This window comes from Camellia sinensis, chromosome 4 (assembly GCF_055761805.1).
Source record: "Camellia sinensis isolate YWXY chromosome 4, ASM5576180v1, whole genome shotgun sequence".
Classification (NCBI taxonomy): domain Eukaryota; kingdom Viridiplantae; phylum Streptophyta; class Magnoliopsida; order Ericales; family Theaceae; genus Camellia; species Camellia sinensis.
In genome coordinates this window covers 206026243-206097612 of record NC_138964.1, presented here as the reverse complement: position 1 = coordinate 206097612, position 71370 = coordinate 206026243, and the positions used below count along the sequence as shown (strand labels likewise).

General features: G+C 38.6%; 5 protein-coding genes and 1 long non-coding RNA gene across 6 annotated transcripts; 5 read left to right on the top strand and 1 right to left on the bottom strand.

The window, feature by feature from the left end:
- Positions 1 to 15262: 15262 nt before the first annotated feature.
- On the top strand, positions 15263 to 29446 carry LOC114267451 (uncharacterized). Its single transcript, XM_082924046.1, has 3 exons — positions 15263 to 15568; positions 25781 to 25826; positions 28833 to 29446. The coding sequence occupies exons 1-3, from the start codon at positions 15263 to 15265 to the stop codon at positions 29288 to 29290; spliced, it is 810 nt and encodes a 269-aa protein (XP_082780172.1). The 3' UTR covers positions 29291 to 29446.
- A 1007-nt stretch (positions 29447 to 30453) lies between these two features.
- CLPP3 (CLP protease proteolytic subunit 3) lies at positions 30454 to 36276 on the bottom strand. The gene is made up of 5 exons (XM_028208440.2): positions 35823 to 36276; positions 35168 to 35282; positions 32761 to 32936; positions 31077 to 31172; positions 30454 to 30987 (listed from the first exon to the last, which is right to left on the bottom strand). The coding sequence occupies exons 1-5, from the start codon at positions 36174 to 36176 to the stop codon at positions 30694 to 30696; spliced, it is 1035 nt and encodes a 344-aa protein (XP_028064241.2). The 5' UTR covers positions 36177 to 36276; the 3' UTR covers positions 30454 to 30693.
- A 9663-nt stretch (positions 36277 to 45939) lies between these two features.
- Positions 45940 to 49772, top strand: LOC114301545 (Protein with RING/U-box and TRAF-like domain). Its single transcript, XM_028246492.2, has 2 exons — positions 45940 to 46397; positions 48889 to 49772. The coding sequence occupies exons 1-2, from the start codon at positions 46020 to 46022 to the stop codon at positions 49558 to 49560; spliced, it is 1050 nt and encodes a 349-aa protein (XP_028102293.1). The 5' UTR covers positions 45940 to 46019; the 3' UTR covers positions 49561 to 49772.
- Positions 49773 to 53294: 3522 nt separating this feature from the next.
- On the top strand, positions 53295 to 65440 carry PDE194 (formyltransferase). Its single transcript, XM_028208439.2, has 11 exons — positions 53295 to 53580; positions 53663 to 53725; positions 54345 to 54479; positions 60355 to 60457; positions 61292 to 61362; positions 61472 to 61576; positions 61813 to 61846; positions 63962 to 64062; positions 64188 to 64247; positions 64304 to 64507; positions 65006 to 65440. The coding sequence occupies exons 1-11, from the start codon at positions 53455 to 53457 to the stop codon at positions 65096 to 65098; spliced, it is 1095 nt and encodes a 364-aa protein (XP_028064240.2). The 5' UTR covers positions 53295 to 53454; the 3' UTR covers positions 65099 to 65440.
- On the top strand, positions 58085 to 59453 carry LOC145789845 (uncharacterized). Its single transcript, XR_014328264.1, has 2 exons — positions 58085 to 58723; positions 58873 to 59453. It is a non-coding gene; the product is annotated as an uncharacterized LOC145789845 (long non-coding RNA).
- Positions 65441 to 66886: 1446 nt separating the features above from the next.
- Positions 66887 to 69441, top strand: LOC114267475 (heavy metal-associated isoprenylated plant protein 21). Its single transcript, XM_028208513.2, has 3 exons — positions 66887 to 67024; positions 67371 to 67446; positions 68971 to 69441. The coding sequence occupies exons 1-3, from the start codon at positions 66947 to 66949 to the stop codon at positions 69264 to 69266; spliced, it is 450 nt and encodes a 149-aa protein (XP_028064314.1). The 5' UTR covers positions 66887 to 66946; the 3' UTR covers positions 69267 to 69441.
- Positions 69442 to 71370: the final 1929 nt, after the last annotated feature.

Below are 71370 nucleotides of genomic sequence, written 5' to 3'. Positions count from 1 at the left end.
TGGCTACCTTTACTCTACAAGAGGAAGCTAGAAGGTGGTGGATGCTTATCCGTAATGAAAATACAGTTATGACATGGGCTCAATTCAAGGGAGCCTTCTTCGAAAAGTACTTCCCTCAGTGTGTTAGGGATAGAAAGGTAACTGAATTTGAACAGCTGAAACAGGGCACAATGTCCGTTGCTGAATATGAAACAAAGTTCACCGAACTTGCGAGATATGCACCGCATATGGTGGACACTGATTACAAGAAGGCCAGAAAGTTCGAAGGCGGCCTTAATGTTGCAATCCTTGATCGGATCAATGTTTTGAAGCTACCAAACTATGTAAATGTTCTTGACCGAGCCTTGATGGCTGAATCAAACATTGAAGCACTAAAGACTGAAACGCCAGCGCCTGAATGGCAGGGTAAAAGGCAGGGTTTCAAGTTCAAGAAAGGCAAGCATGGTCCATTGAACAAGAAACAGAACACGGGGTCAACGACTACGTCTAGTCAAGGAAACTGTACAATACCGCCCTGTTCTGAATGTGGTAAAAATCACAAGGGAGTCTGTTACAAGATATCAGGAGCCTGTTACAGGTGTGGCAAGGTGGGCCATATGGTTAAAGACTGTCCCTCTGCTCCACAAGCTAGTAGTAAAGCTACACCAAGCGTAGCGGCATCAACTGTTACACCAAAACCGAATCCCAAAGCTACCGGGAAAGAGCCTATGAGGCAGGGCTGAGTGTTCGCCCTAGTACCGAGAGATGTCCAGAATACCGAGACCGTTGTGTCAGGTATCCTCTCTATTTGTACTCAGAATGCTTATGTACTGATTGATTCGGGGTCTACGCATTCTTATGTATCGCATGCTTTTTCGCGTAAATTGAATAGACCCTTAGAACCTATGAACTATCTGTTAGCTGTATCATCACCCGTTGGGGGATCCATGACCTGTGCATACATGTACCCTGCTTGTGAAATTATTGTTGGAGATGCACATCTGTTTATCGATTTACTGCCATTGAACATTGACCATTTTGATGTAATATTGGGGATGGACTGGTTAACGAAATATCATGCCACCATAGACTGTGTAACAAAACAAGTAGTTTTCCGTCCACCTGGCCTACCTGAATTTGTGTTTAATGGGATTGGGGTAGTACCCCCTCCGTATTTGATTTCATCTGTGAAGGCTGTTAAACTGATTAGAAAGGGGTGTTAAGGGTATATGTGTTCTGTACTGACTGTGTCTACTGCTGATAATGCTAATATGAACTGTATTCCTATAGTCAGAGAATTTCCAGATGTTTTTCCAGATAATCTTCCAGGGGATTTGACTGACAGGGAGATTGAATTTACCGTTGATGTGGTTCTTGGAACACAGCCAGTATCTAAAGCTCCTTACCGAATGGCTCCAACTGAACTGAAAGAACTGAAGGTGCAATTGCAAGAACTATTAGACAAAAAGTTCATCAGGCCCAGTACTTCACCGTGGGGCGCACCTGTTCTGTTTGTAAAGAAGAAGGACGGCTCACTGAGACTGTGCATTGACTACCGTGAACTGAACAAGGTAACTGTGAAAAATAAATACCCATTGCCACGTATTGATGACTTATTTGATCAGTTACAGAGAGCGCAAGTGTTTTCTAAGATTGATCTCAGATCCGGATATCATCAGTTGAAAGTTAAATCAGATGACATTGATAAAACTGCTTTTAGAACGAGGTATGGACATTACGAATTTTTAGTTATGCCTTTCGGAGTCACGAACGCACCAGCTGCATTTATGGACCTTATGAATAGAATTTTTAAACCATACCTTGACAATTTTATTGTTGTATTTATTGATGACATATTGATTTACTCCAAGAGTGTAGAAGAACATGAACATCATCTGAGACTTGCCCTACAAACCTTAAGAGAACAGAAACTGTATGCTAAACTGTCTAAATGTGAATTTTGGCTTGACCACGTTATGTTTTTGGGGCATGTTGTTAGCAAAGACGGAATTTCTGTTGATCCACAGAAAATTGAAGCTGTAGTGAACTGGCCTAGACCAACAAATGTGACAGCAGTCCGAAGCTTTTTGGGACTAGCCGAGTATTATAGAAGATTTGTCAAAGATTTCTCCAAAATCGCCTTACCATTAACTCAACTGACTCAGAAAGGAATATCATTTGACTGGACTAATCAAAGGGAATCAGCTTTCCAAGAGTTGAAGACTCGACTCGTGACTGCACCGGTTCTTACCTTACCTTCAGGTACGGATGGTTTTACCATATTTAGTGATGCTTCTCATAAGGGTTTGGGGTGTGTTTTAATGCAGAGTGGGAGAGTAATTGCCTATGCTTCCCGACAACTGAGACCACATGAAAAGAACTACCCGACCCACGATCTGGAACTTGCTGCAGTAGTATTTGCACTGAAAATCTGGCGCCACTATCTGTATGGGGCAACGTGTGAAGTATACACCGACCACAAGAGCCTAAAATATTTCTTCACACAGAAAGAACTGAATATGAGACAGCGGAGATGGCTAGAACTGATCAAAGACTATGACCTACAGATATTGTACCATTCGGGAAAAGCCAATACCGTTGCCAATGCATTGAGCCGAAAATCAATTGGAAATCTAGCCTGTTTGCTTACCGGGCAGAAAGAGTTGCTTTGTGACCTTGAAAAGTCTGAAATTGAAATTGTTTTACGAGAACAAGGTGGAACTTTAGCTGCTATTTCTGCTCAACCAGCATTGATTGAAGAGATTAAAGAGAAACAGCAACTGGATGACTTCTTGAAGAAGATCATCGAAGAAAGAGAATCTAAACCGAGATCGGGATTCAAATTTGAGAATAATGTACTGAAATTTCAAGAAAGACTGTGTGTACCGAACGATACTGAACTAAAAAGAAGAGTTCTGCAAGAGGGCCACAACTCAAAATTTTCTATCCATCCAGGGAATACGAAAATGTATCAAGATCTGAAACTGAATTTCTGGTGGCCGGGAATGAAGAAAGAAATTGCCGATTTTGTATCCAAATGTCTTCATTGCCAACAAGTTAAAGCCGAACGTCAACGACCCGCAGGCTTGTTACAGCCCTTACCAATACCGGAATGGAAGTGGGAGCATATCACCATAGATTTTATTGTGGGATTGCCTCGCTCCAATAAAGGTATGGACTCGATTTGGGTTATTGTTGATAGACTGACTAAATCTGCTCACTTCTTACCTGTTAAGACAATTTATAATGCAGACAAATTGGCTATACTCTATATTGATGAAATTGTTAGACTGCATGCAGTGCCTGTGTCCATTGTTTCTGACAGGGATTCGAAGTTTACATCAAGATTCTGGCAAAGCCTACAGACTGCACTGGGTACTGAACTGAGACTGAGTAGTGCCTATCATCCTCAGTCAGATGGCCAGTCAGAAAGAACCATCCAGACTCTGGAGGATTTACTAAGAATGTGTGTCCTTGATTTTCAGGGAAACTGGGAAAGCCATTTGCCATTAGCTGAATTCGCCTACAACAACAGCTACCATTCGAGTATTGGTATGGCGCCTTTCGAGGCATTGTATGGCAGAAAATGTAGATCTCCGATTGGCTGGGCAGAAGTTGGAGACGGGCCTTTGCTTGGACCCGAGATTGTATATGAAACAACCGAGAAAGTGAAACTGATACAACAGAGATTGAAAACTGCACAGAGCAGACAGAAGAGTTATGCTGATGTCAGAAGACGAGACAGAGAGTATGAAGTGGGTGATCACGTATTTGTGAAAGTGACACCGATGAAAGGCCAGACTCGTTTTGGAGTCAAAGGCAAGTTAGCACCGAGGTACGTCGGACCATATGAGATTATTGAGAAAATCAATCCGGTGGCGTATCAAGTTGCGCTTCCTCCTGAAATGGAGCATATGCATAACGTCTTCCACATTTCTATGTTGAGAGACTGCCTCCGGGATCCTTTCCATGTAATAGAGCCTACTCGTATAGTGCTGAGTGATAACTACACTTATGAGGAACGGCCTATACAGATTGTAAACAGACGGATCAAGAAACTGAGAAACAAAGAAATCCCGCTGGTAAAAGTTGACTGGCAGAACCACGGTGGTGTGTATGCCACTTGAGAAAGGGAAGAGGACATGGCTAAAAGATATCCTGAACTGTTTCCATTGAATCCTGTTTTCTTCCAGAACGAAGGTAACTCGAGTTTAGAGGACTAAACTCTTTATAAGGATGGGAGACTGTAATAACCCTCATCACTGCTTACCGATAAACATTGATTACCGTCAAACTGAATTGATTATGACCGATAATTGAACTGATTAAAGTACTGAACTGACTGACCGAAAACGGGAACTGAATTGACTGAGTATGTGTGTTAATCTGTATTCTATCTGTTTGATTGATTATTTGATCTGTTCACGTTTTATGTTTAAACTGCTAATTGAAGGCCTTATGGGCGGCCGAACCGGGAATTGATTGATGTTTTATGATCATCATAATTAATGTGATTTTACGGTGTAATTATCTGAAAACTGATTAGGTATGATTAAATTAGATTAAATATTGACCAATTGCAGAGTTTGACTCATTTACACTTTTGCCACATGAGTGGCCCACTACCTAGTCACTATTAGAGCCTTGCACACTTGGATCAAAACGTTTTCCTCAGCCTTCTTCCTTGCCTTGCCGACCTTAGTGAGAGAGAGAGAGAGACTTGAGAGGTAGATTTCATCTCACTTTGCTTGGTTTTGCTTGGAAATTTAAGAGAATTGGAGCATAGATTGCATATTTGAGCTCCCAGTCTCCTAATTCAAGACTTAGGTAAGGATTTCATCTTCTCAGTCTTGTGTTTGAGCTAATTCTTGCATGGTCCATGTTAAATTATAGAGCTAAGTCATGTTTTAGTTCATACATGTTGATATAGAGCATAATTCATGCATGCATGTTTGAATTATTGGATTTTGAGTTGAGTTCATGGCAAATGGTACATGCATGTCCATAGTTTTGTAATGATCCATGTTTTCAACTTGTTTTTGGATCAATTGGCTCCTTAGAGCATCAAATTGAGCTTCAAAGTTGTTTAAAGGTCATGCATGTTGCATGTTTATCTTGTTCTTGAAAATGGTTTGAAATTGGGTTTGAATTAAACACCCTTGGGCTTTGATTTCTCAAATTGAGCTTTGAACCATGTTATTCCATGGGTTTACAAATGTTTCCAGAAAATGGGCCCAAGAGGATTGGTTTTGATGCTTTTGAACTTGGTTTTGAGCTTGGTGGTGCAATCTGGGTTTTCCAGATTTTGCACTTCTGCTCGAGCGGGGGAGTGGCGCTCGAGCGTGGAATCCGAGCATCCAGTATTTTCTCTGCACCGTTTTACAGTCCGCTCGAGCGGAGGATTGGGCGCTCGAGCGGAGGCATGTGTCTCATGATCGAGCGGGCGTCGAACGTCCGTCGAGCGGAGATTTCACCCATCCAGTACTTTTACAGTACGCTCGAGCGGGAGATTTGACGCTCGAGCGTGTACCTTTGTTGCATGTCCGCTCGAGCGGGGAAACCTGAGCTCGAGCGGGCCTCTGTTTTTCTGAAAATTCTGAAACTGCTTTTGAGTACATCTTTGCATCCTCATCCCATTCTAGGCATTCTTAGGCCTAGTTTAAGGCATCTTATTGAGGATATAGATGTAGAACACACCAAGGCATTTAGGAATTAAGTTATTATCTTTCCCAGCTGTGTAGCTTAGTGTGTTCAATCTGTTAACTGTGTAGGGTTGGCGACTGGGAAAGCACGCTCTAGCATACTGTAGCCCAAACTCTATGAGTAACGATTGTGTAAAGATATGTTCACAAATGATTATCTTCTGAACAACTGAACTATACTGTTTTCTGAACTGATACTGTTAACTGAATGAATGTATGTCTTATATTCTGAACTGTATTGTGGCATCCTTAGCACCTACTGTTTACTGTTACTGTGACAGAAATCTCTGTCGGTTCCCTTGTTGGAACCACTACTGTTTACTGACTGATGGCCATCATTACTGTTCGGTCTTTTAAGACCTACTGCTTACTGTACTGTTATACTAATGGGTGTACCACATATGACTGTACTGACTGAACAACTGAAACACTGTTTAATTGAACTGTTTTCATACTGTAAGGACATTCATTCTTAACCTCTTTACGCATTATGTTATTCACTGGGCTTTAGCTCACTACTTATATATATATATATATGTAGGTGTTCAGGCACCAGACCGCGGCTAGGAGCGTCAGAGTTACTCCAGTTTTGTCAAGCCAGCCTATGTGCCTCACTGCGAGGTTCCGAGCCTATCGTGTTAAGGCTTAGGGGTGTTTTACAATTCCCCCTTCTGTACTGTCTTACTGTTTTGTAATAACCGAGTGGATTGTATAGACTGCATGTTACTGTACTGTTGTGTAAGGGATGAAGTCCCTAGTCTGAATGATTGTAAATATCGTGCATACTGTTCTGCACTATCTACGTACAAATGTATGAAAAGTCTTTTTGCATATAGACTGTCACAGCTCATTGGACATTGTTTATTTACTGTTTTGGCTTCCGCCAGGCCCTATTCTCTGTTTTACTATTCTACTGTTCCGCAGGCCTTCGGTAATCTCGGATTACTGGCCGGTTACGGTGCTAAACCCATAGGGCCGGGTTTGGGTCGTGACAGAGTGGTATCAGAGCGATACTTACCACGAGTTATACCGCACACACGTGTCCAAATGAGCTATAGGGTGTCCTAGAAAAGTAATGAGGGCATCTCATGAGCATGATAAGTGTGTGATATGACTGACTGAATACATGCTAATGTGTTAAACTGTTAAACAAATGACTGCTTATGTTTAAAACTGTTATAACTGCTTATAGTGAAATGGATAACGCAAACACTGCAAATGAAACTGAATCCTCATCCTCTGAGGCCAGAATGGCCAGACTGGAACAAATGATGGAACTGATAACTGCAAGACTGGACCAACAACTGAATCAACAGCCCCCACATACTCCTCCTCCTCCTCCTCCGGTCGTACCGGAACAGAATGCTATTGTTAATGATGGAGACATAATTGCTCTGACCCAGAAGTTCAGTAAAATGAAACCGCCATCCTTTCAGGGAGGCCTTGAACCGTTAAAAGCTGAAGCATGGGTTCTCAAAACAGAGAAATTATTTGAAGTTTTTCCGTGCTCTGAATCACACAAAGTACTGTTGGCTACCTTTACTCTACAAGAGGAAGCTAGAAGGTGGTGGATGCTTATCCGTAATGAAAATACAGTTATGACATGGGCTCAATTCAAGGGAGCCTTCTTCGAAAAGTACTTCCCTCAGTGTGTTAGGGATAGAAAGGTAACTGAATTTGAACAGCTGAAACAGGGCACAATGTCCGTTGCTGAATATGAAACAAAGTTCACCGAACTTGCGAGATATGCACCGCATATGGTGGACACTGATTACAAGAAGGCCAGAAAGTTCGAAGGCGGCCTTAATGTTGCAATCCTTGATCGGATCAATGTTTTGAAGCTACCAAACTATGTAAATGTTCTTGACCGAGCCTTGATGGCTGAATCAAACATTGAAGCACTAAAGACTGAAACGCCAGCGCCTGAATGGCAGGGTAAAAGGCAGGGTTTCAAGTTCAAGAAAGGCAAGCATGGTCCATTGAACAAGAAACAGAACACGGGGACAACGACTACGTCTAGTCAAGGAAACTGTACAATACCGCCCTGTTCTGAATGTGGTAAAAATCACAAGGGAGTCTGTTACAAGATATCAGGAGCCTGTTACAGGTGTGGCAAGGTGGGCCATATGGTTAAAGACTGTCCCTCTGCTCCACAAGCTAGTAGTAAAGCTACACCAAGCGTAGCGGCATCAACTGTTACACCAAAACCGAATCCCAAAGCTACCGGGAAAGAGCCTATGAGGCAGGGCTGAGTGTTCGCCCTAGTACCGAGAGATGTCCAGAATACCGAGACCGTTGTGTCAGGTATCCTCTCTATTTGTACTCAGAATGCTTATGTACTGATTGATTCGGGGTCTACGCATTCTTACGTATCGCATGCTTTTTCGCGTAAATTGAATAGACCCTTAGAACCTATGAACTATCTGTTAGCTGTATCATCACCCGTTGGGGGATCCATGACCTGTGCATACATGTACCCTGCTTGTGAAATTATTGTTGGAGATGCACATCTGTTTATCGATTTACTGCCATTGAACATTGACCATTTTGATGTAATATTGGGGATGGACTGGTTAACGAAATATCATGCCACCATAGACTGTGTAACAAAACAAGTAGTTTTCCGTCCACCTGGCCTACCTGAATTTGTGTTTAATGGGATTGGGGTAGTACCCCCTCCGTATTTGATTTCATCTGTGAAGGCTGTTAAACTGATTAGAAAGGGGTGTTAAGGGTATATGTGTTCTGTACTGACTGTGTCTACTGCTGATAATGCTAATATGAACTGTATTCCTATAGTCAGAGAATTTCCAGATGTTTTTCCAGATAATCTTCCAGGGGATTTGACTGACAGGGAGATTGAATTTACCGTTGATGTGGTTCTTGGAACACAGCCAGTATCTAAAGCTCCTTACCGAATGGCTCCAACTGAACTGAAAGAACTGAAGGTGCAATTGCAAGAACTATTAGACAAAAAGTTCATCAGGCCCAGTACTTCACCGTGGGGCGCACCTGTTCTGTTTGTAAAGAAGAAGGACGGCTCACTGAGACTGTGCATTGACTACCGTGAACTGAACAAGGTAACTGTGAAAAATAAATACCCATTGCCACGTATTGATGACTTATTTGATCAGTTACAGAGAGCGCAAGTGTTTTCTAAGATTGATCTCAGATCCGGATATCATCAGTTGAAAGTTAAATCAGATGACATTGATAAAACTGCTTTTAGAACGAGGTATGGACATTACGAATTTTTAGTTATGCCTTTCGGAGTCACGAACGCACCAGCTGCATTTATGGACCTTATGAATAGAATTTTTAAACCATACCTTGACAATTTTATTGTTGTATTTATTGATGACATATTGATTTACTCCAAGAGTGTAGAAGAACATGAACATCATCTGAGACTTGCCCTACAAACCTTAAGAGAACAGAAACTGTATGCTAAACTGTCTAAATGTGAATTTTGGCTTGACCACGTTATGTTTTTGGGGCATGTTGTTAGCAAAGACGGAATTTCTGTTGATCCACAGAAAATTGAAGCTGTAGTGAACTGGCCTAGACCAACAAATGTGACAGCAGTCCGAAGCTTTTTGGGACTAGCCGAGTATTATAGAAGATTTGTCAAAGATTTCTCCAAAATCGCCTTACCATTAACTCAACTGACTCAGAAAGGAATATCATTTGACTGGACTAATCAAAGGGAATCAGCTTTCCAAGAGTTGAAGACTCGACTCGTGACTGCACCGGTTCTTACCTTACCTTCAGGTACGGATGGTTTTACCATATTTAGTGATGCTTCTCATAAGGGTTTGGGGTGTGTTTTAATGCAGAGTGGGAGAGTAATTGCCTATGCTTCCCGACAACTGAGACCACATGAAAAGAACTACCCGACCCACGATCTGGAACTTGCTGCAGTAGTATTTGCACTGAAAATCTGGCGCCACTATCTGTATGGGGCAACGTGTGAAGTATACACCGACCACAAGAGCCTAAAATATTTCTTCACACAGAAAGAACTGAATATGAGACAGCGGAGATGGCTAGAACTGATCAAAGACTATGACCTACAGATATTGTACCATTCGGGAAAAGCCAATACCGTTGCCAATGCATTGAGCCGAAAATCAATTGGAAATCTAGCCTGTTTGCTTACCGGGCAGAAAGAGTTGCTTTGTGACCTTGAAAAGTCTGAAATTGAAATTGTTTTACGAGAACAAGGTGGAACTTTAGCTGCTATTTCTGCTCAACCAGCATTGATTGAAGAGATTAAAGAGAAACAGCAACTGGATGACTTCTTGAAGAAGATCATCGAAGAAAGAGAATCTAAACCGAGATCGGGATTCAAATTTGAGAATAATGTACTGAAATTTCAAGAAAGACTGTGTGTACCGAACGATACTGAACTAAAAAGAAGAGTTCTGCAAGAGGGCCACAACTCAAAATTTTCTATCCATCCAGGGAATACGAAAATGTATCAAGATCTGAAACTGAATTTCTGGTGGCCGGGAATGAAGAAAGAAATTGCCGATTTTGTATCCAAATGTCTTCATTGCCAACAAGTTAAAGCCGAACGTCAACGACCCGCAGGCTTGTTACAGCCCTTACCAATACCGGAATGGAAGTGGGAGCATATCACCATAGATTTTATTGTGGGATTGCCTCGCTCCAATAAAGGTATGGACTCGATTTGGGTTATTGTTGATAGACTGACTAAATCTGCTCACTTCTTACCTGTTAAGACAATTTATAATGCAGACAAATTGGCTATACTCTATATTGATGAAATTGTTAGACTGCATGCAGTGCCTGTGTCCATTGTTTCTGACAGGGATTCGAAGTTTACATCAAGATTCTGGCAAAGCCTACAGACTGCACTGGGTACTGAACTGAGACTGAGTAGTGCCTATCATCCTCAGTCAGATGGCCAGTCAGAAAGAACCATCCAGACTCTGGAGGATTTACTAAGAATGTGTGTCCTTGATTTTCAGGGAAACTGGGAAAGCCATTTGCCATTAGCTGAATTCGCCTACAACAACAGCTACCATTCGAGTATTGGTATGGCGCCTTTCGAGGCATTGTATGGCAGAAAATGTAGATCTCCGATTGGCTGGGCAGAAGTTGGAGACGGGCCTTTGCTTGGACCCGAGATTGTATATGAAACAACCGAGAAAGTGAAACTGATACAACAGAGATTGAAAACTGCACAGAGCAGACAGAAGAGTTATGCTGATGTCAGAAGACGAGACAGAGAGTATGAAGTGGGTGATCACGTATTTGTGAAAGTGACACCGATGAAAGGCCAGACTCGTTTTGGAGTCAAAGGCAAGTTAGCACCGAGGTACGTCGGACCATATGAGATTATTGAGAAAATCAATCCGGTGGCGTATCAAGTTGCGCTTCCTCCTGAAATGGAGCATATGCATAACGTCTTCCACATTTCTATGTTGAGAGACTGCCTCCGGGATCCTTTCCATGTAATAGAGCCTACTCGTATAGTGCTGAGTGATAACTACACTTATGAGGAACGGCCTATACAGATTGTAAACAGACGGATCAAGAAACTGAGAAACAAAGAAATCCCGCTGGTAAAAGTTGACTGGCAGAACCACGGTGGTGTGTATGCCACTTGAGAAAGGGAAGAGGACATGGCTAAAAGATATCCTGAACTGTTTCCATTGAATCCTGTTTTCTTCCAGAACGAAGGTAACTCGAGTTTAGAGGACTAAACTCTTTATAAGGATGGGAGACTGTAATAACCCTCATCACTGCTTACCGATAAACATTGATTACCGTCAAACTGAATTGATTATGACCGATAATTGAACTGATTAAAGTACTGAACTGACTGACCGAAAACGGGAACTGAATTGACTGAGTATGTGTGTTAATCTGTATTCTATCTGTTTGATTGATTATTTGATCTGTTCACGTTTTATGTTTAAACTGCTAATTGAAGGCCTTATGGGCGGCCGAACCGGGAATTGATTGATGTTTTATGATCATCATAATTAATGTGATTTTACGGTGTAATTATCTGAAAACTGATTAGGTATGATTAAATTAGATTAAATATTGACCAATTGCAGAGTTTGACTCATTTACACTTTTGCCACATGAGTGGCCCACTACCTAGTCACTATTAGAGCCTTGCACACTTGGATCAAAACGTTTTCCTCAGCCTTCTTCCTTGCCTTGCCGACCTTAGTGAGAGAGAGAGAGAGACTTGAGAGGTAGATTTCATCTCACTTTGCTTGGTTTTGCTTGGAAATTTAAGAGAATTGGAGCATAGATTGCATATTTGAGCTCCCAGTCTCCTAATTCAAGACTTAGGTAAGGATTTCATCTTCTCAGTCTTGTGTTTGAGCTAATTCTTGCATGGTCCATGTTAAATTATAGAGCTAAGTCATGTTTTAGTTCATACATGTTGATATAGAGCATAATTCATGCATGCATGTTTGAATTATTGGATTTTGAGTTGAGTTCATGGCAAATGGTACATGCATGTCCATAGTTTTGTAATGATCCATGTTTTCAACTTGTTTTTGGATCAATTGGCTCCTTAGAGCATCAAATTGAGCTTCAAAGTTGTTTAAAGGTCATGCATGTTGCATGTTTATCTTGTTCTTGAAAATGGTTTGAAATTGGGTTTGAATTAAACACCCTTGGGCTTTGATTTCTCAAATTGAGCTTTGAACCATGTTATTCCATGGGTTTACAAATGTTTCCAGAAAATGGGCCCAAGAGGATTGGTTTTGATGCTTTTGAACTTGGTTTTGAGCTTGGTGGTGCAATCTGGGTTTTCCAGATTTTGCACTTCTGCTCGAGCGGGGGAGTGGCGCTCGAGCGTGGAATCCGAGCATCCAGTATTTTCTCTGCACCGTTTTACAGTCCGCTCGAGCGGAGGATTGGGCGCTCGAGCGGAGGCATGTGTCTCATGATCGAGCGGGCGTCGAACGTCCGTCGAGCGGAGATTTCACCCATCCAGTACTTTTACAGTACGCTCGAGCGGGAGATTTGACGCTCGAGCGTGTACCTTTGTTGCATGTCCGCTCGAGCAGGGAAACCTGAGCTCGAGCGGGCCTCTGTTTTTCTGAAAATTCTGAAACTGCTTTTGAGTACATCTTTGCATCCTCATCCCATTCTAGGCATTCTTAGGCCTAGTTTAAGGCATCTTATTGAGGATATAGATGTAGAACACACCAAGGCATTTAGGAATTAAGTTATTATCTTTCCCAGCTGTGTAGCTTAGTGTGTTCAATCTGTTAACTGTGTAGGGTTGGCGACTGGGAAAGCACGCTCTAGCATACTGTAGCCCAAACTCTGTGAGTAACGATTGTGTAAAGATATGTTCACAAATGATTATCTTCTGAACAACTGAACTATACTGTTTTCTGAACTGATACTGTTAACTGAATGAATGTATGTCCTATATTCTGAACTGTATTGTGGCATCCTTAGCACCTACTGTTTACTGTTACTGTGACAGAAATCTCTGTCGGTTCCCTTGTTGGAACCACTACTGTTTACTGACTGATGGCCATCATTACTGTTCAGTCTTTTAAGACCTACTGCTTACTGTACTGTTATACTAATGGGTGTACCACATATGACTGTACTGACTGAACAACTGAAACACTGTTTAATTGAACTGTTTTCATACTGTAAGGACATTCATTCTTAACCTCTTTACGCATTATGTTATTCACTGGGCTTTAGCTCACTACTTATATATATATATGTAGGTGTTCAGGCACCAGACCGCGGCTAGGAGCGTCAGAGTTACTCCAGTTTTGTCAAGCCAGCCTATGTGCCTCACTGCGAGGTTCCGAGCCTATCGTGTTAAGGCTTAGGGGTGTTTTACAATTCCCCCTTCTATACTGTCTTACTGTTTTGTAATAACCGAGTGGATTGTATAGACTGCATGTTACTGTACTGTTGTGTAAGGGATGAAGTCCCTAGTCTGAATGATTGTAAATATCGTGCATACTGTTCTGCACTATCTACGTACAAATGTATGAAAAGTCTTTTTGCATATAGACTGTCACAGCTCATTGGACATTGTTTATTTACTGTTTTGGCTTCCGCCAGGCCCTGTTCTCTGTTTTACTATTCTACTGTTCCGCAGGCCTTCGGTAATCTCGGATTACTGGCCGGTTACGGTGCTAAACCCATAGGGCCGGGTTTGGGTCGTGACATTTACTTTAATTGGGAATGGGGTAGTTCCTCCCCCATATTTGATTTCGGCTGTGAAAGCTGTAAAACGCCTTAGGAAGGGATGTAAGGGTTATCTGTGTTGTATATTGATTGCGCCATCTGACAGTACTACTGTAGAAATAATCCCCGTTGCTTGTGAATTTCCCGATATGTTCCCAACTGACTTACCTGGGGACTTAGTTGATAGAGAAATTGAATTCACTGTTGAGGTGTTTCCGAGAACACAACCCATTTCCAAGACTCCCTACAGAATGTCTACCTCTGAATTGAAAGAATTGAAAACTCAACTTCAGGAACTGTTAGATAAGAAATTTATCCGTCCGAGTACTTCACCTTGGGGTGCTCCAGTTTTGTTTTCCAAAAAGAAGGATGGATCTTTGAGATTGTGTATAGACTACCGAGAACTGAACAAAGTGTCTATCAAGAATAAATACCCTCTGCCCCGAATCGATGACTTGTTTGATCAACTTCAAGGTGCCCAAGTGTTTTCCAAAATTGACCTCAGGTCTGGGTATCATCAATTAAAGGTTAAAGCTGAGGACATAGAGAAAACTGCATTCCGAACTAGATATGGATATTATGAATTTTTAGTAATGCCGTTTGGGATGACCAATGCGCCTCCAGCTTTCATGAATCTTATGAATAGGGTGTTTAAATCATATCTGGATGACTTCATTGTTGTATTTATTGATGACATTTTGATTTATTCTAAAGACAGGGAAGAACATGAGAACCATCTGAAAACCACCTTGCAGATTTTGAGAGAAAATAAATTGTATGCTAAATTGTCCAAGTGTGAATTCTGGCTTGACAGTGTGGCATTCTTGGGACATGTAATCAACAAAGATGGAGTTTCTGTTGACCCTCAGAAAATTGAAGCTATCGTGGATTGGCCTAGACCGACAAATGTGATAGAAGTCTGAAGTTTTCTGGGACTTGCAGGTTACTACCGGAGGTTTGTGAAAGACTTTTCCAAGCTTGCCATGCCATTGACTCAGTTAACTCAGAAAAATGTGCCATTTGATTGGAATGAACAAAGAGAGGCAGCTTTCCAAGAGTTGAAAACCAGGTTAGTGACTGCACCAATCTTAACCTTGCCTAATGGTACTGATGGGTTTCAAGTGTACAGCGATGCTTCCTATAAAGGCTTGGGGTGTGTACTAATGCAAAACGGAAGGGTGATTGCCTATGCTTCTAGACAACTTCAACCTCATGAAAAGAATTACTCAACACATGATCTTGAATTAGCGGCTGTGGTGTTTGCTTTGAAAATATGGCGTCACTATTTGTATGGGGTAACGTGTGAGGTGTATACCGACCATAAAAGTTTGAAATATTTCTTCACCCAAAAGGAATTGAACATGAGACAGAGACGATGGTTAGAATTAATCAAGGATTATGACTTGCAAATCTTGTATCATCCAGGAAAAGTTAATACCGTAGCAGATGCCTTGAGCCGAAAATCCAGTGCGAATTTGTCATATTTGCTATCTAACCGAAAAGAATTGTTGACTGACCTAGCGCAAGAAGGGCTATTTACTGCTATTGCCGCTCAACCTACAATTCTTGACGAGATCAAACAAAAACAGTGCAAGGGTAAATACTTGAAAAAGATCACGAAGGAACTTGATTCAAAGCCGAGGCCTGGATTTGTGTTTGAGAATGATGTGCTGAAATTTCAAAACCGTCTTTGTGTGCCTGATTGTTATGATTTGAGGAAACATGTTATGACCGAAGCTCACAGTAGTCCTTATCCAGTCCATCCAATCAAACACACCAAGGTCAACTCAAGCTAACAGCTCCTTGCTTTGCATTATGGTACTAGTGACCAACATGGCCCTAGGCATGGCCATACATAATATAGCAGTTATGCTTGGAAAGGGTGGACAATTAGCGACAATGAAATTAATTACTAATGAGGGGCATGAAGTGAATGACCTTTCAAGATAGGGGCAAGACCAATAATTAACATAAGCATGAATTAAAGCTTCTTTCAATAGAGATACACCCAATATTGAAACTTATTTCCCATGGATAAAATTTAAATTAAAAAAAAAAATAAGTTAGCAGAGTACAGAGAAGTTGCATGCTTAAATTTTCTAAGATATGCTACTTTCAGGTACTGTTTTGTGATGACCATCTGAAGGAATCTAATTGTGTAGTGTTAAAAATCAGCAGCTTTGTTGGTGTTGTACTTAAACTGAGGTTATTCCGCACATCATTCTAATAAGTATTCTGAATTACACTAATACTGCTTCTTAGATAGACTTTTTACAGCAAATTTCTTTGAACCCTTCTATCTAATTATTTTCGGCGAAGTTACGAGCAAGACTTGGATGACATGTGACTCACATACATAATTTGTACATTGTCCCAATCTCTTTTTGGAGCAAATGAGACACACTCGTCTTGTCGCTTCATTTCATTTAATTTCTTTTACAGTTCAGGGTTGGATAATTTAGCCATAAGTTAGCATGTCTTGGATTAGGAGGTAGACGATGGAGGAATAGTAAGTAATGGTTTTACCTTCTCTATTTGCCAGGCAATGATGTTCATGTTGGAGGTTTTTTTTTTTGTTTGGGGTCCTGAAACCATTAGTCTATTAATTATTAAACATGTATTACTGCTGTAACATTTGGTGTACCCAAGTGGCAGCTCTTTCAACCCAAACTGACTAGCTTCGGAATTAGAAACTCGCATTTGGTCTAGGCTCTGTTCAGTTCAAGGACTTTACTAATGGGTTGAGTAGCATTTGGAGTGGCTTGGGTTAGATCGGTTTGTGGTATGGTGCACTCTTCCTCCTTCCAGATTGGGTTTAAAAATTTAAGGTAGTGTTTGGTTTAGTTTTAGAATTATCATTTGAGAATGGAGTTGTATTTTGAGTTTGTGAGTTGTTGAATCATTATTTGAAAAGAGAAAATTTGTTTAGTTATGAATTTTGAATTGAGTTTTGAGTTTTTGAAAGGAGTTTTGAAATAAAAAAAGTTGTTTGGTTATAAGTTTTGAAAAGAATTTTCAAAATTTAATTCAAAAATTTATAATTTACAACCAAACACATGACTCAAAACTTTATTAAAAATATATTCAAAACTCATAACCAAACTCTTTTTAAAATTCAATTAAAAAAAATAATTATTGAAAAAATAAAATTTTTATTTAAAAAATTCAAAAAAATCTGAAAATATTTTTTATTTAAAATATTGAAAAATATATATTATTCTTTGTTAAAAAAAATTCAACTAGTGCTCTAAATTACTTTTGATTGTATATTTGATTGAATTTTTTTTGAATTGTTTTGTTTAAAAATGTTTTTTTATTTTTTAAAAATTACTGTGACAAATTAAATTTTATTTAAATTATTTTGTTGTTAATTTTAAATAAATGGCCAAATAATTTGTCATTTTGGATTAATTTTTTTTCTGTATTTAAAAAATATCAAAAATTAATATAATTTTTTTTCCTTCAAATAACAGATGGCAATTGCAAAGGAAAAAAAAGAAAGAAAAAAGCAATGTTCTAGTCAACCATCTGGACGCTCGGAAGGATGTTCGGACAGACGACTAAGTAGACTCAAAAATTCAAAATTTATCCGGGAGGAGGCTGACAACCGGGTAGACCCAATCTTCTCTTTTTGGTTGTTCAAAATTCAAAAACTTTGGTTTACCAAGTGTTAGTAATGGGCGCCCATGTGGCATGACCATTTAAATTTGAATTTGATCCTTATCCAAATAGGTTTTGAATTTGAATTCAAACCTATTTAGGATAACCACTCAAGATACAGATATTATCAGTTTTAACTGATATGGATAGATATTATAATATATTATATATCTGATATATGGTTATGGGTAATCAAGTGAGAAACAACGTATGGTCTGTTTCTACCCATATACTGACTCTCTCCCACAAAACAACGATCAAAGTTTTTGCACTGTGATTTGTGTGGGTGATATTCAATCTGTGATATCACTCCACTGCTGGGTTGGTTTATCAGTTTTCTGAAGCACATGATTTATCCACGAGGTTCTATCATTGAAAGGTATGATTTGATTATTTTATCCGCTGCATATTTTAATATGTTTTTATTTACATTGGTATCAGAGCATGTTAATGGATATTTTCGGGTTTCCTTTAATCATGTGTATACTTTTATATGTATATGTATATATTATACACATGAATATTTGTAGAGGAAGAAAAAAAAATTTCAGATTAGGAGCATAAATATTTTTCTTATGTTCATTAATGTCTTTTTTCATACGATAAATAGTTTTATTTTGAAAAAATGAGTCCGGCAGTACAAAAATTGGACCAGAAAACACCCTGGAAGGCGGCGCGTGGTCTGCACGCGCCACCTGACGCCGTGAGCCGTGTCCACGCGCCCCCACGCGCAGCCACGTGCTGCCACGCGCCAGCTGCTCTACCGACGCGCCAACACGCGCCCTCACGCGCGCGTCAGCGGCGCTGTCCACGCGCGCGCCCTCCGAGCCACGCACGCGCGCCGTGCTCTGAGCCGCAGGCTGAGCCGCGCGCTGAGCCGCGAGCCGAGCTTCAAGCCGAGCCGCGCGTCGAGCCTCAAGCCGAACCGCGTGCTGAGCCGCGCCGTTTTCCTCCGCCGGCTCGGCTGGCTTGGCTGCTGGCGTATTAGGCACTGTTTGTTTTGTTTTTTAATTCTGAATCGCGTTAAATGGTCATAATTAATTCATTACATGTTTGTTTTATGCGTGGCTTGTACTGTTAGACTCAGAATTAATTTTTCTACATTCTGTAAAATTTTGAAAATTTTCAGAAAATATAAATTATTTTTCCTGTGTTAATAATTCATGTTTTATGCTTTAAACTGCTTCTGGTATTGCATAAATAATTTTCTGGGGCTGAAATATTTATTGTAGACTTCTGAAAGGTTTTATTATTTACTGGTAATATTATCTCATTTTATCAGTTTCTGGATTTTTTTATTTCTAATTTTATGTGTATTTATTAGTCATTTAAAATTCCAGAATATTTCAGAAAAAATTCAGAATATTTCAGAACAATGTACATTTTAATTATGGCATAATCTGAATATTGTTTCTGTTTACTAGTTTCTGGTTTTTTTATTTCTAATTTTATGTATGTTTATTAGTTATTTAAAATTTCAGAAAATTTCAAAAATGATGTACACTTTAATTATGACATAATCTGAATATTAAATACAACATATTTTTTTTTTTGGGTTTTTTAATATGTTGCAATTAAAGAAGCATGATTAATTATTTATTTATTTATTTGAATTCCATCATTAAATAAATATAGCATGAGTTGTTTGTAAATTTATATTGAGATGCTATTGTATGGAATTTATCATGCTTTGTATATGCCATAAATAGTGGGAGATTGTTTGATTATTTTTTGCGCATGGAATGAAATTAAATTTTGATAATTATCACTAGAGGCGCAAGAGATGATTACGAGCATAGCAAATTTTCGATCTTGAGACATGTGTAAAATTATCATTATTTAATTTAAATTCTTTTTTGCTGCAAAATATTTTGTTTTGTGTTGCTATCATTACTATCCCCTGCGCATTTATTTACTCTGTATGTAGAAATGGCTGCTAAGACAGTGGTGGCAGACTTAACTAAGGGAGAGAAATTGGATGGCGACAATTATGACATATGGCGCCGTAAGATCCAATACCTCCTCAATGAGCAAGAAGTGTTGACCACACTTGAACAAGTGATGGTTGAGCCAGAGCAGGGCAATACAGCTCAACATCGTCGTGATCTTGAAGCCTTTCAGACTTGGCGTAACAAAGATCGGTGTGCGCGCTTTACTATGTTGAGCAGCATGCACAACGACTTGATTAGTGAGTTTGAGCATTGCCCGACTGCATTTGAGATGTGGGAAGCTCTCAAGCAAAAGTTTGGTATTACATCTTTGGCAAAGCTACGTGGGCTGACTATGAAGTTTGACTCATATCAGAAAAGGGCGCATCACTCGATGAAGCAGCATTTGAGAGTCATGTCAGCCATGATACGTGAGCTTGCGGCTGCTGGGCATAATTTGACTCAAGAGCAGCAAGTACAGGCTGTGATACGCTCTCTGCCAAATTCTTGGGAGCAGATGAAGCAGAACATGATGCATAATGAGAGTGTGAAAACATTCGAAGACATATCGCGTCATTTGGAGCTAGAGGCTGAGCGCCTTGAGGCGGCTAAGTCTGATGGTTCTGCTATGGTGGTTGAGTCAAGCTCACGTAGGACTTCTCAGTTCAAACGTGGAAAAGCAAAAGGTGCCCCTAAGAAGCAAGCAGCGGCTGCGCTTAAGCCCAATGGCGCTAGAAATTTCAAGCGTAGGGGCAAGAGAGGTGGTAAGAAGGCAAAGACTAAGATGACGTGCTTTAACTGTAACAAAGAAGGACACTTCGCTCGGGATTGCCCTAAGCAGAAGAAGGTACTCCCTTACTTAATTTCTCGCATTCAATGCTTTGTGTCTAGTCAAGCATTAATTGCTCATTCTCCTCATTTTTGGGTTGTAGACTCCGGAGCAACAGACCACATCGCGAGGGATAGAGTAGGGTTCGTTGAGTATCGCCGAGTACCTGCTGGGAGCAGAAAAGTTTACATGGGGAACGAGTCCAGTGTGGAGGTGCTTGGCATTGGCACATTCAAGCTGGAAATGCGACGAGGGCGCACCTTGTATCTTCATGATGTTCTTTATGCTCCGGATATTCGACGAAACTTAGTTTCAGTTATTAGCATGATGAGCCTTGGTTTTCGTTTTTGTTTTGAGAATAATGGTGTTAGCATTTATTTGGGAACAATTTTTTATGGTTTTGGTTATCTTTCAGATGGTTTTTTAGTTTTGGATGTGGATGATTCTAGTATTAATAAAAATGCCAATGGCTCTATTTCTAATATTGCATTTTTTTGTGTTAATGATTCTATGAGATGGCATGCTAGATTAGGCCACATAGGGCAAGACAGGATGACTAGATTGGCTAGAGAAGGTCTTTTAGGCCCACTCGCTAGAGTCACTTTGCCTACTTGTGAGCACTGTCTTGCTGGAAAGGCAACAAGAAAACCATTTGGGAAAGCCATAAGGGCATCTATCCCATTGCAACTTATTCATTCTGATATATGTGGACCAATGAATGTGAGGGCAAGGCATGGAGCCCCTTATTTCATCACATTTATAGATGATTGCACACGTTTTGGTCATGTCTATCTGATTTCTCACAAGTCAGAAGCATTGGATTGCTTTAGACGGTATGTTAATGAGGTTGAGAATCAATTAGACAAGAGCATTAAAGCTCTAAGGACTGACCGAGGACGTGAGTATCTATCTGAGCAATTTAAAGTGCTCTATGAGGAAAAAGGAGTTATCAGGCAATTGACAATTCCTAGGACTTCGCAACAAAACGGTGTAGCGGAGAGAAGGAATCGCACATTGCTTGACATGGTTAGATCAATGATGGCGCAAGCTAATCTTCTAATTTCTTATTGGGGAGATGCTTTGTTGACTGCTGCCTACGTCCTTAACCGTGTTCCCTCCAAATCAGTTCCTTCCACCCCATATGAGATGTGGACTGGCAAAAAGCCTGATTTGGGCAATTTGCGGCCTTGGGGTTCGCAACTTACATACACAACGCTTCTCATAAGTTTGGGAAGTTGGGCCCTAGAGGAAAGAAGTGTATCTTCATTCGCTATAGTGAGCATTCTAAGGGCTATGTGTTTGTTGGGGAGCATCCGGATGGAAGTGTGACTGAAATTGAGTCGCGAGATGTGGATTTCCTAGAGGAGGATTTCCCTAGCAGAGGTGAGGTAACTAGAGAAGTAGAATTCTACGAGATGGAGGATCTATTTGAAGGCGCACCTAGTAGCTTAGTAGAGAATGAGGAAATAATTCCTCAAGCTCCTAGGGACAGTGGGAGCGATCTACCTACCCATGGATTAGATCCAATGGATGAGGATTCTCAACTACGTAGAAGCAAATGTGGAGCTATACCCCGTCGTCGTTTTGAGATTGAAGGGGAAGCATTCATGATTGCTCTGAGTGATGAGATGGAGCCAAAGAATCTCAAAGAGGCTCTCTCATCCCCTGCTAGTAAAGAATGGAGTACTGCAATGGAAGAAGAAATAGAGTCTATGAAGAAAAATCATGTCTGGGACTTGGTTGATTTGCCGCTAGGGCGCAAGACTATTGGGAACAAATGGGTTCTCAAAATCAAGCGCAAGGCGGATGGTTCCATAGAAAGGTATAAGGCTCGCCTAGTGGCGAAAGGTTACACTCAACGAGAGGGTGTGGACTATGAGGAAACTTTTTCACCAGTTGTAAGGTTTGCCTCTATTCGCCTAATCCTGGCCATAGTAGCTCAGTTGGACTTAGAGCTATATCAGATGGACGTTAAAACTGCATTTCTCAATGGAGAATTGGATGAAGAGATCTATATGGATCAACCAGAAGGCTTTGTGGCAGTAGGTCAGGAGCGCAAAGTTTGCAAGCTTCAACGATCTATTTATGGCTTGAAGCAATCATCCAGACAGTGGAATCTGAGATTTCATCGAGCAATTGTTTCAAATGGGTTTACGATGATTGATGAAGATCACTGTGTGTACGTTAAGCGGTCCAAGGACATTTTTCTGATATTGTCATTATATGTAGATGACATATTATTGGCTGGAAATGACAAGGAGATGATTGTCGCCACTAAAATGTGGTTGATCTCTACATTTGAAATGAAGGACATGGGTGAGGCGAGCTATGTGCTCGGTGTTAAGATCCTTAGGGATCGCTCTAGGAGACTTCTTGGTTTGTCTCAAGAGACTTACATTAAGACTATTCTAGAGCGGTTCCAGATGCAGAGCTGCAAACCCATTGACACTCCTGTTGCAAAAGGCGAGAGCCTAAGCCTTGATATGGGTCCTAAGACTCAAGAAGAAAATGAAAAGATGGCCCGTGTTCCCTATGCAAATGCTGTTGGAAGCTTGATGTATGCTATGATGTGTACACGTCCTGACATTTGTTATGCAGTCGGATTGGTGAGTCGTTACCAATCCAACCCAGGACCAGCTCATTAGAAAGCAGTTAAGAGGATATTACGATATCTTAGAGGGACTGCAGATTACACACTTTGCTACCAGAGTTCAGATCTACATCTAGTTGGCTATTGTGATGCTGACTGGGGAGGAGACCTAGATGAGCGTAAGTCTACTTCAGGATATGCTTTCATGCTTAGCGATGGTGCTATTTCTTGGAGCAGTAAGAAGCAATCCTGTATCGCCTTATCGACTATGGAGGCTGAGTTTGTGGCTTGTTCATCTGCCGTTCAGGAAGCCGTGTGGTTGAGGAGATTCCTTCAGCATTTAGATGTTGTCACACACACTTCAAACCCTGTGACTATCCATTGTGACAGCATGGCTGCACTTGCTTACGCTAAGGATCCTAAATACCATGGCAGAACCAAACACATTGATGTGAGGTTCAACTTTATCAGAGATATTTTGGCGTAGAAAGAAGTGATCCTGGAGCACATCCCTACGAGTCGCATGGTTGCGGACCCTTTGACTAAGCCCATTGCTAGAGATGTTTATCTTACTCATGTTAGGGCTTTAGGACTACGTAGGTGGTGATATTTTTTATGTGTATTCAGTTGAACTCATTTTTGGGGATATCTATGCCATTAGTATTCATACTTGTTTCTATCACACATTTATGTTTACTACTTTTAGTAATGGTTTGCGAATTAGCATACACAAAATAATTAAATTGATGTTAGCAGGCAAGATTGGCTCACTCACACGAGCAATCGCCCTTAGCGCTGGGTAGCGAGTAAGGATGAGACTAGAAGCTAAAATTATCCACTAGCTATGTCGCCTTGGTTGGAGCCAAGATGAGGTCTTGTTAGAGACCAACCATGGATATGAGAGTACCCATTTTTCCATGATATATCTGTTATGGATAGCCAGATGCGAGATCTCATTTGATGCCTGAGAGGCGAGCAAATAGAGAATTCGAGTTAGACGCTAGGAAGCGACTCGTGCGCTTAAGAGCGACTAGACTAAGATCTGTATGGTGTGTGAGTTTAACATCACTCTTTGGAAGAGTAACTCCACTATAACATGCATTCATACTGCATGTGCTTATCGACCCGTTAGCGAGGTGAAAGAATGGATTCCTGCTTCTTCACCGTGTGAGTCCTAAAAGTCATTTTTCCCTAAATGACTTCACTTTGTGCCTTTTGTGACCTTTGACTATGTCATAAGATGAGGAGTTGATGTTCAGCTACTTTGGTATGTTGTCTGCGGTCATGTATGATTCGGCTTTAAGGGACATTACTGGGAAAGCGGTCAATTTCAAATTGAATGATATGAGGGTGAAGGGAAGATCATCTAGTTCTACATCTCTGCTCTATATTCACTGTCGACAACTCACATCGCTCTTTATAGGATGCTGATTGGGTGTGAATATAATGCGGGACCTAGGAGAGTCAAACATGCTCTTTGAGGGATTAGAGATGTTTTTGGACTGATGTAGCTAGATGGGTCTGGGTACATGAGACACTATTTCTGTTCTTTTTGGGTTGATGTCTCTATGCTGACTCATATTGAGTTTCTAGTATAGAGCTCCCACTTGCAGGTGTTCTCAGCGGTCGCATGGTGCATTGGCTAGTATGAGATTGTTCTTTTTTGGGGAGATTGAGATAGAGATGTGGCAGTGTCATGCCAACTCATGTGCGAGTGGGAGATGTTAGTAATGGGCGCCCATGTGGCATGACCATTTAAATTTGAATTTGATCCTTATCCAAATAGGTTTTGAATTTGAATTCAAACCTATTTAGGATAACCACTCAAGATACAGATATTATCAGTTTTAACTGATATGGATAGATATTATAATATATTATATATCTGATATATGGTTATGGGTAATCAAGTGAGAAACAACGTATGGTCTGTTTCTACCCATATACTTACTCTCTCCCACAAAACAACGATCAAAGTTTTTGCACTGTGATTTGTGTGGGTGATATTCAATCTGTGATATCACTCCACTGCTGGGTTGGTTTATCAGTTTTCTGAAGCACGTGATTTATCCACGAGGTTCTATCATTGAAAGGTATGATCTGATTATTTTATCCGCTGCATATTTTAATATGGTTTTATTTACACCAAGTTTTCAAATGTGAGCTTGGAATCATGTTTTGAAAACTGCAAGCAAATAGAGCATTGAAATGTGAGGGTGGAATCATGATTTGAAAAGACAACCAAACAGAGCCTAAGATTCTTCTTTGCTTACTGCACACTGTAAGGTTGACAGCTGCCACTCAATTAAAAACTGCTGAACCAGATATTGCATAGCATGTCTTAGAATCTATATTTGCCCATTAAAAATGATGGGTCATGAAGGGTTGAATTCACCTTCCTTCGAATTGATGTCTTCTTCTTTTTTGGGTGCTTGCATAGTGTGGGTATTCTCTTGATATTTTATTTGTTTATAATATAGGTAAGTTTTGAAAAAACTAAAGTACTTCGTGATTCTCTTTTTTCTTAGAAGAACAAGACAATTTTTTAGAAAAGTAAACCAAGAAAGTAAGGCAATAAATGAATGCATTGTATTTGTAATACATAATGTTAAAGGTCAATATTGGTCCCTGGTAAGCAAGTGATACTAGGGGCAGACTGGATGCAAACTTGACCTCTGGCACAAGATGCAAGGGGGGTGCCCTCATACTCGAACTCACATTCTCACAATTGACATCCAATGATTTGACCACTGGACCAAGCAATAGCCCCTGTATTTGTAATTATAATGTCGTACTTATAAATGAAGTCTTATTGTTAAATTTGTAAAATTATACTAATGATGTAAATTTCTTTTGTTGTGTAATTGTACAGGTTGAGATTGAACGGATTGAAATTGGTGACTTCAAGGGTTTAGGAGGTATGTTCTGTAATGCCAAAATTAGTTACCCAGCTGACTACTTTGACTTCGCTTTTGTGTGTAATTGTACTTTTGTATGTTCTGTAGTTGTTGTTCAATGAATAATGCTTGGGACCCCCTTTTGGGGGTCACCCCCTCACCCCCCTTTGTCACGTGGCGGGTGGTGATTGGAGGAGCAGGAAAAAAAAGAAAAAGAAAAAGAAAATGTAACCAATGAGAGAGAGAGGGGGTCAAAGGGGGTGGGAGGAAAAGGGGGGATGAATCATTGTTGTTGTTCAATGAATAATGCTTGGGACCCCCTTTTGGGGGTCACCCCCTCACCCCCCCCCCCCTTTGCCACGTGGCGGGTGATGATTGGAGGAGCAGGAAAAAAAAGAAAAAGAAAAAGAAAATGTAACCAATGAGAGAGAGAGGGGGTCAAAGGGGGTGGGAGGAAAAGGGGGGATGAATCATTGTTGTTGTTCAATGAATAATGCTTGGGACCCCCTTTTGGGGGTCACCCCCTCACCCCCCCTTTGCCACGTGGCGGGTGATGATTGGAGGAGCAGGAAAAAAAAGAAAAAGAAAAAGAAAATGTAACCAATGAGAGAGAGAGGGGGTCAAAGGGGGTGGGAGGAAAAGGGGGGATGAATTATTGTTGTTGTTCAATGAATAATGCTTGGGACCCCCTTTTGGGGGTCACCCCCTCACCCCCCTTTGCCACGTGGCGGGTGATGATTGGAGGAGCAGGAAAAAAAAGAAAAAGAAAAAGAAAATGTAACCAATGAGAGAGAGAGGGGGTCAAAGGGGGTGGGAGGAAAAGGGGGGATGAATCATTGTTGTTGTTCAATGAATAATGCTTGGGACCCCCTTTTGGGGGTCACCCCCTCACCCCCCCTTTGCCACGTGGCGGGTGATGATTGGAGGAGCAGGAAAAAAAAGAAAAAAAAAAAAAATGTAACCAATGAGAGAGAGAGGGGGTCAAAGGGGGTGGGAGGAAAAGGGGGGATGAATCATTGTTGTTGTTCAATGAATAATGCTTGGGACCCCCTTTTGGGGGTCACCCCCTCACCCCTCCTTTGCCACGTGGCGGGTGGTGATTGGAGGAGCAGAAAAAAAAAGAAAAAGAAAAAGAAAATGTAACCAATGAGAGAGAGAGAGGGGGTCAAAGGGGGTGAGAGGAAAATGGGGGATGAATCATTGTTGTTGTTCAATGAATAATGCTTGGGACCCCCTTTTGGGGGTCACCCCCTCACCCCCCTTTGCCACGTGGCGGGTGGTGATTGGAGGAGCAGGAAAAAAAAGAAAAAGAAAAAGAAAATGTAACCAATGAGAAAGAGAGGGGGTCAAAGGGGGTGAGAGGAAAAGGGAGATGAATTATTGTTGTTGTTCAAAAAAGCAAGTAGTGTTTTAGAAATTGTCTTATAGTCAATTATAAGTAGACATTCATGAAGCATAATTAGATAGAGAAGGACCGCCAAAAAAGAATTACTATTAGTTTCCTAATTCAAGGGCTAGTTCTGACCAGTCTACGGTTATACAAGCCCTAAACTTCTGGCTTGAGTGCATATCAAATGTGTTCTGTTGGGCATGCATTACTGAACTGAAGGAGACTTCTGTTTTTTTGACCCTAGGAAGTTGTTAGGGAAAATCGATGTGATTTCCCACAAATAAATCAATCAATGGAAATAAAAATTAGTGTGAAAAAATTAAATCAAAAGTAACACAAGAATTTTTACGTGGTTCCCTCAATGTGAGGTACATCCACAGGATCGAAATCCGATTCCATTATTAACTAAATAAGTTCCAAACGATTACAAACGAGACACTAATGGTGTCACAAAACCACCCTTAGGTGAATTCTAAATAATCACAAATAAACAAGAGAAAAGATCTCACCAAATAGAAGAATCAAAATCTTCAGAACCAGAGTTGAAGAAGATCCAAAATAACGAACCAAATCAACGCCGAAAACGAATCAGCCGCTTCAAAGTAGAGCACCAAAAGGCATCAATTCGTGATTGACCAAGTCAAAAACCCAGAGCAACAATCAATACTTAATTGAAAAACCCAACAAGTTAGAGTTATACACTAAGTCTCTGTTTGGCAAGATGGTTTTTAGACTTTTTTGGTTATTTTAGCCACAAAAAACAAAATAGGCTATTTTAGCCATAACAAACAAAACATCACATCCAACCTATAATCATTACATTCTTCTCTCACAAAAAAAATCAAAAAAAGCCAAAAAGTCAAAAAGCCCTTCCCAAACCAAGCTTTTTAGCCCAGGCTAAAATAGCCAAAAAAACCAAAAAGCCAAAAAGCCAACCTACTTCCCAAACCAAGCCTAAGCACACTTGCCGAAACAAATTTGTTGCTGCAGCTAGATATGCCACGGGACAAACAAAACAATATTATATATATTGTTAAATCTTAGGTTTGTTTTATCAAAATCTTAATGGTAATCAAATTAAATTAGGTTTCCATAAATTAAATATAATATATAAAAATATATTATAATTAATACTAAACCAAATTAAACTCTTTTTTCAAAATTAATTGAGTCCCACACTCCAATAAAAAGGTATACCCAACAATACACATTTGCCAGTTTCACTACAGTTGGGCTTATGTTTTTTTGAACTTCGACTCTTCAAAGTTAAATCTTTTTCACACCCTGTAATTTACTGCTATGTGTCCCATCTTCCATGGTGCTATTGTTGTGTGTTTTTAAAACCAATTGAGCTTTGGTGACTTTTGATTGATAACAAGAGTTTACAGTAGCAAAAATATATCCCCATGTTTATGATATTTCTAGAAATTCAATTCGATCAACTTCTGTAGCAAGCAAAAGAGGTTACAATCACATCTTATATGCCTTGAATATTTTACTACTTGCTGGATTCACAGCCTTGTCCGGTTTTAGTGAAAAGAGTTATTCAGGGTGCGTTTGAGTGCCCATTGATATGAATTGGTGTGGGTTTTTCAGTTATGTCTCTGAAACATTTACTTTTTCTGTCTCTGCCGCAGATACAAAACCTAAAAGTGAGAAGGTTATTGATAATTCATCTGCCCAACCAATTCCATCAACTGCATTGCCGGACCTTAAGAATGATGACTTGGAGGAACAGTTAGATATAGAAAATGACGATGAAGATGCTGGCGGAGCAAGCAACGGAGGAGGGAATGCTACTGAAAAAGAATTCCACACTGGTATTGACATTAATGTGCCACATCAAAATGACACAGATGATGAAATTGCTGATGTCGATGTCAGTGACGATGAGGATAAGGGCCCAAATGCTGCGGAGGCCCTTAGAGCACAGGTGAACGCAGAGGAAAGAGCAGAGCAAACTTCAAGCTCTAGTGGTAGCAGTGGTAGTGAAAGTAGTGGAAGTGGGAGCGGAAGTGGCAGTGGAAGCGGGACTGGGAGTGGGACTAGCAGCAGTGACAGCGAAAGTGATGGCAACTCCGTAAACTCTATTTGAAGAATGTAAGCCATGCTAGTCACTTTGATTGAGCACCTTGTCATTGCCTATGACCGAACAAAGTTTTGTTTGTCAATTCCAAGAGTTGAGATCGAAACTGTGCTTCTGGAGCGAATTTTGTGTATAAACTTTTGGGAAGGTGCTATATGCCGAATTTTGTTGTTAGGAGCGCATTTTGCAGATGGGTAGCACGATGGATTTTCAAATTATAATTACACCGTACATTCTAATATCATGTTTGGATACATCTTTCAAATTATATTTTCACAACAAAAAAAAAAAATTTATAAAAACTGTGTTAGGCGAGATTTTTTTTTTTTAAAAAAATTTAGCTTAACCGGCCGGTCCACCGGAACATGGCAAATTATTATTATTTTTTTCGCAATTGGCACTTGTTTTTTTATTTTTTTATTTTGTTTTAATAAAGTAATATTTTCAGAATTTTAAAAAAAAAATTTATGAACTTTTAATAGATTTTTGAATTGTGTGTTTTGTTATGAGTTGTAAATTTTTGTATCAGATATTATGGCCTTGTTTGGTTTGTTTTTCAGAAAAAATTTTGGGAAAAATTTTCTACAAACAAATTTTCAAGAGTAATCAAACCAAACAAATTTTTTCAAAAAAAATCTCAAAATTTTGTTTGGTTACCTACTTTCCAAAATCACTATCTCTCTCTCTCATACACATCAAATCAATCACTTTTTTTAAAACTCTCTCCCCAAAATAATTTTCTAAAACTATTTCTGAAAAAAGACAAACCAAACAAGTTTTCGTACTTTTTATCTAAAAAACTACTCTACAAATACAAACCAAACACACCCTATATGTCACATAAAAAAAATTTCACTCAATTCAAAATTCATTGACCAAACAAATTTTTCACACTTAAATCATAATTTCATAACTCACAAATTCAAGATACAACTCTATTCTCAAATCATATTTAGAAAATTATAACAAACACTTTATTTTTTTCACAATACTATATAATTGTTCTAGTAAGTTTTAAAAGTATTTTAATTTATCAATAAAGTCTGCTAATACTTTATATTATTATTTTTAAGAATTTTCATAAATTTTCTTAGAACTATTCAATTCAATCTTATACCACCTAGCATAGCATTTCCCATTGAAGAATATGCATGGTCACAACACTCATCAAATTTATGCAAAAATTATACATGGAATATAAAACCTTCATATGTTCATGCAAAATTATTACACCCTATTTGAGACAAATCCAAGTGTTGAACACATTCTCTGAGTGTAAACATGGACCAACCAACCATTTCCAAAACTCACATTTCTTTGTATCAACTGATTAAACAAACTCCGCAAAGCTCTTTGCAACGCGTGATAAATCTTACATTGTGTTTGAGGCATTGACTGTTCCATGCCTTACCTCATACTGGAGTAGGTGCTTCCTTTTCTTGTTCCGAGCCCCTCTCCTCATCACTTCCTGGACTGCCTTTGTATCCATTTTGTAAAATCTTTTCCTCCGAGGGCAAATTCTTTTTCGCTTTCCTGCTCCCTTCGATTTTCCAAAGATCCCAAACCTTGGTTTTGGGTGGAGGTGTTGCATCTGCTGTAGGTGCAATTAATCCTGGCTTACCATCATCAATAACTGCATCAATCAACCCGTATTCTTTTGCCTCCCAAGGATTCATGAAATTATCACGATCAGTGTCGATTTCAATCTACAATCACAGAAGAAGATAAGTAAACATAATAGGTAATTCAAGATAAGGTACATGAATAATTAGCTTGGACAATAAAAAGAACCAACCTGCTGCTCTGGCTTCCCTGTAACTCTTGATAGTATTTTGTTCAGCTTAACTTTGTGGTACACCATTTCTCTTATTCGTATGCTCATCTCTGTTGCCTGGAAGTACATGTCACAGTTTGGTGAGAGATTATGAGTTTCAGGTGCGAAGATCACTATCATTTATGCAAAAAATATTTACCCATAGCCACATGGAGAAGTGGCCCAAACCTAACGCCAAAACACCTAAGAAGCACGGACACGGATATGGACATGACACGGACATGCGGACATGTAAATTTTCAAAATATGTAGAACATGACATGTTGGAGACACGTTCAAAACATATATTTTTAAATATTTAATACGTATTTTATGTCAAATATTTAATTTTATCAAATTTATCAACATTAGGTATGCTATTTTAATAAAAAATTAAAAATTAAAAATTATAATTTTTTTTTTGAAAAAAAGTTGTACTCAGCGTGTCCTTAGAGTATTCCCCAGTGTGTTCTCAGTATGTTCCTAGCATGTCCCTTGCATGTCCTCAGCGTGTGCAAAGTATCCTAGCGTGTCTAACTCTTTCCAGCGTGTCCGACATGTGTTCGGAGCATGTCCGACACGTGTCAAACACCTGTACGCGACCTCCGGAGAGGTGTCCATGCTTCATAGCTCCTAACAATAAGAAATATATTTGTAAAATATCATCAAGGCATCCAAGTCAAACCTGACCTTATCCTATAATAATAATAATAATAATAATAATAAAGTGTATGTGACAAGGCTGCCATCATCTGGTCTAGTAATTTTGAAAACCCTTCTCCAGAGGTAAGTATAAATTTTTTTTGGGGGGGGTACATTGGCGGGGAAAGGGGAATCAAACCTGTGATCTCCTAGTGGTGTACATAAGTTCTAGCGTCTAGCCACTAGGCTAACCCTAGTTGGTTAAGAGGGAATTAGAATCAAACATAAAAACTATATCATCTTAAATCATCACTAGTTTGTCCAATAGCTTCATGTCAAAGGTAACTTCTCCTTAAATAATCAAGTGAAACTGTTTCTAACTTCTCTTTTAGACCACGAAGCAAGGGCATGGAAACCAATGCAGTTGTCTCTATACGTACACAACCTTGTGGTTATCACCTTGTTATGGTTGTGAAAGATGATATTAGAGTCAGTTCTCCACAAATTTCCAACTATTCAATATTTGCTTAAAAGCAACTTCTAAAAATAAACAACAGCAAAATCACTTTTAGAGAATAAGCATAGAAAGCAACGCAAACTTGATTACTCAACAAGATCACAGCATACACAGTAGAACATACTAAAAATTTCTTTTATCAATGGTGTCATTTCACAGCTGCAAAATCGTTTCAGAGGAGAACACACTAAATAGAGAGAGAAAGAGCCATAAGGGAAAGATGGCAGGATAAGGATTCCTGCCCAGGTCAAAAAGTAGCTGAGAAAGAAAACAAAAGATGCAATCATATACAAATCAACTTTCAGTACCAGGAAAAAAGGTTGGAAAATGGTGGTGTTTTTGTCACTCAACTTAACTGGTATGAGTCGTCACTTGCACAATCACTTGCACAAAACAACAATTCATATTCCAAAGAGCTATAAATAACATGATTATGAAAACACACAAAATGACTTTCTTAGAACAAAGGTCAATATCCATGATAACAAGCAGAAACCAAGAACTTACTTTTCCCCCGGCAGTTCCAAGTGGCTGATGAATCATAACCCTTGCATTAGGCATGCAATACCTCTTCCCTTTAGTACCAGAAGCAAGGAGAAATGCTCCCATAGAAGCAGCAAGCCCCAGGCAAATGGTAGAAACATCAGCTTTGCACAACTTCATAGCATCATAGATTCCCATCCCTGGGTGCAGTAGTAACTTGAATGAAGAACATTATTAAAAGAAGGCCAAGAGCTCTTCATTGATAGAGAACTCCATCTTTGAAGATTCGACAAAGATGTAATGCAATAATAACAATACTAATGCAATAGTAAACCCTAGATACAGAATATTAGTAGCTTCACTGGAGCAAAAATGTCTCACAAAGTTCACAAGACCCATGCAGGTGATATCTATGAACACCAAACCCGAGAAGAAAATTTAATACAATATGATCAAATCTCAAAGCATAAATATCTGTATATGGATATCCTATGTGCAGGGGCAGAGGGAAGGGGGGGTCCAAAAATTTGGGAAGTCTACTTTTATATATGGGCTACCTTTAAATTTTTTTTTGAACCCCACGCAATGATTACTCCAAACTCGATTAGACTCTCAAAATTTTGACTATCGTACTTTGTGCAAGGGTTGCCTCCAACATTTAATATCCCATGTAATGATCTTTAAACCATTCAACCCAATCTCATGTTAAAAAAACCATTACTAAACCATTTGTGAACTCCTCTGAGGTCGAGCCTTCATACATATTGCACCCTTTGATGTAAATAAAACATAACAATTGTATGTTCAAGTAACATATTCAACTTCAAAAACATACTCGAAAGTTGAAATTAGGAAATTTATGAGTAATTAAATAGTCTTCACCGTTCAGTATGTGTCAATGCATTTGTGTTTGCATAAGGGTTGAAGGCTTTAGATACATTCTTGCCCAAGAATAATATATTATGAGTCCCTCTAATAGCGGATTGATATAAAGATATTCAGCAGAAGGTTCAACCAAAAAATACAAACTAAAAATTAATTTCATTTTCAGCACAAACTGGCAGTTTTTTTTTTTGTCTTTTGGAAGGCATTGCTGAAAAGTGCCTCATTGAATAGAGATACAAACATATAGGTAAATGCACTTAGAATCCAATGGAGGAGTAGAAGATGCCATATTTTGACCTTTATGTGAGGTGGACTTTTATTCCAACACATTTTGAGTTTAGTTCATTAGGGAGGAGTTGAAGGATTTATGAAGTGATTAAAAACTAACAAATAGGAATGGCAACGGGGCGGCGGGGCGGGGCCGGGCCGGGCCGGGGATCACCCTCCCTGTCCCCGATCCCCGATAGTGAAAATTTCCCCTGCCCCGGCCCCGATCCCCGACGGGGAACCTATCACCGTCCATGTCCCCGTCCCCGTCCCCAGCGGGGATCGGGTTTCCTCGACCTCAAAAGTTTCCCAATCCAAATTTGTTCAGTGTTCAACAACATCATCAACTTCTTTCAACATCAAAATCATACACAGAGAGACACACACACACATACATACATATATACATCCACAAAGAGAGACACACACATACACATGTATACATATACACACAGAGAGGACAATGGAAATTGGCACAGACCGGCACAGACGACGGCGACAAACGACGGAGGACGAAGACGAAGAACGACATCGCGGACAGTGGCGGTAGCACTGAGAAGAAGGAGATGTGCGAGAGTGAGAGAGTAGAGGGAAGCAAAGGAGAGGTGCGAAGTGAGAGAGAGTACAGGGAAGAGAGAGAGTGAGAGTGAGAGAGAGTGAGAGTCTTTTTTTTGAACCACAGGGCATAGGGCATACAAAGGGCATAAAGAGAGAGAGTGAGAGTCTGAGAAACAGAGGGCATACATTTTTGAGGGATATATATAGTATGTTTATTTCGGGGGTTTAACGAGGACGGGGTCGGGGCTGGGGACGGGCCGGGGCTGGGGCTGGAAAACATATCGCCGTCCTCGGCCCGAAAGTCAACGGGGATTTATTTTTGAATACCATCCCCGGCCTGTGGGGAATATTTTTGGGAAAAAAATCGCTCTACTCGGGGTCGGGGGGGTCGGATCTCCGTCGGGCCAGGTTCAAATTGCCATCCCTACTAACCAATGATGATGACGCAGATGATGGCATACACTAAGAAGTTTGCCGCAAGTTTATTGTTACATTACATATTAAGTCTGCAAACCCCAAATATGCAGATATATAGTATTTTTCCAAAGGATTTTCAAATCTTTTCAAGCAATTTATGACTTCAAGATTCTAGCAATGCAGTTAGTTATTGATACAATCCAAAATCTTAGGATTGTTTTCACATATCAAATGGCTCTTCTTATTGCTATGATGATCAATTGATCAAATGTTTTAGTTAGACAAGCACCCAAATAAATCATACCAGCAGTAACCGAGCCACCAGGTGAATTTATGAACAATTTAATGTCTTTCTTCGGGTCTTCAGCATCCAGAAACAAAAGTTGACTTATGATGAAATCTGCTGAAATATCGTCTACCTGCCCATAACCAAGTGATTTCCATAAATCAACAGCAACAACACAAATTTCAAAGGTTTGAAAACAAGTAAAGTAAATAAGGAGGAGGTTGGGAACAAGCTATAATCATCCCCTGAAATACTGAAATTTAAACCAAGATTATGGATGAAATATGCCCATTCAGCATAAAGAATCCAAGTTTTTTTAACACAGATCAATCAAATTTATAAAAAATAAAGATTAGTTTTTTAAGTCTATCTAGTGAGAGAGGGGTACAAAGATGGAGCTAATAAAGTACAATTAGCAAACCCCATATAAGATAATAGCTAGCAAAACCCATTTCCCAAATCTTTCAGCCACGAAATGCACTGAAGTGAAAACAATCGAGAAAGAAAATCAAATGTTTAGGTCAGAAAACCCAGCTAGCTATCAAGTGAAAAAGGGGGCTTCGAAGATGGAGTCAATAGAGCACAATTAGCAAAACCCATCTCAAAACCCCTGATTTTGTAGAGATAAAAAGTACCAATTCCATATATAAAGAACAAGAGAGAGTATTGAAACCTGAGAACCCAAGAAGATAATTCTCTGGCGAAGAAGCATATTGGTGGTATCGAGGTCTTCGAATCTGGGTAGCCAAGCGGGTGCAGCATAGTTGGAGACATCCCAATTGCTGGAAACTGTGCGTCGAGTGGTAGAGAAGTTCTTGTTGGATGCTTTAATGGAGAAGGGTCTTGTTCTTCTTCTACTACTACTACTCTGACTAATAATAGCATCATAACTGGTTGATGTTGGAACCAATTGGTGGTGGTTAGCATGAAAGTGTTTAAAAAGGAAGGAACTTCCATGGTTGATGAAGCTTCTGGGTCTTGAAGGTGCTGATGATGCTGTCGTGAACGTTACCCAACACGCCTCCATCTCTGTCTCTCTCTCTCTCTCTCTGAATTGCAGATTGGGATTTTCTGGTATAGTGCTAAAACGAAGACGTCTTTTAGGCAATTACTCGCTAAGGCACGACGCCGTTTTCTTAAATCTTCTTTGTTTATCTAATTTTTAATTTTTTTTTTTAATTTTTAGTGAATTTTTTAAATAATTTGGTTAATTTTTATTTCTTTTTTAGATGTTAAAATATTTGTGAAGAAATGTTTCAAAGATTCAATGAACACAAAAAAAATGAAAATAAAAAAGTTTCACCAAGAAATGTTTCACAATTTTATTAAAAATAAAAAAAATAAATTCAAATTTTAATATTTTATTTTTAAAACTGAATAATCAGACAGATGAAGGGTAAATTACACCCCTTCACATAAGATTTAGAAAAAATATAATTAGTTTCATACTTTTTTATATAATTACCTGATTTTCCATTTAGTCCGATTATATTGGCTGAAATTAATATAGCTGGTGGATAAATATTGAAATAAATAAAAATAAATATTCATTTTTAATAAATAAGATATGACAATATTATTTAATGAATTATGCATGAAAAAAAAACTTAAATGTTATGTAAACTAAAACCTTAAAGAATGTTAGTGCAATTATGTTAAAAATGTGAGACGGAAAAGTGGGTGTAATTTAATATAATATTGTGTTTGAATTATTGATTTGGAAAGAGATTTGAAAAAAAAATAATAAAAAAACCTTGTGCAAAAGGTGTGTGGAAATGTCAAAAATATAAATTTTCATTGTATTTAATAACTAAAATATATTTTTTTGTTAGTTTTGTTTATTGAAATTAAACAGATGGTTTAAATTAAAAACAAATTAAAAAAATTAAGATTTGAATTGGTAATAGAATTTATTTTGTTATAAGCTCAAAATTTATTTTTATGGGACATTTATTTATAAATTATTCTTTACTCATTTATGTTCTATTTACTAGTTTAAATTATTTTCTTAGAGGAGTTATTCAAAAAACTAAATAAATAAAAAATAAAAGAAAAATCTTATGTGGCATGATGTGGTTATCAAAATTTCTGTAATAATAATAGGGTGAAATGAGTATTAATGTTTATATTGATAGTGTGCGGGGAGCAAATATTCTGCAGAGCCCGTACTCCTTTCGTCCAAGCTACTCGTCTGTTTGATCAACCTGCGAGTACAACAGCGGTGAGCTACCCGGCGGTGCGTTGCCGGAATACCCCCGACGGTCAAGTTAGCACACACTCAGAGAAAGAGAGAGAGAGGGGGGGAAGAGAGGTGTTTCACAAAGAGTATTTCTCACCGAATGTCGTTCCATCCCTAGCATAGGGGGGTGCAGTCATGCTTATACACTTTTCTGCGCTCACCTTTGCATCCATTCGTTCAATGACACGTGGAGCTGCTCTCCCATCTGTCAGCATAAATTCAGCCAAACATCACCTAATCAAACCACTAATTGACATCGACGGGAATGGGCAGTCCGGCGTAATTATCTCGGCCTTCTTCGACCGAGCTATTTATCGAGCCTAACAATGCCATTCGCTGAGCTCCATCACAACCGAGTTCCGTAGCACCCCAGTACGGCCGAGCTCCAGACAGGTTAGGCTAGTCCAAGGGAGATCTTCCCGCCGAGCTACATGCGCGACCATAAGACCGGATCGGCAAACAATCATCTCGGCCTCCTTCGACCGAGCTACTTATCGAGCTCAACAGTGCCATTCGCTAAGCTCCATCACAACCGAGCTCAGTAGCACTCCGGTGCGACTGTGCTCCAGACAAGCTAAGCCGATCTGCGGCAGATCACGATCACCGAGCTAAACACAAGCGAACAAGAGAAGACAAGCTAGTAGGGGATCATCTTAGCCAACTCTGGTCTAGACTTTGGCCAAGCAAGCTTCACCTCGACTCGGCCCAACCCAGCTCGGCCCAAATACACTTGGACCACATTCAGGCCGGCCAGAACCGCGGCCCAAGCCGAGATTACGAAAATCCCCCTATCAATTGCCGCTTAATTCCGTCTACGCTAGCATGACTGGGATTACATTACAAGGCCGGGCTATACTTTTTGCTCGGTTTAGGAACTTCAAGGCGAGCAAGGTCCGCTCCGCGACTTGCTTTTTGGCCAGTAAGATCAGCTCAGCAAGGAACTCCAAAGAAGACAAGCAAGGTCCGCTTCGCGACTTCCTTCTTGGCAAGGAAGATCAGCTCGGCAAGGAATCCAAAGAAAGCGAACAAGGTCCGCTCCACAACTTTCTTCTTGGCGAGCAAGATCAGCTCGGCAAGGAACTCAAAGGTCAGCGAGCAAGGTCCGCTCCGCGACTCCTTTCTTGGCGAGCAAGGTCAGCTCGGCAAGGAATTCCAAGGTAAGCGAGCAAGGTCCGCTCCGCGACTTGTCTCTTGGCGAGCAAGATCAGCTCGGCAAGGAACTCCAAGAACAGGAGCTAGGTCCACTCTGCGACTTGCTTCTTGGCGAGCAAGATCAGCTCGGCAAGGAACTCCAAGGTAGGCGAGCAAGGTCCACTCCGCGACTTGTCTTTTGGCGAGCAAGATCAGCTCGACAAGGAACTTCAAGGTCGGCGAGCAAGGTCAGCTCGGTGACTTTCTTCTTGGCGAGCAAGGTCAGCTCGACAAGTAACTCTAAGGTCGGCGAGCAAGGTCCGCTCCGCGACTTCCTTCTAGGCGAGCAAGATCAGTTCGGCAAGGAACTCCAAGGCGAGCTAGGTCCGCTCCGCGACTTGCTTCTTGGCGAGCAAGATCAGCTCAGCAAGGAACTCCAAAGAAGGCAAGCAAGGTCCGCTCCGCGACTTGTCTCTTGGCGAGCAAGATTAGCTCGGCAAGGAACTCCAAAGTAGGCAAGCAAGGTCCGCTCCGTGACTTGTCTCTAGGTGAGCAAGATCAGCTCGACAAGGAACTCCAAAGTCAGCGAGCAAGGTCAGCTCGGCGACTTTCTTCTTAGCGAGTAAGGTCAGCTCGGCAAGGAACTCCAAGGCGAGCTAGGTCTGCTCCGCGACTTGCTTCTTGGCGAGCAAGATCAGCTCAGCAAGGAACTCCAAGGTCGGCGAGCAAGGTCAGCTCGGCAACTTTCCTCTTGGTCAGCAAGATCAGCTCGGCAAAGAACTCCAAGGTCGGCGAGCAAGGTCCGCTCCGCGACTTGTCTCTTGGCGAGCAAGATCAGCTCGGCAAGGAACTCCAAGGTCGGCGATCAAGGTCCGCTCCGCGACTTCCTTTTTGGCGAGCAAGATCAGCTCAGCAAGGAACTCCAAGGTCGGCGAGCAAGGTCCCTCCACGACTCCCTTCTTGGCGAGCAAGGTCAGCTCGGCAAGGAACTTCAAGGCGAGTTAGGTTCGCTCTGCGATTTGCTTCTTGGCGAGCAAGATCAGTTCAGCAAGGAACTCCAAGGTCGGCGAGCAAGGTCCGCTCGCGCGACTCCCTTCTCGGCGAGCAAGGTCAGCTCGGCAAGGAACTCCAAGCCGAGCTAGGTCCGCTCCGCGACTTGCTTCTTGGCCAGCAAGATCAGCTCGGCAAGGAACTCCAAGAACGGGAGCAAGGTCCGCTCCGCGACTTTTTTCTTGGCGAGCAAGATCAGCTCGGCAAGGAACTCCAAGGTCGGCGAGCAAGGTCCGTTCGGCGACTTCCTTCATGGCGAGCAAGGTCTGCTCGGCAAGGAACTCCAAGGCGAGCTAGGTCCGCTCCGTGACTTGCTTCTTGGCGAACAAGATCAGCTCGGCAAGGAACTCCAAGAGCGGGAGCAAGGTCCGCTCCGCGACTTGCTTCTTGGCGAGCAAGATCAGCTCGGCAAGGAACTCCAAGGTAGGCGAGAAAGGTCCGCTCTGCGACTTGTCTCTTGGCGAGCAAGATCAGCTCGGAACTCCAAGGTCAGCGAGCAAGGTCCGCTCCGTGACTTTCTTCTTGGCGAGCAAGATCAGCTCAGCAAGGAACTCCAAGATCGGCGAGCAAGGTTCCCTCCGCAACTCCCTTCTTAGCGAGCAAGGTCAGCTCGGCAAGGAACTCAAAGGCGAGCTAGGTCCGATCCGCGACTTGCTTCTGTGCGAGCAAGATCAGCTCGGCAAGGAATTCTAAAGTTGATTAAAACCATCAACAAACCTCTTGCCGAGTAAAATTTATCCGACAAGGAATTCTAGAGTTGATAAAATCATCAACAAACCTCTTGCCGAGCAAAATTTGACCGGCAAGGAATTCTAAAGTTGATCAAAACCATCAACAAATCTCTTGCCGAGCAAAATCCGCCTTGTAAGGAATTTTGATCTTTCCGTCAAAATGATTGTTAGTTACCCCTTGGACCGCACTAAATCCGCTTAGCGAGGCAAAAATACAACAATTCTCAAGAAAATGGTCTACTTGTTTCATTGTGCCAATGGCAAAAAGGGTTACAAAAATAGAACTAAGAACAAAACTTTAGATTGGCAGAGTTTGATGTTCTGAAAATGGATCGGCCATTTACATTCTGCGAGTTTTATGCCCATTTTCCTCGGTCTTCTTATAGACGTCTTCCAAAAATCGAACTCCTTATATCTCTTCCATGGTGGTTTGCATGGCCATCATCTTGTCCGACTGCGTGAATCTTTCGCACTACTCTCTTATTCTCTACTACCAGACTTGTCGTCACGGTAGCTGCGGCTTTATCGTCTTCGACTCGGATGTGCTCATTGATACGCTGCATTAGTTGGCCCATGGATATCGGCTGGTTCATGGTAAGCGAGTCCCGCAGCCTATGTCCGACCGGGAGACCGCACTTATATTGGGTGATTGCCATGTTGATTGGGCAATCTAAAATCTCGTTGAAGGTTTCTCAGTATCTGGAGTTGTATGCCTTGAGTGTGTCACTCGACTCCATTTTGACACTGAGAAGGTTGTCCACATCTTTTGGCGTTTTGGTGTTAGTCTTGAAACGAGTCACAAATGCTTCCGCCAACTGCTGCCACCTTTCGATGCTTCCCTCCGGCAACTTCTCAAACCATTTCAAGGCCAGCTCGCCCAAACTTGACGGGAAAATAAGGCACATAAGAGTGTCATTGCGCCTATGTCCGGCCATGACCTGCCGAAAGTGGCTTACATGCATGTATGGCTCGGTCTTTCCGTCGTAGAGCGTAAACTTGGGCTGGTGAAAGCCCACGGGGAGCAGTGCGGTTTCTATCTCAAGGGAGAAGGGGGTGGCGTTTAGCCTTGCCAAATCTGTGTCTAGAGGGACAGGCACGGCTGGGCGTGGTGGTGGCATTATAATCTCCTCACTGGCACAACCCCCATAAGATAGCCGCTGGAGCGCCGACACCCTTTGAGTCTCTCACCGGCGAGCCCGCTCCTTCAAGACAACCTGCAAGTCCTCTGAGCAAGCGGAGTAGGAATATCTCAACGTCGTCGCCGGACGTGAGGGTTGGTAGGTACTATCTTGCGCGCTAGACTTCTCTACAGGCGCGTCGGAATCTCCAACCCTGTAACTTTTGGTGATAGAAAGGGAGGGAGTGTGTCGCTAGCTCTGACTGCCTGAACGGCGTGGTTGGGTGCGCTCACCGTGGTCTCCCACTCCAGCAACACCCTTTCCCTTGACATGCCGTTTCAGAGCTTCCATCTCCGCCGCCATTCTTCAAATGACGGTGTCCTGGTCCCTTAGCTTTTGTTCCAGATGTCTGGCGTGCGATTTTCTTCGCCGCCGGTGTCCGTCTGGGCTCTGCGAGTGACTAGGACTTCTAGCATGCTTATCTCGCGCATCTCTTGAATGTCCTCCTGGGGAAGTCCCCAGGTTCGCCATGTTCAGAACGACGGGGAGTTCGTCTCTCCGTTTGGCTAACTCCGGGGTAACACCGTCGATGGCAGACAACGGTATTTCGTCGTTATTTGCCATGGAAGGCGATTAGATGAGCTTGGAAGACAAGGTTTTGTCTGTCAAGATTTCCATAAACGGCGCCAATTGTACGGGGAGCAAATATTTCGCAGAGCTCGTACTCCTTTCCTCCAAGCTACTCGTCTGTCTGATCAACCTGCGAGCACAACGGCGGTGAGCTACCCGGCGGTATGTTGCCGGAATACCCCTCCGACGGTCAAGTTAACAGACACTCAGAGAGAGAGAGAGAGGAAGAGAGGTGTTTCACAAAGAGTGTTTCTCACCAAATGTCGTTCCATCCATAGCATGGGGGGCGCAGTCATGCGTATACACTTTTCTGCGCTCACCTCTGCATCCATTCGCTCAATGACACGTGGAGCTGCTCTCCCATCTGTCAGCACAAATTCAGCCAAACATCACCTGATCAAACCACTAATTGACATCGGCGGGAATAGGCAGTCCGGCGTAATTATCTCGGCCTCCTTCGACCGAGTTACTTATCGAGCCTAACAATGCCACTCGTTGAGCTCCATCCCAACCGAGCTCCGTAGCACCCCAGTACGGCCGAGCTCTAGACAGGTTAGGCCGGTCCAAGGGAGATCTTCCCGCCGAGCTACATGCGCGACCATAAGACCCGGATCGGCAGACGATCATCTCGGCCTCCTTCGACCAAGCTACTTATCGAGCTTAACAATGCCACTCGCCGAGCCCTATCACAACCGAGCTCGGTGGTACTCCGGTGCGACTGTGCTCTAGAGAAGTTAGGTCGGTCTGCGGTAGATCATGATCACCGAGCTAAAACGAACGAATAAGAAAAGACAAGCTGGCAGGGGATCATCTCGGCCAACTCTGGTCTGGACTTCGGCGCCCAACCCAGCTCGGCCCAAATACACTTGGACCACATTCAGCCCAGCCAGAGCCGCGGCCCAAGCCGAGATTACGAAAATCCCCCTCTCAGATAGTGTGAATGCTCACTTTATCAAATTGTTAAAAGTTAAGAAAATATTTATAGGAATACACTTATTCATAAAATACCTTAATATATGAAATCAAAATTTAATGAATCAAATATCTAAAATAATAGAATTTTTTGAAATACAAAAATATTTTTTAGATTAAGAATAATTTACGTGTAATAAGTGGACTTATTATTTAATATGTCTTGTAAGAATTAATAGTGTTTTTTTATCAAATACTATTAAAAAAACGTCACTAATTGTTAATTTTTAACGATAGTTTATAAATTTTGTCATAAAAATGTCACAAATTATAAGATTTAGCCACAGTTTAAAAAAATCATCACAAAAAAGTTATTAATTTTTAACTTTTAGTGACAATTTAAAAAATTTATCACAAAAAAAATCACTAATTGTAAGTTTTAACAACAATTTATAAAAAATCGTGAAAAAAATACTAACTATTAATTTTAGCTACATATACAAAAAAATCATTATAAAAAATTATTTTGAACAATAATTTTATTAAAACTTATTTTTAATAAAATTTAATGAAAATTAAATTTAAATATTAAAACTATGGGTGTCCGCGGTTCGATTTGGGATGGTTTGCGGTTTGGTTTGGACCCGCCCGTATCTATGCGGTTTGGGAAAAAGTCAACCCGCAACCGCCCGCAATGCGGTTTGCGGTTTGTGCGGATAGGGTTCGCGAATGTGCGGGCGGTTTGCGGATTGAACTTTTTTTCCAAAAATTTATTTTTAGACCTTTTTTTTTCCCTCTCATTTTGTCAATCTTTATTTTGGACCTTTTTCCTCATGTTTTTTAAAATACTCCAACATTAATAATTAATAAATTAAAACTTATAAAATAAAAAACACAACAAATTCAATTCGTAACCTAAACAAATTATTCAAAATCTACATTCATCATTAACTTACATTCATCATTCATAACCCAAATAAAAAAATCCTACATTGAAAATTCAACATTCATCATTCCTAACCCCCCCAAAAAAAGAAGGAATTCTTCATTAACTTACATTCATCTAAAATGCAAGAAAAATAAAAATTCATTAACTTACATTCATCCAAAACCAAAACGCAAATAAAAAAAAATATTTGTTGTCAAACTTCATTCAATACAAACCCATGAAATAAAATTAAAACACATCCAATTCAACTTCAACTTCATCTAAGATATCAAATTTCATCTTCATGAATCACATTCAATTCAACTTTCACAAATTTCAATTCCATGCATTTGGTTGATGAACCCTACACAAAAACAAATTGAAAAAATATAAACTTTAATCTTTAATTATAGTAAGAAATGAAAAGATAAACAAAAGTCTATATATTGCATTTCAATATAGTAAGAAAATGTATTGAGTATATGAAAAATTTAGATTTAATTCAACAGATTCAGATTAACAGATTCAATTTCAGATTAAATTTTACTAACAGATTCAGATTTAATTTTAATAATAGATTTAGACTTAATTTAATTTTAATAACAAATTCAGATCAAACAAGTTAACAGATTCAAATTCAGATCAAATTTCATATCAAATTTCAGATCAAACAAATTCGGATCAAACAAACAAATTCAGATCAAATTTCACAGATTCAAGTTAACAGATTGAATCAAGTTAACAGATTCAATTTCACATATTTAATTCCAAAAAACAGATTATACAGACACAGATAGATTTAATTCCAAAAATTAAATAACAGGTTTAAAACAGATTCAATACAGATTTAAAACAAATTAAATAGATTCCACAAATAGATTTAAAACAGATTCAATACAGATTTAATACAGATTCAATACAAATTAAATAGATTCCACAAATTAAACAGATTTAAAACAGATTAATTCCAAAAACAGATTTAATGTCTTCTATCAACAAATAACATAAACAAAAAATACAGATCTGTTGCAGATTCAAAACAGATTCCAAAAAAAATGTCCTTCATTAATCCAATACCACATTAATGAACAGATCCAAAACAAATCTATCAACTGATTCTCCAAACATAGACAGATCAAAGATCGGGGAGAGTGAAAGAGAGAAAGACAGAGAGAGAGGCTTACTTCTGATCAGTGCGATGACAGAGTCAATCGATCGGTCAATTTTGTGATGAGAGAGAGTCGATCGGTGTAGTAAATGCAAAGCCAAAGAATGAGAGACTGTGAGATGAGAGAGTAAAGGAGGGAGACAGATCAGAGACACAAAGATCGGGGAGAGAGAGAGACATAGACAGAGACTGAGATTCAGAGATGAGCTTACCTGTGAGGTGTGCGATGAGGTCGATCGGTCGATCGGTCGATTAGTTCATCTTGTGAAGACAAAGAGAGTCGATCAATGAGTGTAGGCAGTGGAGATGAAAATCGCGAGAGTGAGAGTGAGCGTGAGAATGAGAGACACAGAATGAGATAGATAGAGTGAGAGATACATAATATTGATTAGGGTTTTCTTTTTTGAACGGTTGGATTTGAAGGAAAAGAAAATGGAGTTTTTTTTTTAAACGGTTAGATTAGATTTGAACCCAAAAAAAAAAAAAAAAGTGTTTTATTCGGACGGGTGCGGGCTAAATCCGCAACCCGTCCGCAACCCGAAAATTACATAAAATCCAAACCGCACCCTACCCTAATGTGTTTGCGAAACCGCCCATACGTGCGTGGTTCAGATCAGATAAGGCGGTTTGGGCGGTTCGGATAACCCTATTCCCAGCCCTAATTAAAACCTGTTAGTAATTTATCTAAAATTAATTAGTATGCAAGCACTTGAAAGTAATAAATTCTCTTATTTTTATTTATTTATGATTTTTCTTAAAAAAAAGAAGAAGGTGATAAACAATTGTTCTCACTTTGTGCTTTAGATACTTATACTCTCTGCTTTAGCTGTTGTACCCCAAGACCTTTTTTTTTGGGGGGGGGGGGGGGGGGGGGGGATGTATAAAAGGAGATATTTCCCCAAAAAACTCGAATTTGGAAATCTACGATCAGTCTGTGTAGAAGAGATAGGGGGAGAGATTCGAATGGCGAAATTTTCTGTGGGAAGAGAAGATGAAAGCGAAGGACCTAGCAGTCCAAGACCCAAGAAACTGCGAACCACCACCCCTCCACAACCTCAACAACAACAGCAATTTCGACGCTGCGACCAACCAGTAGTCGAAGAAGAAGAAGAAGAAGAAGAAGAAGATGATGAAGATGAAGATGAAGAAGCAGAATCTGAATATGATGATGATGATGATGAAGACGATGAGGACGACGGTGAAACCGAAGCTGAGAGATCTCATGCTGTACGTGTTTCGCTCGGACCCAGCGGGGACGGTTCAATTTCCGTTACCCTAACAGACCCAGATGTGCTCGATTGCCCTATCTGCCTCGAACATTTGACCATTCCTGTCTTTCAGGTCCGTTATCTCCCTCGATCATTTGTGCTATTGTAGTTTTCTTGATGTTTTTGGGTTGATTTATATGAGTGTATTTCTAAAAGCCCTGTATTGTATAGTCAGTAGGTGGGTTGAGATCATATGGTAATTAACCACAGGTTGTTTTTTTCAAAACTGAGTGAAGAGTTGCATCCAATGGAATAGTTTCGAGTGTAAAAGTTTTGATTTTATATAGATCACTCCAATCCTTTCATCAAATTTTCATTAAAATCTTTTTAGAAGTTCTCTTCTTATCCCAAGTTTCCATTTTTATGAAATTTGATGACCAAAAAAAAAAATCATCTCCATCTTCTTAAATTTTCATCAAATTCAAATTTGATGAGTTCTTGATTTGATGGGAAAAAAATGACTCCCTTGATTCGAAGAACATGCGATTACAGGATTGGAGATATTTTTGAACACTTTTTGATGAAAGAAAAGGTGAAGGATTGGTGATGCTGTAGGTTGTTAGTGAATAGGGTTGACAGAATAGAACCAGTTATTTGGTGGTTTCCGTTGGGACGGAATATTCTGAAGGCATGAATTCAAGTGTCAAAACATGTTAAGATCTTTCAGCAGTTTTTGTTGAAGCCTATGGAAGTGGTCGTGCAAGTTTGTGTTTTTATACCTCGAGTATGTATGTCAACTGTCAAGACAGCAGATTTGCTTGGGAAGTAGAATAAAAGCTAAAAGTACTTCTTTATGTGAAATTCATGAAAACTCTTTTAACTCTTGTCGCAACCTGTCCAAATGTCAGCCATTTTTTTTAAAATAAAAAATGAAAAAGTTTAAAAATTGGATCCAATGTAGGGATGACAATGGGTCTGGTTTTTTATTGCTTCGCGCACGAATTCTTGATTTTCGTTATTCATACAATTTCATACTCTACCCTTACCTTGACAATTTTGATGTACTTACCCCTATACTTGACCCTACACCCTATCAATGCGCTCCCAAACCTTTTCTATTAGAATTGGGTTTGGTAATTCAATCAAATCAGCCATTCATTCTTTTTAATTTTTTTATAATTTGATATAAACAACTGACATATGGATGACTAGAAGGATCATATTGTTCATACTACTTCTTGGACCATATCACCTGAGCGTAGTTTGGAATTTTTTTGGGCAGTATGTATGTTTATCGTGTGTTCATATTTATTTACTGCTCATTAACTGTTACAGTTACCAAATACTATCTAAAAGTATTATGTTAATGCCTTTACAATGATGGCGTTAATTGAGGAGGTCGAGTATTAATGAACGACTAAGTGCTTTCACTTCATATTAAGTGTACACATGATTATGATTGGGAAACTGAATGTTCATATTTTTTATTTCTATTATGATTCATAACATTGTTGATTAACAGCATGATTACTAGAAAAAAGGCATATCTAGAGTTTTGAAATCATTGAAATGTTGAGAGAAAAAAAGGCATTCTATTACGATGCAGTATCTTTATACATAGTCGATGAACTTTCTAGCTACATTCTGAATTTTTTTTTATATTATGTGTCTAACCTATATATTAAGAACCATGCTTGCATACGAGTTTTTAATTGTATCAATGCTTATTTTTGGTTTCAAATTCTATTTTACAACATGTTATTTCTTTTTTGGTTATTTTGGGTATCGTATGCATTGATTATACTTTGCTGTACACTTTTGAAACATCTCCATTTACTTGGTCAATCAAACTCACTCAGTAATGCTTTGAATTTGAACCATGCTTAAGGCTTGGGTATCCCTTCAGGGGAAATCTGAAAGGCAATTTATTCAATTCAGTTTTTTAAAAGGTTAATCACAGTTTTTTTGAAAGAAAGGTTGCTAATTTCCTAGGTGTTAAGATATCCCCATTCCCACACACACACACACACACAGCCAATCATTTTTAGGATGACAAACCACCTTAAGTCTTTGTTGTGCTTGTGTTTTTATTTTCTTGAAAGCATTTTGGCTGCATTTGGTTCAGTCAGCCTGGTCTTTTCACCAGCATTGTGGTCTACATGTGCTATTTACACCTTAAGTCACGTTGTTAATCGTTTTTAGTTTTTCCATTTACTCATGACGGTTTCGATACTTTCACATTGAGTGACAATCCCTGTTAATATGGTAGGATTCCTGACTTGAATAATTTAAGTTCATCATGACTTGTTCTGAAAATTTTTGTGTGCATGAGTTTGTTTTGTAATTTCGGAAATGATAAGAGAAATATAATCCATTTCCATTCTTATACAAGATTTACCATGCCGATGGTCGTTGAAGCTACATGATGTGTCTGGTATTTGAGGAACTTTGGGTGTCTATATTATTCCATTAAAAATTACATGATGCATTAGAAGTTTAAATGCATGACTCGAACTGTAGCTTTGCCATTGGTGGCACTTTGTGAATACTTAATTGCAAGTTATACCCGATAACAATAGCTCTAATATAAATATATTTTTTGATCTTGATAAATGGCAATTTAGTGTGAGAATGGCCATGTAGCTTGCTCCTCCTGTTGCTTCAAGCTTGGAAATCAGTGTCCTTCTTGCGCTTGGCCAATTGGTTATAACCGTTGCCGGGCCATTGAGAAAGTTATTGAATCAGTGAAAATATCATGCCAAAACATGAAGTATGGGTGCAAAGAAGCGGTGAGTTACAGCAAGAAACATGACCACGAGGAGGCATGTGTTTACGCACCATGCTTGTGCCCTCTTCCTGAATGCAACTTTGTTGGATCCTCCAAGCACTTATCCCTACACTTCACCAGCAAACATTCTAACTCCACTACGCGCTTCTGTTACAACTGCCTCTTCCCAATATCCATAGAAAAGCAACAGAAGTGCCTCATTCTTCACGAACAAAGCGAAGGAGGCATTTTTATTCTCAACAATGGGATTGACCCTCTTGGAAATATTGTTAACGTGAGTTGTATTGGACCAAGCTCGACAAAGAGAGCGTTTGCATACGATCTCATAGCAAGAAACGGTGAAAGCTCCGTGAGACTGCAATCTTTCACAGAAAGCATTCCTGGGCGGGTTGAGCATCCACCTCTGAAGAGGTTTCTTCTGGTTCCGAGTGATTTTGTTGGGTCTTGCAGGCAGCTCAAGTTGGAACTATGCATTCGGAGGAATCAAGAATTTCCGGCACACATCTGAAGAGGTGATTCTGTTGTTTAAAGCAAGTGTTGATGTTGTGGACTCGCTGCATTCCACCTGGAATTGAGTGATGCTATTGGGTTTGTTCTGGCAAAATGCTGTTTGCTTCTATTGTATTATATAGCCTATAAAACCAATTTAGCTTCTTGGAAAATTGTTGGATTTAATGTTTGGAGTAATAAGTATATCTCATCTTGAAAAATTTTAGACCTGCTGCTGCTATGCTGTTGATACTGTGATATAATATGCTGAGATTTGAGTAAAGTATCGAACTTCAAATTGTTTCTGGAAGCTAATGGTGAAATTGTGATTTTAAAATCTGACTTTAAATTTGTTTTTCAGATTACATTAGTTGGAGTCATTTTTCAAGTTGATATGAGTTTCAATTGTAAATTCCAAACCGTTTGTTTTTGTTAATAACGCTTTGGAAGAACGTTGGTTTTATTAAATAATTTGGCATCTTGCCAGTCATGTTGTGCATTGCAAACAGTTCGATATTGTATGCCATGGCCCATGTGCCTACACTCTAATCATAAATTTAATTTTGAAGTTTTTGGGACAATAGTTCCAAGTTTTAATTTTTGGACAGACTTCACTTTACCCCCTATAGGTTGGGCTAGGTGTTGTTTATCCCTAACATTCGGAATTCATCACATAATTCTCTTGTGGTTCATCGACTAAAACGCACAAACTTTTGTTAACAGAAGTTGTAAATTGACAATTATACCCTCATATATAATTCAAGGAAATCAGATCTTTCTCTCTTCATCTTCTTCTCTCTCTGCACTTTCGTCTCGAACACAAATACAGAAAGAGCGAGAATCTGAATGCGTGCATGCAAAAGTTTTGTCTCGGCGAAATTGGAGGGAGTTTCTCTATTTTCATTCAAGTCCTCCATTTCCATCAATCATCATTCACATTTCATAGCTCTCTCTCTCTCTCTCTCTCTCCTCTCCTTCTTCTTTAGCCCGCTCCTTCTAAAACCCTAGTCATGTAAATCCCCATTCCTCTCTCTCTAGATCTGCACGTCTCTTCATATCTCCATCCATTCAAAAACTCATTTACACATCCTTCAATCTTCAAAACAAATGCACATTCAAATGAACCTCTAAAATGGGCCTTCTGGGTTTCCTCTGCTTCAGTCTCCTTGTTTGAACTTTTCAATCTCACAAATTTCACTAATGTCACAAATGCGCCGTGTTAGTAGGTTTGATTCACAAGTTATAAAATTAAAAAAAAATTTTTGATTGGGTTGTATATATATATATATAGTTTGATTCAGCAGTTATAAAACTAAAAAAAAAATTGATTGGGCTGTATATATATGCATATATATATATATATATATAAAATATCTAGATCTATAAACTTCTACTCAGAGAAAAAAAAAAAAGAAGATGAAAAATAGTTTGATCTAAATTCTATGATTTCTTTATTTGATGAATATAATTAATTGAGTAATTTGGTGAGAAATATTGAACTAGTTTCAGTTTATACATATGCAATCTTATATAATGGCATCTTTTATAAATTTGAAGAGGTAGAAAGCGTATTTTCGTCATAAAAATAGATTCACTCTCTATAGAGGCGCGTGACTTTCACATTCTGTTATTTTAGACAGAAAAGCTAACAGTGCGTTTTAGTCCATCTACCATAAGAGGGTTATGTGGTGATTTCCGAATGTCAGGGGGTAAAGTGAAATTTGTCCTTAATTTTTTGTGTCATGACAATAATAATTTGAAAGATCGTATTATTCTTATTAATTTGTCTATCTGAGCATGCTATTTGTCTATTCACGTGTTCTCTATTTGTTTATTTATTGTCCAGTATTGATGACTTTTTAAGTGACTAACAGTCCGATAACAGTTGAGTAAAAATGAAAATAATTTATCCTTCACGAAAATAATTTGTCACTCCAAACAAAACAATTATTAGACCTGACGCGATGCATACTTATAAAAATAAACGTTTCACCAATTTTTTTCATAAAAGAAAAATTAAAAATAAAACCCTAAATATGAAGATAATACCAAATGAAATTAGGCATTCCATTTGTTTGGTGGAATTTTTTTAAAAAAAAATTATAGAATTTTTTTTCATTAAAAATGTTTGCTATATTTAATTATGACCTTAAAAATTATGTGGTTGAGATTGTCATAATGCTGGGTGGTGGAGGTAGCAAAAGCAACTGTGGTGATGGTAGTGATACTGTTGATACTGGCGAAAGGTAAGGAAGTTGTGGTTTTTATTGTGAGTTTACGTGGGTGATTGTTTTGAGTATTTCAATAATTTGAATTGTTCATATTATAAGTTTATCAAGTAAATCATTCATGTAAAAAAATCAAATTCGGTAGACATGTGTTGCTCTATACCAAGATCATATTTGTCTTTTAAAAAATAAATCATTAATAAAATTTTGATAATTTTTAAAAAATAATTATGACATGATCATGGAACTACAAATTAACTTAATTTTTAAATAAATAACATGTTCAACGAATCATATTATATAAACAGTTTAAATTAAAATTTCTTACATCACCTTACACCAGGCACAACGGCAACCCTATGTCCAGTAGGGAAGAGGAGGAGGAACAAAATTAAATTGGGTAAATTACATTGACATCCCTTAAGATTTCTATAATACAGTTTGTTCCTCACCTTTTAGAAATTACATGCCCCTTACTGAGGTTTAAAGTTTCATTACAGATTGCTCTCTCTAGCAATTTAATTTTTTTAAATACTAATTTTGCTCTCACTGAGTAAATTACATTGATACCCCTTATATTTTAAAAGTTACAATCCCCTCTTTAAGTTTTAAAGTAGCATTATCAATTGTTCCATTGGTTAGTATTAGTTGAAAAAAAAATTCATTAAAAAAAAAATTAATTGAAAAAAAATTTTGTTAGTCAAATTTTAAATTTTTGTTTAAAAACCAACATAAGATAAAAATTACACTGATACCCCCTGAGGTTTATGTTTATTACACTCGAACGATAAAAATTATATAAAAATGATAATTGTTTTTTATTTTTTATTTCTTAACCAAATTAATTTTTAATTTTTTTAAAAAATCAAACCATACATAACCTAAGAATATTTTGATAAGTCATTTCTTACGTTGGTAATTTATCTAATTATTCGTTAATTTTACGACATTTTTACCATTTGAGACCTGTTTGGTAATCATTTCGTTTTCAGTTTTCAATTTATATTTACAAAAATTGAAAAAACTGTCATAAAAACTTGTTTAATAATTTTTTTGATTTATAAATGGCTGTCTCAGTTTGTAAATTTGAGAAAAAAACGTAAATTTTAAAAATGAGTTTATGTAAGCTTTTTAAACAGAAATTTAAAAATTTGACTAACAAATTTTTTTTCAATTAATTTTTTTTTTCAACTAATACTAACCGATGGGGCAATTGATAATACTACTTTAAACATTGGGGAGTGGATTGTAATTTCTAAAATGTGAGGGGTGTCAATATAATTTATCTAGTGAGGGCAAAATTGGTATTTAAAAAAATTAAATGGCTGGAGGGAGCAATCTGCAATGAAACTTTAAACCTTAGGGAGGGGATGTAATTTCCAAAAGGTAAGAGGAAAATTGTAATAAACATAAACTTCAGGAGTGTCAATGTAATTTACCCAATTAAATTTTACTTTCAAAATAAATAAATAAATAATTAAATTTTTTATTTTTTAAAATGTAGAAATTACACACTAACCTAACCAAACCAAACCAAGCAAACCAAGCTCCTTGGGTTAAGCACTCCGAACCCTCACACACCAGTTGTTCCTCTTCCTGAGTAGAAAAAGCTGTGTAAATTGTAGCAGGAGATGAAATAGATTCGGTAGCCAGCAGAGGCTTTGAGTCGAACAAGAAAAAAAGGAATGTACTTGTTATCGTCTTCACTAATGCTTCGACGCTTTTGCTGTTTCACCGCAACCCATTGTTTGTCTTCCTCTGCCAACTCTTCTACTCAAAAGAAGCAACTCGTCTTCCTCGGTTCTCCTCAAGTTCTCCTCTCTCTCTCTCTCTATATATATATATATATACACACACATACTTGTAATTGATGCAATATGGTTCACTATTCAGGTCTCTGCTTCTGTTCTTGATGCTCTTTTCAATGCATCTTCTGCCCCAGGCTCTTTATTTGAGGTACTCAATTATTGATTTTTATCAACTCCCTTCATTTTAATCAATGCTAAGTACTGAATTGGCCTTCTTTGCTTTATTTTTATTTTTTTATATATTTATTATGATTTTTAATATTTTGTTTTAGTTGGGATTTGAAAGATTAAAGGATTTGTATTGCTTGCAGTTTTGATTTCACCTATAAAAGTTGTAGCTTTTAACTATAAATGTACAGTATCAGCTTCTAGGTCCCTGCATATGTTGCACCTTGTGTCATTTTGGTCATTTAATTTCAATTAGCTCAATTTTGACCATTAATTTTAACGCTGATTAAGATTTTTGAAGGAAAATGGTCGCTAAAGTTTGTTGGTAATTGAGATAACTCATTCAATTGAATGAGTTTACAATTTTGCTTATAAAAACATTACACACGCAGCTCATGTGTGCATTTTTCATCAAAAAACACTAACAATTGTAATCAATTAGATCAAATTGACACAATTATAAATAATGTAAAAATCGAGCCAACTGTGCTAGCAAAATAAATAATGCAAAATTGTTAGTATTTAATTTGAGATAATTTGGAAGTTGTTCTTGGGCATAATGAGAACATATGACTGGGCTTGGTAATTGATATATTTAGGTTGCTGCAATTGTTACTCAACCTCCTTCTGGAAGAGACCGAGGAAGAAAGGTGATGCCTTCACCAGTTGCACAGCATGCTCTTGATAGAAGCTTTCCTTCTGATTTGATTTTCACACCTGAAAGAGCTGGTGAGGTAATAATGGTTTCTGGGTGATATGTCTTCATTGGTCTGTGCACATGAAAATTCCTGCTTTCGGACTTTATTTTCTATTAATTTACTAGCTAGGAAGGATTGTTATGTGCTAATGAACCCATCATTTCATATAACCGAATGCTTATTGGGCTTGACTGGTTCTCCTTTTCTGGTTGTTCTTTTTGTTTTTTTCTTCCTATATAATTTCACTAGCTATTTTCTTTGAATTTAAAATGAGTGAATATACTTGTAAGGTTGTTGATTTTCTAAAACTTGCAATTGCAATTAATACATATGGAGCGTATGGCATTATAGGAGAGTTTTGTTTACTCATAAAAAAATAAATAAATAATATGAGAGTTTTGTGCCGGTTTATTGCAAAATGATGCCATTATCATAGTATCATCACATGTTACTGTGAGAATAATATTAGTTTAGGTATGGTTTAGGTTTATTCTGTGAATATTATTTCCTATTTTGGATTAGGCCTATTGTTTCCTATTTAGGATTAGGTTTAGAATTGCTATATATTTTAGATGTACATATTGTATTGAAACACAATTGAATATACAGAAAAGCTTTCAGGAATCTTACATGGTATCAGAGCAACACGATCGTTGATCTCGTGGTGGCTAGGGTTTTGCAAAATCTGGTCTCTCTGTCTGGTTCTTCATTTGGCTTGAAGTCGTCGACTGGTTCGAAGTTGATTCGACGACCCATTTGGTTCTCCATCAGCTTCTGCTCTCGGACTTTGACTTTGAATCTGAAAGTCAAAGTCGAGTGTGATCTTTGGTTTGCATCTCTCTCTCTTTGCCTTTGCTGACTCCCACCTCTCTCTTTGGTTCGTGACGTCGCTGGTTCTCTCTTTGGTTCGCGACATCGCTGGTTCTCTCTTTGGTTCGCGACATCGCTGGTTCTTCTAGATTCGACTCATCTTCGTAAGGCTCTGGTTCAAAATCACGTGTTATCGCCGAAATCGCATCGTCTGCTTCTGGGCCTGATCACGATCATGATAGTGAGAGCTCTTGTTTCTTGCTCTCTCCTTCGCAAAGTCTGCTCTCTCTCTCTCTCTCTCATCTAGAGTTCTCTTCTGCTTCGTGGTTGGTTGGTTTGGTCACATCTGTTTGGCTTATTACAATTTGGCCTATCCAATCGTTGTTTATTACACTTTGCTCCATCAATTATCTATTTTGTTTTGGCTCATTACGATGCTAGATACCCATCAGGTTTAGCCTTCTGGAAAGCCCAAAAAAGAGCCATTGGCATCAGATGAGTGTGCCTTCTGTCATCAGAGGGGTCATTGGAAGTATCACTGTTCCAAAAAGGGATGTCTGTCTGACTGGCTCGTTTTCTCAGCAATCTCGGAACTAGTTTTGCCCTTCTTCTCGGAGTAATTTTCAAGCTCCCATTAATTTTACTGTATCTGTTCCAGCTCCTGATCTTGACTTGGCTTTATTGAGTGCTCAGATTAGTCAGTTTCAGCATACATTGTCTACCCTACAACCATTCCCATTTGTCTCCATTGTTTCCTTTCTTCATTCAGGCTTGCTTGGGACTTCTTCAGGTATCTCTTCGTCTGTCTGGATTTTTGACTCTGGTGTCTCTTATCATATGACTCCCCATTTCTTCTTACTTCAAAATTGTACTCCTCCTTCCTCTCATATTACTGTTAATGCCGCTAATGGGTCTGGTATGTTTGTTATATTTGTTAGGCCTATCTTACCGTCTGCTATGTCTGTTGTCTCTATTCCATCTGTCCTTTATGTTTCTCAGTTATCTGTCAATTTATTATCTATCAGTCAGCTTGATGCCTCCGGTTTTGATGTTTTATTTTCTTCTTCAATTTATTCTGTGTAGGATCGGATGTCCAAGCAACAGATTGGGACTGGCCATAAAGTTGGAGACCTCTATGTGGTGGAGAGCTTGCATCTGCCTATGAGGACCTCTTCTACTGCTTTTTTCTCTTTTCAGTTAGATTCTATGTCCAGTCCTTTTTACTTGTGGCATTCTAGATTAGGGCACTTGTCTGCTAACCGCTTATGGTCTTTAGCTCAGTCAAGTATATTGAGTAAAGTTTCTCCTAGTGAACTTACTGAATGTCAGGGGTGTAAACTTGCCAAAATGACAGTCTTACCTTTTCGTACAAGTACTTCTATATCTGATACACCGTTTTCTTTAGTTTATATTGATGTTTGGGGCCCTTCTCTTGTTCTCACCAAAGGGAGTTCTGCCTATTATGTGTCATTTGTTGATGACTACACTCGTTACACTTGGGTTTATCTTATGACTCATAAGTCTGACTTCTACCAAATATACCGTACTTTCTAGTCTATGGTCACTACACAGTTTGGGTCTACTATTAAATTGTTGCGGTTTAACTTGGGCGGGGAATACTTTAAAACTGAATTCTGTGACTATTTGGCCAAATTGGGTACCATTCACCAAACTTCTTGTACTGATACACCTGTCCAAAATGGTCAAGTTAAGCGTAAACACGGTCATCTTCTTGAGACAGTTGGGTCTCTCCTTTTCTTTGCCTCCGTTCCGACTTCGTTTTGGGGTGAGGCAGTTCTTACTGCTATTTTTCTTCTCAACCATATGCCCAAACCCCTTCTTTCTGATCGGTCTCCTTACGAGGCTTTGTTTTCTCAACTTCTCAATTACCCTCTCCTTTGTGTGTTTGTGTCTGCTTGTTTTCTCCTATTACCCCGTAAAGATAGGACCAAACTTAGTGTCCAGTCTGTCTTACGTGTCTTTTTGGGTTATAGCCTCACTCAGAAAAGTTATCGCTGCTATGACCTTATTTTCCGTCGTCTTTTTCTCTCTTGCCATGTTACTTTTCTTGAACGTCTACCTTACTTTTAGCTTCCTCCTTTCACCGCTCTAGTTTCCAAAGAGGATTTGGCTCATATTGATCCGTTTCCTTCTGAGGTCCTGTCTGATGAGTTCATATCACAGCTCCCCCTGAGCTTGTTCCATCTTCTCCTCCTGCTTTACCTCTGGCTGCTTCTCCTTTGATTTCTCCTCCTCCTCCGTTGTTAGTTTATTCTCGTCGCAATGTTCCTCCTCCACCGGTTGTCTCTACCCCTGCTGCTGATCCTCCTGTTTCTGACGACTCTGATCCTACTACACACTGATATCTTACTCGAGCGCGTCATCTTCAAAACAGGTTGGGTTGGTCTAATACATGTTTTTCTGTTTCCTATCGTACTTTTTTGTCTGCTATTCACTTTTTTTCAGAACCTCAGTCTTATAAGGAGCCCTGTCAGGATCCTCATTGGGTTCACCCTACAGAGGATGAATTGTCTGCTATACAGAAAACTAGTACTTGGGAGTTGGTTCCTTTGCCTGCTGGTAAGAATCTGGTTGGTTGCAAATAGGTATACAAAGTCAAGACTCATTCTGATGGTTCTCTTAAGTGCTACAAAGCTTGTTTGGTTACCAAAGGTTTCTCATAGGAATATGGTATTGATTATGAGGAGATTTTTGCTCCTGTTGCCAAGATGACTATTGTTTGTACTTTGATTTCTGTCGCTGCTATTCGTTCTTGGCCTCTTTATCAGATGGATGTTAAGAATGCTTTTCTTAATAATCATCTTACTGAGGAGGTTTACATGCATCCTCCCCGTGGCCTTCACCATTCCTCTGGACAGGTTTGTCGCCTTTGGCGTGCTCTATATGGTCTGAAGTAGTCTCCTCGTGCTTGGTATGATCGCTTTCAGACTGTTGTTATGAGCTTGGGTTTCATCCTTGTGCTTAGGACTCTGCTTTATTTCTTCTTCACACCTCTACTGGCTTTGTTGCATTATTACAGTATGTGAATGATACGATCATCACTGGTTCGGACTCTTCTGCTATATCTGAGGTCAAGCAACATATTTTCCGCACCTTTAAAATGAAGGATCTGGGTCCATTACGGTATTTTCTTGATATTAAGGTAGCTTCTTCTCCCAAGGGCTACTTTTTATCTCAGGTTAAGTATGCCAACGAGGTTATTCATCGTGCGGGTCTTACTGACACTAAGATTTCTGATACTCCCATTGAGTTTAATGTAAAGCTCAACACTACTGATTGTGTTCTTCTAGATGATCCTACTTTATATCGCGAGCTCGTGGGGTGCTTAGTCTATCTGACAGTTACTCGTCTTGATCTTGCTTATGCTGTTCATGTGGTTAGCCAGTTTGTCTCTGCTTCTCGCTCTACCCATTGGGCTGCTTTGGTTCGGATTCGTCGCTATCTCCGAGGTACTATATTTCAAGTCTTATTGTTGTCTTCTACTTCCTCTTTGGACTTAGTGGCTTATGCTGATTCTGATTGAGCTAGTGATGTCACTGATCGCAAGTCCACTTCTGGCTTCTGCATGTTTCTTGGTGATTCCTTGATCTCTTGGAAGGCAAAGAAACAGACTGTTGTTGCACGTTCCACTGCCGAGGCTGAATACCATGCTATGACTCATGCCACTGCCGAGATTGTTTAGCTTCGTTGTCTCTTGACTGAGTTGGGTGTCCCTCAGTCGTCTCCAACCTCCTTCTATTGTGACAACCGCAGTGCTATTCAGATTGCACATAACACTGTCTTCCATGAGCGGACCAAGCACATTGAGATTGATTGTCACTTTGTTTATCAGCATCTGCAGTTTGGTTCTATCTCATTTCCTTTCGTCTCTTCAGCTCTACAGCTTGCTGACTTCTTTACCAAGACTCACACCACTGCTCGGTTTCAGTTTCTTCTTGGTAAACTCTCAGTGTTTTCTGCCCAAACACCTTAAGTTTGAGCGGGGGTGTGAGAATAATATTAGTTTAGGTTTATTTTGTGAATATTGTTTCCTAGTTTGGATTAGGTCTATTGTTTCCTATTTAGGATTAGGTTTAGAATTGCTATATATATATATCAGATGTACACATTGTATTGAAACACAATTGAGTATACAGAAAAACTTTCAAGAATCTTACAGTTATGATATCACTTTAGCAACTCTGTGAAATCATTGCCTTGACATGGTGAAATGCTTTGATAAATGCACTGGATTCTATGCAAACTTCATAAAGAACAGAACTCTCCATACTTCAACACATGTTCCACCATTAAGACTAAAATTTTTACTATATATTAGGATTGTAGCTTAATGCTGTGATTGAGCTATTAAGGCAGGCATGAACCTCTAATTTATGCAATTTGAGTTACACACGTAAAGAATTCTTATCTATAGCAGGATACTGGTTATGCGGTGCAGATTCTTGCATGTTGTAGGAGTTCTGTGAGTTACTTCTTCTCATACTATAATGTGTGATTTCAATTTCTGTTAGTCCATATAAAGGTCTCTCTTTTTATGGAAATTTTCGATGGTCTTCAAATCTTGTGTGCTGCAGCACAAACTATTTACCAGCAATGGAATTTTGTAGTTTGATTCCTTTGCAATCATTTATGTATCAATGCTTTTTTGGGGAAAATTTGGAGATGCATAGGGGACTAAATTGTTGAATTTGTACCCCAATTAAGAGGTGTTCATATGTATATCCATTTCTTAAAATAATTTATTATTTGGTTAATTTTTGAACCCTATGTGTATGATTCTTGGTGATTTTGCACATTGCTATTCGATTAGAGGTCAACCTGTCAAGTGGGTTTCATATTATGTGACATATGTGCCTGTTTGTTGTTGATATCTTCTTCTTTGCCCAGAAGGTTTTATTTTTGTTTCTCATTTCAAGTGAAATCTTTTCTGGGGGAGTTTACCTACTACCATGCATATATGATGTTGTTCCGTAGGGTATTCAGTCCTTTCATTGTATCAATGCGATTATCATATGAAATTTTTACAGAGACATTGACTGTTTGCATGAAGAGAATTCATTTTTTATTTTATTTTGTTCAGGAAACATTCTTGTCCAATTTAAAAGCTCTGCAGCCAGAGCTTTGCATTACAGCAGCATACGGGAATATTTTACCTAACAAATTTCTCAAGATTCCTCCATTGGGTTAGCAAAAGATAATCTCTTTTTATTTATTTATTTAAATAATGCATCTTCTTAACACAATCACATTTAAGATTCTATGCTTTCAGGCTCACCAAGTGAATCATGTCCTAGTAGGTTTGTGAATAAATGCCCATTTTCTTATTAACAGTTTAATCTTGAAATTGTGTTCTGCTCACTTGTTTTATAAAGCAAACCAAAGAATTTTAAATTTGCCAGGATTTAAATTTTATAAAGAATTACTTATAACCAAATTTTCAATGTGATTATTTCATTACTCAAAGATATGTAGGTTTTTGGCCAATATGTTTGCACTGCATACAAACGCCACATGTTAAGTTGTCTCTTGTGAGCCTCTAAAGTTGAGTTGTTAGGTATTTTCCCAGAGTCTTGGCCACAGGTCCACTAGGTGGTAAGCATCACATGCACACCTTTTGAAAAATGCTCACCATGTTTATGTGCTGATATCCTTGAAACATATCAATAAAATATATATATATAGAGAGAAAATACCTACAAATAATGAGGGAAATGCATCACAATGTTGGATGGATTTGAAAACTACAAATAATGAGGGAAAGTGTGTTGTTCAATCATTAGAATTAGGGTGACCAGCAATCTTGGTTATACTTATGTGTAGAGAAGCTTTAAGAATTGCTATATTAGGAAATGCTTTACAATGTTTTAATAAAACTAAAGAAATAATTAGAAAATTTTGATATCAGTTAAAATTTGACTTGGTTTGAATTGATTAAAAATTTATGTTAAACCAAAATCCTAAAACCTGAGTTGAGAATCTGATATTACACCACTTAATGTTCCAATGTAATCTTCCAGGGACAGTCAACATACACCCAAGCCTGCTGCCTCTGTACCGTGGTGCTGCTCCTGTTCAAAGAGCTTTGCAGGTTTCTTATCCTGCTAGAATTTCAATTTTTATTGTTTTGCATGCTCACTTCTACTTCTACATCATCTCATCTGTGATCTCAACCATCACATTGATAAATTCTGTGCTAGGATGGCGTAAAAGAAACGGGAGTATCGTTAGCATTCACCGTTCGGGCATTGGATGCTGGACCTATCATTGCTTGTGAAAGAATGGAAGTTGATAATCAGATTAAGGTATGCATGAGATTCTCTAGAATCATTACTTTTTATCCGAAGTTTTGAGGGTGAATAATAAGATTAGGTCCATTTTCCTGCTGGCCCTGTGAATGGATGATAAAGATCTGATTAGTCAAACATGCATATGGGAACAAAGTATGTGTAGCCCATACATCTATTGATCCACTTACATCTAGCATTTGCTACTTTCTAAGAATTCTTCTGACTGATGCGTTTGAGTGATCTGGATGCAGGCACCAGATTTACTTGCTTTTCTATTTTCTCAAGGTGTGGCTTTGTTCACTGTTCTCTACAAATTTTATATCTTTAGAGAAAATATTCATGCAATTTATAGCTCTTTTTTTGTGCGGCTTTAGCGCTATACATCTCAAGTATTTAGTCACATTATATTGCTTCCATAGGGGTAGCTCTTTTTTTATGAATTTTTAGCAATGCCCTGGCCCCTAGTTAATTAACTTTATTAGGTAGTGATGGAATTTATTTGAGCAGAACATATGATGAGATGGAAAATTCTGAAAAAAATTGGACGTACACATGTAGGGTACATGACAGCATATTACTATATTTATATAATCTTTTAATAGGGAAAAGTTATGTAATTGGCTTGGTTTCAAACTTCTATATTGAGAATCATGCAACTCAGAAGATGAAGCTCAAGAATATTGTATACGTTGTTAACTATTTTGTAGGTATTACATTTATTTATGTTCTCCACAACTACGTTTCTTTTTCTTTTTTCTTCGAAAATGTCCATTTCATTCTTGTCTAGTTTAACATGTATGACTTTTAAATTACTTTTGGAAAATGTTTAGACATATGGTCTTTCAACTTGAATCGAGTAGTGTATCATTCGTATGCAGCTCTGAGATTGACCATACTCCTTGGAAGTGTCTATGCTTCATAGGATTTATGTATACACAATTATACATATTAAAATTTTGTTGTTCCTAGTAGATGCCATTTGGCAACAAGTTGTCATTTTTGCTTGTTATCAGTATTGGGGGCCCTATTATTAATGAACTCAAATTTTAATTAGACCTTCTATTCCAATCATCATCATCCTTTGTTAATGCCCAAAATTAGTTTCTCCTAGTCCGTAGAGGCCATAATTTAAATATGCTCATCTGCAGAGAGCCGTTGGGCTAGAAAGGCATTTCTCAATTTTTAATCTATCTTTGTCTAATGCCTGTCATGAGTAGGGCTGCAAACGAGCCGAGCCGAGCCGAGTTTTTGAATGTTCAACCTTGTTTATTAAGAATTAGTCGAGCTCGAACTCGAGCTTAAAAAATTGAGCTCAATTATATAAACGAGCCGAGTTCGAGCTCGAGCTCGAGCTTGAAAAAAAATTAAATTAAAATTAATTTACTTATTAAGATAAAAAAAAATACAAAATTATGTATAAAATATAAAATAATGCTTATATTAATAATAAATTTCATCAATCAAATATGTAAATTTACACAAAAACCAAACATAAATAAAAAATAGAATAGATTATTGAAAAATTATTTAATATATTATTAAAAATAAATATTAATTTATTTGTCTTTATGTTCACGAGCCTTGTCGAGCCGAGCTTAGGGCTACTTGAGCTCGGCTCGATTAATAAACGAGCTTAAAAATTAAGCTCGAATTCGTTCATTTAATAAACGAGTCGAGCTCACACGAGCTTTAAACGAGCCGAGCTCGAGCTATTCATGAACAATTCAGTTCGTTTGCAGTCCTTGTCATGAGGCATGCCTTATTATGTGCTATTCAGGTAGTTTGATCCGTCATACAGAAGTGATAGGCCAGTTGACTCATTTGAATTATCCTATGGCTAATTTATCTTTGTTGATGATTGATCAGCTCTTAATACGGAATTCATAACCTTATTAGCTCATAGAATATATTTAGGAGTGTAAAAATGGCCTGCAAACCGTAGGCGGCCCAAAGCCCGCTCGTGGCCCGGGATGGGCTCGTCCCGTTTAGGCCCAGGCTTGAGCCCAGTCTGAGCCCTTGGGCCCGGGCTTGGGCCATCATTTTAAAGCCCAGCCCGGCCAGGCCCGGCCTGTGGGCCCCGCCCGCTCAAGGCTCGGCCAGAGGCTCACTGTCTTTTTTAGTGAAAAATAATAAAATTTTAGTAGAAAAAAAATTAGAAAGACAAAAAAAAAAGGTCAGGCCCGCCCAAGTCCGAGGCTAGGTCAGGCCTAGGCCCCCCGGCCCGAATACTCCTGGGCCTAGGTTTGGGCTTGGGCTTATTTTTTGGCCCGTGGGCCGGCCTGACCCAGCTCGAATTTTGGTAGGAGCCCACGAGGCCTGGCCCGGCCAGATTTACATCCCTAAATATATTCTATGGTTTGTTAGCTTTGGTGATTATTGATTTGTTCCTAATGTACGTAGGATCTAAACTTCTGATCCATGAGCTTCCCTCTATATTTGACGGATCAGCAAGGGTGAAAGCACAACCTCAGGATGACTCTCAAGCTACTTTGGCTCCAAAGGTTTAATAAACATTTGCTTGTTAGTACGAGTTTCTTTAGTGATGAGGTCCTGGAAACTTAATATTTGGAGAGTTGAGATTGTCTATATCCATGTATTAAACTTTAAAATTGACTGCTTTACACAGATTAGTCCCGAGGAGTCATGGCTGTCCTTTGATCAAGAAGCTATAGTCCTACATAACAAGGTACACGCTCTACTTCTCTTGGTCCAACTGCATGAATGTGACATACAGCCTTTTAGGTTCGGGCATTTTCAGGGTGGCCGGGGACCCGAGCTAGAGTAGTGGCCGTCGACAGCGGAAGTGGTCAGCAGAATATTCTGGAGCTTAAAATTATTACTACAAGAGTTTGCAGCAGTGACAATGTTCAGGGTCTCGAAGTTGATAATGTGACTTTCAGTAAAGGTGCATTGATATTCCCATGCAGTAGGCACACAGCGCTTGAGGTGGGTAGTCATTTTAAGTTGTTCTGTGAAGTTTTTTGTAATTCCCGTTTGGCTTCAGCTAAATAAGCCACAAGGAAAAAACCTGTTTGTTTTTGGCTTAAAAAATAACTAAAAGGGCTAAAGAAGTCCACTTTCCCACTAACAAAAACTAACAAATCAACAATTTTAGCAATTACCAAACGTCCAAGTTTTTTTAGATACTTAAAAAGCCAACCCGGGGCTAAATGAGTTGAATTTGAACCTTGCATTCAGTACCACATTTTGTAAGAGGCACCTATTCAACCAGATAAAAATAAAAATTAAAACATGTTTTGAATTGGAGACTTGTTTCTTTCAACAGCTAAATAATGAACAAAACAAAACTTGTTTCTTTTTTTTTTTTGGGACATTAAACATGTTCAACGAGGATACACTTCATTATGATCACGAGTAAGAGGAATATGCATTTCATTTGTTATGTTTGCTGATATTGGCTCTTTGTCAACACTGATCAATCAGGTACTGGAGGTTCAGCTTCCGGGTAAGAAAGTAGTGAATGCAGCTGCATTTTGGAATGGTTTGAGAGGCCAGCAGCTAAAGAAGTTGTATTAAACGAAGTGTTTCATTTGTTGGCAATGCAAGTGAGAAAATCCATTTCATTTTGCGGTGGCATTAATGGGTCGTGTATCTGATGAAGCAAAGGCTCAGCCTAGTTCGATTGCAATACATAAGAAGTTTATTCAAATTGGTTTTGACCCGGCTAGAATTTCTGAAAGAAACACAGTTTTCTCTGTCATGTTCCTTAATTTCTTCAATGTTAACTTTGTAATGTTTTGAGTGGTTTTCTTGGTTTTTGGTTTTAAACTCAATTTGATGCTCTGTTTCTGTGAATACGATTTGGCTGCTAGCTGCTAAACTATTGTCAGAAGTGAATCAAATTTTGATTTGAGCAAAGTATTAAGCAACTGTATTTACTCTTGAGAAAATCTATATATCATGACAACCAATTTTAGTAGTCTGCTTTGCCATTTGCCCTGTTCACTGCTACCAACTACCGCCGCTAGCCGTTGCCGCCAGCCACCGCCAACTTTTCCTGCATTGACAACTTTTTAACGTGTGTTTTTATCACAAAAAAGATTAAATTTTAAATTAAATAACATATAGGCTATTGGAATAGATTTTTCACCTATTAACCCAATTTTCTTTTATATTCTCTTTTTACAGAATGTAAAAAAATTCGACAACAATGATTCATCCCACTAAAAATATCACCACTAATAGCATTAATGCATTAAAAAAGTAAAAAAAAAAAAAAAATACAATTCCAAGATCAAAACATCACATCATTAATGGCGAGATTCACTGCCACCTAATTAGTGGGAGCACTAATTAGTACTCCCAAGTATTTTTCAAAATTCGAAGGACTTCAAACCATGTCCTAAAGCATTGAAACCATGATTGGGATGGGGAATGATTGTAGCTAGCATAAAAGAATTGGGATCCTCCCCTTGAACCCCCTCCTTCATTCTCTCCTTGCATGGGCCTTCGGGTCTACTTTGAGGCCCAGTTTTGATAATTCGAACCGTTCATATTTTTAGATTTATTCATTATATCATACCTGTAAAAAATCAAGTTGATCGAATATCATAAAGTATGTGTTCGGAAAACTGTTTATTAAAAAATAGTTTGTAGTCCCAATTTTCTGAACGCATACTTTCTGATATCCGATCAACTTGATTTTTTACAGGTATACTATACTGAATAAATCTAAAAATATGAACGATTCAGATTATCAAAACTGGGCCTCAAAGTGGACCCGAAGGCCCCTGCAAGGAGGGAATGAAGGAAAGGATCAAGGAGGGGATCTGGACTCAGCATAAAAGCCCACAGAACCACTGCCTTGATTTTCAAACTTTCTTGATAGAATCAAAACTACTGGAGAGCCATTATTGTAGTGTATATTTTTTTAAGGCAAATATTAGTACATTGTTTAATATTAAAAAGTGTATATAAAATATCTTAAAAATTTATAAAATTATTAAAAAATATATTAATTTTAATAAAAACGTATTAAATTTAATAAAAAATGTCTTGTATTCTTTAAATTTTTTTGTCTTTTATTTATATCTTAATACACTTGTCAGTAAGATCATTTTTTTAAATGAATAATGGAAAAAGCAAAAACCACACACCCTTTGAAAGAAAATGAAAGCAAACATAAAAGTACTTTTACAGAACATTTTCTTATTAGCTTATAGGATAGTGATTTCCAAAAGCATAGTTGGTCTGTCATGATTTCAAGCCCCACTTTAACACTGTTTGTGGGCTAAAAACAGCTAGTACACACATCTCTCTTTTGAGTCCCACAAATTCCTTATATAAGTGTCAACTCTTGCGATGTTGATCATGTAATGTAAAACCCTCTCTCTCTCTCTCTCTCTCTCTCTACTTTGCTTTGCAATGGGGGCTCTTGACTATCTCTCTAACTTTTGCACTGTCACCAGCACAAGGAGAAGAAGCAAACGCAAACCAATGCAGGTGCTCATTAGCTATAGCTCCTGGAAACTAGCTAGTTTTGATTTGTGTATAATCTTTAAAGAACACACACTCTCCACTAAGGATCCTCTAGAGTGAAATTTCTCTAAAGTTTCCTAGAGTGTTATAGTGTGTGGTTGAGATTTACTGACAAGTCACATCAGAAAAATTGATGTGACTTACTAGTAAATCTCAACCACACAATGTAACACTCTAGGAAACTTTAGAAAAAAATCACTCTAGAGGATCCTTGCTCCACACTCTCTCTCCCTCTCTATCTAGCTGGTTTATGTACTTCTTTTCTGTCACTCTTTGTTTTTTTCATAGATTGTTGTGCTTTCTTTCTCAGACAGTTGAGATCAAAGTGAAGATGGACTGTGATGGCTGCGAAAGAAGAGTTAAAAATGCTGTCACCTCTATGAAAGGTTCATATATGTTCTCTCACTCTCTCTCTCTCATTAATGATGTTTTCTTGTAAACTTTCAGAAACATGTTACATCCCATATCAGTTGCCCACGATGGGGTTGTTTGATTTTTAAATAAAGACTAAAAGGTTTAATTTTAAAATTTTAAAGAAAGGTTTAGCGGTATGTAAGGAGGTATGTAAGGAGTGAGGCTTATATGTGTTATGATGTGTGTGTTTATATATTTATTTTTTTTCTTGTCATATTACTGAAGTTTTCTTTAAAACTTTAAAATTAAAATTTTCTATCATTATTGTTGATTTTTTTTACAGATACATAATCAAAAAATAAAAATTAAAAGTATCAATTTTTGTATTTCTTAATAATCAGTTGCGTACGATGGGGTTGTTTAGTTTTTTTACAAGTTCAAAGTTAATAATTAAAAAATAAAAATTAGAAGTACCAATTTTAATAGTCAGTCCCGTAAGTTGTATCATAGATAACCATAAATTTGAGGACAATATTAGAATTGAATGACACTTTTTTTAAAAAAAAAAAAAATTATCAAAAAATAAATAAATAAAAAAAATAAAAAACAGAAAACAAAACTATAGCAATCAAACCGGTCATATAAACTATGAATTGATTATAAATTAATACAGGAATTGACCAACATGCGTGTAATTTTTATTCTGACTAATATATTGGGATGTATCTATATTAAAAGAACAAAAACTCAATAGTATCATGTATATAAAAAAGCATGAATCTCTATTTATATATCAAATTCATATACAATTTTTACGAAAATAATGTGTCAATATATCGCTTTTATAAATAAACGCATCTTGATAAGTTTTATCCTTTAAGTTGAAAGTTGACATCCAACCATATCATTTTGTATAAATTTTTTAATTAAATGTCATTAACCTCAAAACTTATGAAGCATGGGGTACGGATACGAGTAGCGATATTGATTCGTCGATACGATAAAATTCCAAAAAACTAGGGTATGATCACAGCTTGGTACGTTTGTAAAAAAAATATTTATTTTTAATTTGGAGTCATAAAAAATTTGATTAAATGATTTAAATTGTTAAGATCCAATCTACAATTAATATTTAATGATAAAAGTAAAGGTATAAATCAAAATTAAATATCATTATATTAGATAACTTATAAATTTTAAAATCATACAGTATAAATTTAAAATAAAAAAAGAGTCTAGTGAAAATTTTTTTATCTATGTAGTAAAAGAAAATATTGTTTCCACTAAAGTACCGTACGGCTTGGGTATATATTAAGTACGTTTGGGTATGTCAAAATTAAGATAAAAAAAATAAAAATACGTATTTCGTGTACCTGTAGGAAAAAAATACTCTACACCAGTAAATACCCATACCACATATTTTTCGAAGGACCCGGATTCATAGCTTAAAACCAGATTCATAAACAAATGTTTTTCTCATATTAATATTATCATGACACTGTTCCTCTCTCTGTCTCTCTCTCTCTCTCTCTCTCTCTCTCTCACAATTGTTTTAGGTGTGAAAACTGTGGAGGTAATCCGAAAGCAAAGCAGGGTGACAGTGAGTGGTTATGTTGATCCGAACAAGGTCTTAAAGAAAGTAAAGAGCACAGGAAAGAGAGCTGAGTTCTGGCCATACATCCCATACAACTTAGTTTATTATCCTTATGTCTCTCAAGCCTATGACAAGAAGGCACCTTCTGGCTATGTTCGAAACGTTGCTCAAGCCGTGCCGGCCGGAATCAACCCCCCAGAGGAGAGATTTACTTATCTCTTCAGTGATGATAACCCTAATGCTTGTTCTGTCATGTGAGGAATGTTATTTCATGATGATGATGAGTTTGTTGAAAAAATGAAGGGAAAAACTGGTTTAGTTTTTGAAGTTTTTTATTACATGCATGATCTCTTGCAACTGAGGTTGAGTGAACATGATGCTTTTCTTTTGTTTAAAATGTGTGTTTTAGTAAATACAAAGTGATGGTTTGTTAGTGCGTGTGATTTCATGGATTACTAGTTTAAATTTTCATTAATACTAATGTATCTAGAAATTTTATCAAAAAATATCACCTTAATGGTTTGATACATCACCTTTTACATAAAAAATATCAACCTATTTGTTACTAGTTCTCTTATTTTGAGATAATTATTAAACAATTAATGAAAACAATAATATATTATCATGTAATTAGGTGATATAAAACAGTAAACAAAAAATAATATATATATATATATATATATATTTTGATAATTAAGAATGTTTAAGTCAGTTTATGCGCACTCCGACTAATTTAGGAGATATTAATTTTACCGTCAACTAACGGGACCCAAAAAATAATATATATAGCAGCTCTCTTATAAGAAAATGGATGATTCGTTCTCAAAATCATATTAACTTTTTTTTTTTTTTTGACACAAATATAATCAAAACATTCAACTACTACTATACCATCAATTTAATTTTTTGGCATAAATAATCTATTTAACAACTACAATATTAACTATTCAAATCACTTCAGCGTGCTCAAGATGGGTCCTTAATTACCTCAACCGGAGGGAACCATATTCCATTATTAATATGTTAAAATAACAGTAATATTATAAATTCATATTTAACTATTTAAAAATTATCTAAAATTATTATCTTGTGACACATTACACATATTTAATCTCTATCATACAAACACCAACTTAAAAAATCCCGGATAAAACTGAATCCCAGACTTTACCTTAAAATAATGAAGGGTTATATAGTTGCCTTTGTGTTGTCAATGACCTTACAATGATTATATTTGTACAACATAATAATTGCATTGATTTAGGGAGTCTCACCGTTTATTACCAATGCAATGCTGATACCCGCTGTAATAAACATTTTATATAGTATACAAATTTGTTCATTGTAATATTATTGTTGACGTGGTAAATTCATAAAGATTATGATCTACTGTTTAGGGTTCAATACATATTTTAAATACTAAAATCCAGTACTGTTAAAGTCCCACATAACAATAAGAACCAATGACATCAAGACACGTGGCGAGAGAAGGGCAAGCCACATCAGCAGACAAAAATCTACAAAGTTATTGCCACGGCACATCGCCATTAATGAGGCCCTTTACAGCATTTATTGCGATAACCCCTCTCCGTCGGGACAGCACGCCCTCACCCTGAACAAGGTAAGCTACAGCATAGGCTTTCGGCCAAGGTGACAGGTCGGAAAGGATAACGAAATGATTACCAGAGGATACAAGCAGACGTTGAAGACAAGAAGAAGGTTAAGCTTTTCTATCTCTATTCCATCTCTATATTCCACCTCTCTCTCTTTAACTTGCTCGTCGGAGGGTTCGCTGGGGGACTCCCTGTTCCCCATTGGACTTTTGTGCAGGTTCCCCTGCGGACTTGGTCATTCGGACGTAGGCTTGAGGAGTGTGGATCAGTCCGACCCGTTCTACCATCGCGAATTGCATCATCAGTTGGCGCCGTCTGTGGGAAAGCTTTGCTCCGCGCGCCAGTTGTGCTTATTGTCGCCGGAGACCCTGTCCCAATAACCCTTTCCTACTACCCATCAAAGTGTATGGTCACGGCTAGATCCATGGCTTCTCACCATAATGCTGCCGACCATCAGACTGACCCCCCCAATCCAAACAACCCACCACAATATTTCATCGAGCTTACCAACAGCATTAACCGCATGGCCGAGCAAAACCAAGCCCTGATTAATGCTCTACTCCAAAGAAACTTTCCTGTGCCCCCTCCACCACCTCCGGATATTCCCCCCAACCAAGAACGAGCCCCAGGCCATACTATCCCGCAGCCTAATCCCCCCAACTGGGAAAGCTTGCAATCCCCTCCCCCAGGTATAAACCTGCCACCCCGGGACCCACAACCATCGATCCCGGCACCAATCCCTGAAGGAG

Excerpts from the sequence above, each read along its gene's own strand:
- LOC114267451 (XM_082924046.1), top strand. The coding sequence starts at position 15,263 with ATGAGACAGAGACGATGGTTAGAATTAATCAAGGATTATGACTTGCAA. Across the intron at positions 15,569-25,780 it reads GATTTGTGTTTGAGAATGAT|GTTGAGATTGAACGGATTGA; the intron begins GTGCTGAAATTT and ends GTAATTGTACAG. Across the intron at positions 25,827-28,832 it reads TGACTTCAAGGGTTTAGGAG|ATACAAAACCTAAAAGTGAG; the intron begins GTATGTTCTGTA and ends TCTCTGCCGCAG.
- CLPP3 (XM_028208440.2), bottom strand. The coding sequence starts at position 36,176 with ATGGAGGCGTGTTGGGTAACGTTCACGACAGCATCATCAGCACCTTCA. Across the intron at positions 35,283-35,822 it reads TTATCTTCTTGGGTTCTCAG|GTAGACGATATTTCAGCAGA; the intron begins GTTTCAATACTC and ends GGTTATGGGCAG. Across the intron at positions 32,937-35,167 it reads TGGTGGCTCGGTTACTGCTG|GGATGGGAATCTATGATGCT; the intron begins GTATGATTTATT and ends TACTGCACCCAG.
- LOC114301545 (XM_028246492.2), top strand. The coding sequence starts at position 46,020 with ATGGCGAAATTTTCTGTGGGAAGAGAAGATGAAAGCGAAGGACCTAGC. Across the intron at positions 46,398-48,888 it reads TGACCATTCCTGTCTTTCAG|TGTGAGAATGGCCATGTAGC; the intron begins GTCCGTTATCTC and ends ATGGCAATTTAG.
- PDE194 (XM_028208439.2), top strand. The coding sequence starts at position 53,455 with ATGTACTTGTTATCGTCTTCACTAATGCTTCGACGCTTTTGCTGTTTC. Across the intron at positions 54,480-60,354 it reads CACCTGAAAGAGCTGGTGAG|GAAACATTCTTGTCCAATTT; the intron begins GTAATAATGGTT and ends TATTTTGTTCAG. Across the intron at positions 64,063-64,187 it reads AAGCTACTTTGGCTCCAAAG|ATTAGTCCCGAGGAGTCATG; the intron begins GTTTAATAAACA and ends TGCTTTACACAG.
- LOC114267475 (XM_028208513.2), top strand. The coding sequence starts at position 66,947 with ATGGGGGCTCTTGACTATCTCTCTAACTTTTGCACTGTCACCAGCACA. Across the intron at positions 67,025-67,370 it reads GCAAACGCAAACCAATGCAG|ACAGTTGAGATCAAAGTGAA; the intron begins GTGCTCATTAGC and ends TTTCTTTCTCAG. Across the intron at positions 67,447-68,970 it reads TGCTGTCACCTCTATGAAAG|GTGTGAAAACTGTGGAGGTA; the intron begins GTTCATATATGT and ends CAATTGTTTTAG.